This window comes from Impatiens glandulifera, chromosome 4 (genome assembly GCF_907164915.1).
Source record: "Impatiens glandulifera chromosome 4, dImpGla2.1, whole genome shotgun sequence".
Lineage (NCBI taxonomy): Eukaryota > Viridiplantae > Streptophyta > Magnoliopsida > Ericales > Balsaminaceae > Impatiens > Impatiens glandulifera.
Window position 1 is genome coordinate 53,454,934 of NC_061865.1, and position 53,986 is coordinate 53,508,919.

Below are 53,986 nucleotides of genomic sequence, written 5' to 3' on the forward strand. Positions count from 1 at the left end.
TTCTAAAAAAACAAAAATAAGATTTGATATTAAGTGAATGTCATTGTTGTAAAATGCTATAAAAAAAAAACTTAATAAAGTTTGAAATGAATAAAAACTTTATTAAAATTATAGCGCACTTTAATATTTTTTACAATAATTTTGTTACTTGTAAATTGCAATTATATTATTGTTAGTGGTGTACAATATTGGTTTTAACGGTATATTCGACCGAATTCGAATAAAATTTTATTTTCAATTTTCGAATCGAATTTTAAACAAATTCGAATTTAAATACGATTTTCGGTTTAATTTCCAAGATGGGGTTTAACACGAAAAACAAACCGAAAATCAAATTTATTTTTTATTATTTATTTTAATTATATATTATATATTTTATTAGATATAATTAAATAATTGTACATTTTATTATATATTAAATTAGGTAGCTCGCTAGCTTTCCAAATCTACAAGACTCTAATCTCTAGAATTTATTGATAATAAAAGTAAAAAAATAATGCAAATGCAACTATTGTAATAAAGAGTAAAATTGTATATGTAAGTTTAATATTTGGCCTTAACCAAATATCCGAACGAATTCGATTTTATCGAATTCGAATTTCAATATTCGGAATGGTTTTCAAATTTGCGTAAAATATAAAAATTCGAATAACCCGAATCGAGGATCTCGAATATCTCGAAACCGAACCGATGAACCCTCCTAATTAATGTTATCTTATTCTGTTTAGTTTAGTTTTTCATAGATAAATTTCTAGATTAATCAGTTATAATACAAAAAAAAAATCAAATAAATAACAACCCGATAAATATCTCGAAATCAAGGTAGCGTATGATTAATGAAAAAAAGTATCATTTAAATAAAATATATGAATATCAAAATAGAGATAAAAATGATATTACTTGATTGAGTTGATTTAATTATAGGGTTCATAAGAAGTTTGAAGGGTTATTAAAGATGGATCCAAAATGAAACCTAACTTCAATTAGGCATCTTTCAAGACTTAAGATTAGTCAACATATGATAATCAACAACTTTGTCATGCAAGTGAAGCTTCTAAAGCAACTTTATAATATCCATATATATATGTGTAATATATATACATATGTCTTCATCTTGTAATTAACTTTATTTCAAAATAACAATATTTTTAATAATATATATACTTTGTATGTGTGTGTGAACATAAAGGGAACCATTCAGCCACTTATTAGTGATGTTTTGTTTGTACATTAAGTATCAATTATCATATTATAAAATTTAGTTTTACATAAAATGTAGGACCTGTACGATTTGGCCAAAACTGCTTTTATTTCAAACCAATAAGTCATATTAATTAATAAAACTATTATTTAAATGTGTCGGCTAAAATAGGAGAAAATGATAAGGACATAAATATCATTTAATACTAAAACAATGTGATGAAAAGCAATTATGTAATGTTTAGTTGTAATTTTTATTATATATAAAATTAGGTCTATATTATTGAAAAGACTTTATTCATCCAAAAATATGATGAAAAACTTGTACAAATAATGGATTTTGTTTTTGTATGAGTATGGTTTTTTGATCATTATGGTGATGACTTTAAAAAATTTGTACATAAAAAGTTAAAACAATTTGTTTGAATTTTATATAAATGTGTAAAATATAGTAATTATATAAAAAAAGAAAAAATATTTAGATTATTTTTCTTTTTGCCAAATATCCTTCTCTTTTTTATTATTATTATTATTATTATCATCAAATTTAGATACCAATAAAACAAATAACTATAAAATGATTTGCTTGTGAAAACAAAAACAAAAGTATATAGTAATAACAATAGCAAACAGAAATTATCATCTACAAAACCATGCCAAATTATTTCAAATGTCATTATGAATTTCATATTTTACAAGTAAGAAATAGAATCTAATTTAAAAGTATTCATAATCGAGTAAGACAACTTTTTCTAAAAAAAATTATACAATTGCATTGAATTTAAATTTATAATTAAAGAAATAAAACAAAACTAACCCTTTCTCGTGAAATGTCACTTCCTAACAACAACAATCAATGAATAACAAAATTCCAATACCTACCTAAGCATAACTAAATAAAATAATCCTAACTTATTAAGCTTAATTAGTCAAAATTATATATAATCTAAATTACAAATAGTAAATACATATATTTTAAGACATATCTCATGAAGGTAATATAGTATTAAGTTCTTAAATGATTTCTAAAATTGCTAAAACCTCAATAAATCACGTAGAATTAGTCTTATAGATTGAAATTTAAACCTAACTGATTTTTCTAACATACATAAATAAGAAATGAATTTGAGAATGGAGCTAATAAATAAGAAAGGAATTGAGACATATATGAAGATGGACAGAAAAAGTAAGATAACTATGAATACAAATCAAAGTCTATATTTCTAACAAAAGTGACATAGCAATAAACAAACAAATGACTTTAGCAGGAAACACTAAATAAAGACATTGAAAATAGACCCAAATGAATTTTCCACAAAGAAAGAAAATTTGCTTTACTCATATTGTGAATGATAGATAAAAGAAAATCAAACTTTGCAAGATAAAATTATTATATTTTCCATAAAATTTTAATTCCTATAATATGTTTTCAATGTCAATTTTGCTTCATAGTCTAAAGTTAGACAAAAAAATGAATTGTATGTGTAAATTATTTTTTATTTTATTTTTTAATTAAAGAGGTTCAACGATACTTACTTTAAGTTAAGATGTTCTAAATAATAATATCTAATTAGGCACCACTCCAATCATTTGAACCGTTGAGTTATTTATAAAAAAAAAATAAATAACTTATCGACCATTAAATCATTAGTCTAATCAATTAAAATATTTTAAACAATATATCATAATAATCTAAAATAATTTATATTTACATAAATACAAAAAAAAATAATTAATTATTCAAATTTTTTTTAATAACTAAAGATCAGTGAGAGCTGGTTTCATCTTAATTAATATTATTTATTTATCAAAAAATAATCTATTATATTATTCAAGCATTGAATTTACTAAAAATATTAAAATAATTTTATTTTATTTTAAAAAATAAATAAATTATAATGATTAAACCAATTAAACCCTTAAATAATTTTTTATCACATAAAATATAAATAAAAATCTCTAATAATCCAAACATTATTTATTGAACTTTGCATTTTAGTGGTTATTTTTGTAAATTAAATAAATTATGTTAAAAAAAAGTCAAAAAAAATTTTTAAAAAAAATGTTGCGGTGGAGTGTAGACCATAAAAAATGTGATTGACATTAATAAATAAAAAATAAATAAAAATGGGAATTATGTGGGAAAAGTCATGGGAAGAGTTAATCTAACCAGAGTTAAAAAAAGTAACCATAGTTAGGTTAATAAAACATTGGCAGGGAGTGAAGGGGGTGGGGCCCAACCACGCGTAGAAGCTGCAATTGTTGACTGTTCAATAGCCAATGAGAGTGGGACCCGTAATCACCTGTAACCCACATACTCGCATCCTATTGGTTGTTGCTTTATTTATTAAGTGAAAATGATTTGATACTATTGCCCATTCCATACTTATCCTGTTTCCCTTTCTTTGAACTTCCAAAATTATAATTTTATTCAATCCTATGGTCATTATTTTCTCAGATCTTGTCATATTTATTATTACAAAAATTATTATATATTGTTATCAAATGGAATCACAACTTGTTTTATTCATTTATTTATTTATTTTCTAGGGGTCACATTGCCCATAGAATGATATATACCTCCTAGTGGTCTTTTACCATAATTTTTATTCATTAATAAATATTTTTTTGAAATTGAGAGTTTAGTTTGTTACACTTAATTATACACAAGAAGTTAGTCCCGAGTTTTGGACTCCCCCAGTATTCGATAGAAAAAATAGTTTTTGGTAATATTTGAACTTATAACTAAATAATTTTTTTAAAAATTATCTTGAACCACTATACTAAAATATGTTAGGTTTAAAATTACAATAAATTTAATTAAATATTTTACTATTTTTAATAAATGGGCTGCCCTAACTAAAGGTTTGTCGGGCTTACCCAGAAGGGCCAACCATAATAGTTAGAAGTTAGGTGAGAGTTATTTTTATAGGATTTTTATAAAACTAACATATTTAAAATGTTAAAATTTTATAATGAGTTGTTTTTGTTTGTGTTAGGAAGATTAAAGATTATAATTCTTTTTTATAATAATATATAAACATGATTATCTGAAATAGTTTTTTAAATGGGAAAATCAAGATACATTATTTATATTGAAAACAAAGACTTTCAAAAAAAAAAAATACTTTGTTCAAAAATCATGTTATTCCTCTAGTCAACAATAACAAAACTATGATCGAAATTTTCTGTACAAAATCAAAATTGAAGAATGTCACAAATGTATTTTGACTAATAAAAAATATTTAAAGCTTGTTTTGGAGATAGATTTGAGTTTGATTTCTTTTTATAAATATATATCTTTCAATTATCTTGTTTAAATATTGATTTATATGAGATAGTTTTTTTTTTTATAGAAAATACTTTAATTATATACATATATATATTTTTTCAAAAAAAATATAATAGGACGTAAATGAGTCGTTTAAATTAAACGACAAAACAATGCACAATGAGTGATCGGAATTGTCACCAAACACAATTCGAAAAAAAAAACAATCAATGTAAAAAATAACAACAAGAAACTAAATGATAATAATAACCAGTAACAAGTTCTGAAATTCTCAAGAAAATCAAAGAAGTTCCGACCGCCAGAAGATCAATCTACAATCGTCATAATAATGATAATAAGTCGTAGGAGGGTAAACACACCGCAATTATATATATTAAAATATTTAATTATAATTTAGTATTTAAACTGAACTCTACTTCAATTCAAAGTGTTTCTAAGTAAAATCATTTACACGAAAATGATTATCTATTAAAATATTTGGTTATTAAACATTATTTAGTCATATTAAAGATGTGATTTATGATTGAATCAATTACATTTAAATATGAGTACATGATAAACAAATTTGATTATCACTTAAAAATACCATAAATGGAAGTCAAAGTTATGCCTCTTAAAAAAACAACCAAAACATGAAAGTGAAATTGAATCGGCAATGATTTGGGCTTCGGGCTCTGTGCCAAAAGGAAGAAATGAACGTCAATAGCAAACCAAATGTTCAACTTATGTTTTAAGCTCGCCAAATGGAATGAAGAAATGGACATCAATAGCAAATCGTTACATTCCGAACAAGTATGGGTGGGACTGAGAAGCATCCCACCGCACCTTTGTAATGCCAAAGCACTTGCCTACCTCACCAGACTCATTGGAAAACCGCTTAAGCTCGATCCCGACTTTGACTCGTTTGAACAGGTCACGTTTGCCTGCATTTGCATTGAGATCGACTCCACGAGTACAAAATCGGAAAAATTCGAGCTAAGATTTCAGAATGGAAACATGGCCACCTTTGCGGTCATGTACAAGCAGCCAGAAAAAGAGGATGTAGAAAAGCAAAAGAAGCCCGAGGCTACCCCCGAACAAGAGAATGTCAAGGTGGTCAAGAAATCATATATCGAAATCCTTAAAATAAATGAAAGCCACAACGAACACGTGAACGAGAACCAAACCGATCTTGATCCCACCGAGCCTGAAACCGAGGCCCTTTTCCCATTCATTAGGTTCGAAAAGCCCAGCGTCAACGTGGATGATAGCGAAAGCCAAATTATCTCGAAAATTATGAGCTCTGAAACTAATGAAAGCAACAACATTGTCAAAGAAATCACCTTAAGGGAAACAACTCATACGCTCAACTCCAAACTCAAGCCCAAAAGGAAAAAAGTGACAAGAGAAGCTAGCGAAGACAAAGAAGCCGGAACTATATCTGGAAATATATCCCAAAAAGACTTAAGGGTGACAAGAAAGAAGGAAAGAAAGAACAAAGGCAAAGACAAGAGAGACGAGTCCGAGGAAATCAACTCCTATCGTCTTGTTTTAGTTGATTGATTGTTAGTTTCATTCTTTATTCACTTTTGTACTTTAATTTCATGTCCGTGTGCATTTTCTTAGGCCAACTGTGAATTTCTCATTGCCATCGTTTGTTGACTTTGATCAAATTGTTGTAAGCTCAATTTTAGCTCTTGTAATCCTTTTACCATTTTCAGGTATTTTTATTTAATGACGTAAGCCATTTTTAAAAATAAAATAAAAAATAAAAACATTAAAAAACTTAAAAAAAAAAAAGTTAAATATAAATATAACCATTTTATTTATATATATATATTCAATAAACTATAAGAACAGAGAAATACATGTATTATCTCTATTTTTAGTATAGTAAATTCCAAATAAGAAATTACAAAAAGTTAATTTAGTAAATGTAAAAAAATTGTTATCACTGCCGACATGCCAGAAAAGTCAAAGTAGTCTGTTGTGTGCCACTTGGACGAACAATTCTTTATACAATTGTCGACATCCACAAATATTTAATTTTATTTTTTTGTTTAATTTCTCTGTTGCAGATAAGCATTAATTATTTTTATATTATATTTCTGACCAGTTAGAAAAAAAGGACCTCCCTCAACTACTATCTATATACAATATTAATTAATTAATTAGTTAGTTAATGCCTAAATAGTAACTTTATAGTACTTTTTAATATAAATTAAAACTTAACAATATTATTATTATTAGAAACCCACAAACAATTAATATTAATACAACAAGAAGGATTTGATATTGATCTAATTAATTAAAATATATTTAATTAAATTATATTAATATCTTTGATAGAGGAATTTTTGATGTGGAGGGAAACATGAAGAAACTTCAAAACCAGTTTAGACGTCATGTGGAAAGAATAATAAATACTACTACTTGCATGGTTTAATTTGTTGACTTTGTCAACTAAGTCTTTAATTCACAACTTTTATAATTAAGTGTTACTATTATTTTATTTTTATTTTTGTTGTATTTATTAAAAATCTAACACGATGTTCATTGTTATAACCCCACTTTAATTTAGATAGGTTTGAATGAGAATCAAACATAAAATATTTGATTTCTTAAATACTATTTGAGCTATTTTAATGTTAATTCTTTTATTTTTACTAAAAATATATATATATATATATATTGTTAAACTAGATTAATTTCAAATGGTTAACAAGATATATAGTCAATTCATGTAATCTAAGTTTTTTAAGTAAGAATTCAATATAATACTTATGATTTATCACATAAAATTTAATATCACTTAAACTACTACAATAAATTAGCTTATTAGTAACCTAGTATTTAGTCATGTAGGCTTAGAAAAAACTATCAATTTTATGCTATATGCCTATAGAGCCGGCCTCGAGGTTTGGGCTGCCCCAACCTGATAGTAAAGGTCGATAAAAATTGCTTTTGATGAGATTCAAACCCATAACCGTATAGAAATTCTAAACCACCAAGCTACAACAATTTATGTTTAAAATTACAATAAATTTAATAAAAATAGTTTAATATTTTTAACAAATGAGCTGCCTTGGGAGTGGGCTGTCCTATCCCGAGGGCTTACCGGGCTTACCTTAGGGCCGTCCCTAATGCCTATATCTAGTGTCATAATAGTTAACTCTTGTGGAGAATTCTCTCTTGCCTCCCCGAAGTCTTAAATTCAAGTTAAATTGGTAGTTGGGTTCGTAGTTAATCCGTGAGAATTAATTGTACTCCGAAAAATTGTGGAACCCAACGATTGATTAAAAAACAAATTCAAAGAAATTGCGAAACCCTACAATTAAAAATAAAATATAAATAAAAAAAGGTCTTGTGAAGAACATTTGAATATACCCTTTTTTTTTCTTCACAAAATAAAAATGCCCCCCTAATAGTAAATATGGATAAATGAGTTATAATTAAACAATTGTTTAATAATTTGTCACAAAAACTAGAAACCTAAGAGAAGTTCTAAGAAACCGCTAGTAAAGTATATATTAAAAAATTAAAATATATCGTTACCAAACTCTTTTAACTAATTAATTATTGATTGTGAATTTAAAGGGTAACGTGGCTATGTTTAGGTTCACTAACTAAGAAAAACCTAACTAATAAAATAACAAAACAACTTGCTTAATTAATATTAAACCCATGGATTTTGATCATGTGGGTCTCCACTAATTTTGATTTATCAGTTAATTAATTGAAGCATCTTTTTCTCTGTTGCTAATTAAGATTAATTATTAATTATGATATTTTTAAGGGATTTAAAAATATATAAATGGTCAAAAGGCACAATCAGAATTACAGCTGGAAGTGGAAATATCACTCAAAATATTATTAAGCTTGATCATAAAGTCATTATTTTTTATTAATTAATTAGAGTTGTTTATCATTAGCTAGACAAAACATTGATCAACTTGGTATGCCTTCAAACAATTAAGGATTTTCTTTGCTTGGATTTTAAATCAAAAGTTTACTCCTCCTCCTTTGAACTACTAAACAATTATTTTCGTATCCAAAGAAGAAGTAATGAACGACGAAGTCTAACATATGAATTACCGCATCTCTTTAATAACAAGTTGACCGAGAATTGGTTTAGTTCGATGAGATTTTGAGTTGTATTTAGTTTACTAAACCTTATACGAAACGATAGGAAAAGACCCATAATAAAATGGTCCCTCCTATCCCTATTTAAGTGCAAGTTGGATTATAAGATGAAGACATGAATATGATAGAATAAATGCTTATAATAAAACAAAAATCAATGAGTTGGTTGATTGATACACATTCATTCAAGCCTAAGCCAAGAGGAAGCTTCATATAAATATATATTATGTGTTATGAGCACATTTGAAGTCATTAAATGTGATCCTCATGAACACACTTGTGACTATTTTTTTCATATGCAAGAAGTGCAAATCACTCTACATACATATAATATATATTATGGGGTAGTTTTGATTCCCAAAACATAGTGATTTGAAAAGTCTAGGCGACTAAAAATAACAACATACTATCTCATATGTTTAAGAATTGAAATTTGTACGATTTTTTTGATTCAAACATAAACACAACTATAAAGCATTTAAGCGGGATCAAACTAAAGTCTGGTTCAGATTTAGGCTATTTAAATTATTTTATTTGGTATAAGTTATGAAAAGTTGAGTTAATTAATGAAAATACTTAATAAAAAATGGATGGATGAAAAATAAATATAAGGATACTAAGTTATTTTAAATTTTGAAGAAAGTCTTTGAGTCTTATTCATTAATTAGTCCAACTTGAAACATATATATTTATAATTTCCATATAAAAATGCACAAGGCTTAAAAAACAATTTGGACCATGTTGGACAGATGACAATTTTGCCAAATTTTAAGGATAGTTTGATATCAAATCATCTACAACTTCTTCAATAAAATCCAACATGCATTAATTATTTTTCTTATAAATTATTAAGAAAAGTTTATATACATTTCATGAGCCAAATTGTTTTTCATCTATTAATTTTTATTTTAAACCTTTTCAATTACTTAAAAGAAAAAAAGCTCTAAATATAAACTAAATTATTAATATTGTGTTGGGTGGTAGCTAGCTTTGAATCAGTTGATAGTTGAGAAATGATGATTGAAATATGGGGTCTTATAAATGCTGCTAATCTGCTGCCATTGACTGCTGACTTTTGACATTTCATGTCTTCTTCATCATCTAATGTGAAACCATTGAAAATTTTCTTTCTTAATTTTTCAATAAGTTAGTGTAATATAGATAGTACTAATAGGTTGGCCCGGTTTGGCCCGGGTTAGTTCGGGTTAGCCCGACAAACCCTGGATTTGGACAACTCACTCCTTAGGGGTAGCCTATTGAATAAAAATAATAAGATATTTAATTAAATTTATTGTAATTTTAAATATAAGATATTGTACAAAATTTTATTTGGTTATAAGTTCAAATCCGACTAAAAACTATTTTTTAATCAATTTTTTAAACCCGACCTAGAAAAAAAAATATCGAACTTTTTCCTACCAAGGTTTGGGCAATCCAAAACTCGGAGCCCGGTTCTGAGTACCATTTACATTAATTGAAATAAAATTAGAACAAGAAATAAGAAGTTGAATATATATATTTATAATGAGACAATGAGAAACAATCTAAGCATAATATCTAGAATACAATTATTCAAAAGTAAGGATATGTATCAAATTAAGTACTCAATCTATAATAGTGAATCAATAATGTCAATAATAACAACTAAAGAAATTCGGGATCGGTACAAAAGAATAGAGAATTGGAAAAAGCAAAAAGAAAGAGAGATGTGGTGGCCTTAGAATGGAGGGCAAATGATTCCCTCATCCTTTTTACATGTGATAATTGATTTTATGTGTAAGATGCATTGTATCCCATTTCAAACAAATTGGTACAAAATGCCAAAAATCTTAACTCACATTTTTTTGTTTTGCTTTTGTTTTCTTCAAAGAAGTGGCCACCTACTATGATCCTTCTGAAATTGTACTAACAAGTTGAACATTTCTACAAATTCTCTTTTTATTTTTATATATAATATATAATTATTTAGAAATCCTTTACAGTTTTAGATAAATTAATTAAATTTATTCTTACAATTTTATGTTTGAGAGAAAGTCTAACAAATTTGATTTATGTAAACTTTTATATGTGTTTATAAATAATTTTGATCTGATGATATTAAAGAAAAAAAGTATTTTGTTTTATAAATATGACTTATTTTTAGCTTTATTTGTTTATTATTAAATTTCAATTACAATTAATATTCTTTTAAAAGTAAATTCTCAATATTATGAGTTTAAATATGACCAACTATTTTAATTTTTATTGTTTTGCTTCCAGCTTTTTGATAGAGAAAATGTCAAAAATATTATTTGAAAACATATTTTTGTCAAATTTCTCATGTTGATTAAGATTTAATAAGTTACCAAATATAACTTAATTGGATATAAATTCATAAATTTATTTATATTTTTTTAGTTAAAAAGGTCAAGTTTCAAAATTATTTTGAATTCTTTTGCCATATAAAATACTTTTATGGGCTTAAAATAATTCTAGCCCATTAATTCAAATTATTAACAAACTTTGGGCTTTTCTATCATGGGCTGACTTCAAAAATATAATAATAAAACTAAAAATAACATACAACCGTAAATAATTCTATGACAGAAAAAGAAAAAAAAAGTTAGTTTGGTATTCAACTGTATTGGACCGACAATTAAATTTATTTATTTATTTATTCTTTTATTGATCCATTGATTTGGAAAAGCTGAAGAATATTACTATTTATGGTTATATATATGGATAGACATTCAATTTTTTCCCTAAATTTATAATTCTTAAATAATTTTGAAACAACGAATTTTATTCTTGTAAAAAAAAATTATTTTGACTCTTAGATTTCGTATCAATTTGATTTTATGTTAATTAAATATCGTATTAGAATTTTAAATAAATAAAAAATTACAATAGTAATAAATAAAAGGGAGAAATATGTTGTTTTGTATTGCAAGAAAAAAAAAACATTCCAAATAAGAAAAAGGCTTAATCAGTTAATGGAAATAGATTATTTCAAACAGGCTAAGTCCTAGGCCTTGGGCTAGGCCTTTTTGGAAATAAGTTGAAGCTTCTGTAGGCCAATTATTATTAATTTTTTTATCTTAAAAAAAATTATAACTTTTGATTGAGGGTCTGTTTGAAACCACTTAAATGGTGAAAGATAATGATCGTTTCTTAAAAAAAATTACCAAATTTCATCCATAAATTAAGACAAATTTGCCCTTGGATGTCCAAAACCTTGTGATCTGTTCAAAGAAACAGATTCATCATTGTTGACCTTCAAGAAGGTTTAAATTGGGGATTTCAATTTCAAATTAAATTAGCATTAGTTCTAGAATGTTCTTTGGATATGTAAAATTCTTCTAAATTCCTTATAGTCCCCAATTCAGGTAACACATACTTAAATTTAATAGAAATTCGATTTGAGTCAATCTTTTAATTATGTACAGTGTCATTATTTTTTACAGTAATTGATGATTCAAATTCATTTCTTTATGTGTTGTTGATCCATTATTACTGTAAAAAATATATAAATAAAATAAAATAAATGTCATATTTATTTTAATTATTTTTTTAAAAGAATAAAAATAAAGCGGGTGAAAGAAAAATCAATTTCAAATAAACTCTTAAGATTTTAAATAAACATATAAATCTGTAATCGGGTGTAGCCGAAATTCGGAAGGATTACTACAGCCAGAACCTTGACTTTTAGATAGACGCCGTATTTTCATCTAACTTCCAAGAGCACGCCGCGTCGCCTGCTGCAACAAAAGAAGCGCACGTCTACGCCACATAGGATCAGCTAACACCCCGTTAGCTGAAATGCAATAGAGCGCTCGATCGCGGCTGAAACACAACGGAGCGCTCCTCGTTAGGCAAAAGCGTCCGTAACAACGTCGTTTTGCATGGATCATCGTCTTCAATGCGATAGCCGAGATGATAAACATCCATAACCATCTTTGATTTTTCAAAGATGGAACTCGTCCGCTTCTAGATGGTTTGACTCCATTCGAAAAGTGAAATGATCACTATACTATGGTGATCATTTCTCCTATATATAGAATCGTAATAATGACCTATATCAACAAGTTGAATCACGAACAAGCAAAACACTATCATGAGTGTCATGGGAGGCTATAAATAGTTTCCCTTGATCATTCCGATGTCAAGGGACAACCTCTCAAGCTTCCAATCCGAAAAACACAGGAATCCGCCATTGAAGCTCAAACCTTCTAGATTTTTAGAATTTTCGTCACAGAACTTAAAGCTCCTATTTTAGCATTCCCAAAACTCTCTTAAGGTCTAAGGAGTGTTCTCCAACACTTGGTAAGCTTCCAATAATCTTTTAATTCATACTTCCAATTTGAAATTGAAATTTTTATATTTCAGTATTCATAAGCTTGTATGTTATCACCCAACCAAGGTAGTCTAGTGGTAATAGTCGGCTTAAGAGACCAAAATGTCACGGGTTGATTCCATCTGGAGGGACTTTGAGTTTAAGAAGGGGGTATGGTTGTGGGATGTCATGTTAGTTCTCCTTTAATTCCCAAAAAGCTCGTATGTTGTTTGGTTGTTGAAGTTTTTGATTAGAAATCAATCATAGGAACATTTATGAGATTTCTGTGAAAGCCAAGATCGATCAATCGATCTCAAACAAAACAAACATAAATTTAAATTTTGAAAATTTGAAAAACGAGTTTTCTGTTCTTGGGCTAATCCTCAAGAAAAAAGCTTAAATAGCTTCCCAACATGTTTCTAATAATGTTGGGCAACTGTTTGGATCATGTTTGATCCATCCCGATGTTTGATCAAAATTAAATTTTTTAAAATAAATGAAAATTTTGAGTTCTTGAATTGGTCCAAATGAACAACCATTGTTCATACTTTAGTATCAATCAAGTATATGAAGTATAAGAAAGATATTTGCAAACTACTTACACTTGAAAACAACTTTAAAACTAAAAACTCGATTTTGGCCTTAAATTGTTTTGGTGAAAACAAACATCATCTTATTTGAATCACACATTGAGATGGTGTTCATAATGTTCCCGGGAGCTTTGTGAAGCTACCCAGACACTTGGATCAAATAATTCAAGCCCCATCCAAATTGCACAATCTACAATTTTGATGTTCTTGAATACCGAGAGTCCGATCGAGGATCTTCGGTTAGGATCGAGAGGTCCGACCGATAAATTTTAGTTAGCACCGAAAGGTCCGACCTAGGCTTTTCAGTTAGGACCGAAAGATTCGACCGAATTATTCATCTAGGACCAAGAGTTCCGACCGAGAAATCGAACCTATGACCAAGGAGTCTCGCACCCGACTGAGAACTGCCTAACCTAGAACCGAGAATTCTAGCACCTGACCAAGAATTCTAGCTAAGGACCGAGAGGCCTTAGCACCCCGACCGAGGGACTTCCACACCCTAATCGAGAATCCTGAACCAGACCGAGAGATTCTCGACCAGGACTGAGGTTTTTTTTAGCCCCGACCGATAAAAAGGAACCTAGGACCTAGGACACCGGTCCTAAGGCCCTGTTTGGTTCCAATTTTAGATTTCCAAAATTATTTTTATAATTTTGGAACACCAAACCATTTTATAAAATTCCCAAAAATAGAAAATTATTTCAAAATATTTTGAAATATTTTCACAAAAAAAATATTTTGATATAGGCTCATTTGGGATTTATTGTTAAACCTTAATGCCTTTTAAGCTGACATTCTTCGGGTATTTTCTCCCTAGTCATCATCAACAACAACATTACCAACATTTAAATAATTGATGTTATAATTATGTAAATATGCAAAAACATATACATGTCTAGGACCGAAAGAATAATCAGTTAAAATAAAACGTTATAAAACCGATTTTTAAAAGTCAAGACTTTATAAAATAGATATCGTTTAAACGGGTACGGAGGATGAAGCGCGAAAGTCCTTTCCTGAGTATCACCAAATAACGAACTAAAAAAAACTTTGGTGAAAAGTACGTTTGTACACGTACACCTTTTGTTGATTTTGGAAATCAATTGACGACTCTGTTTTCAAATAAATAATCTTTTAAATTAATTATTTTTAATTAATTTAAACAACATGTTTTAAAAAATCAAATTTTAAATTTGAATCCCAAATTAATTATTTACATAATTAATTTCAAAAGATGTCAGAAATTATATATAAAAATTTTTAAAATAATATTTTATTTTAAAAAGATTCTTAACACACAAACCTATGTTAAAATTCTTGAAACTCGAGCTTTTTCAGGATCAAGGGTTTTTCGAGGTTAAAACAATCCATTAGGACAACATTATGGATACATACCATCGGTATCATTTGTAATTTCAAGAGCAGTAAAGAATTTTATAATTCCAAAGTCTTTTGATTTTAATTTAGAATAAATAGATCTTATAAATATCCATAATAATATTTGTTCTTTTATTACATGAATACCATCGATATGATTTAAATTTTGAGATCAATAAAGAATTTTGTAATTTCAATTTCAATGTCTTTGATTTTGATTTAGAATCATGGATTTTTTTTGAAGTATTGAAATTTTCTCAGTATTATAAATATAGATAAGTAAGCCACTAATAGTTTGATCAAAATGTTTATATAATAACTAAGCAATGAACATATTCAGATTTGTATATTTTTTTAAAGCCCCATGTTATTCAATTTCGATAACATTTCAACATGTTTAAGTGCATATAGATTATTGTTTAATTGAATTTTTTTTTATTTTAGAATCACATTTAAAATATATGTGTTTTTTATATAGATCTCTTTTCAAGATTTCAATGAAAAAAATGTATCATTGGTGACGACTTTGTGTAAAAATAACATTTTTTTAAAGTTATTAGGGTAATAATTAGTCTAACAATAACATTTTTGGCAACATACACAAAATATTGATTAAAATAAGTTTCATCTTTTTTACTATAGTTTTAATTAGGGCTGCAAATGAGCCGAGCCGAGCTCAAGCTTGTTGGAGCTCGAGCTCGACTCGATTAAGTATTTATTAGCTCGACTCGAACTCGAGCTCGAACGAGCTTATAAATTTGAGCTCGAGTTCGACTCGACTATATTACCCAAAAGCTCGACTCGACTCGAAAGCTTGAACCAAAATTGAATTATATATAATAGATTAATTTTTTTATATTATATATATTATATACTTTTATTATATATAATATATTAACGTTTTTTTTTTATATATTCATTATTACATCCTTAGTATTTATTTTTATTATATATATATATTAATATATATATTTTTATCTTTTAAATATTATATATAACATATTAGTTATTATATCCCTAATATTTATTTTTATTATATATAATATATTAATCTTTATTTATCTCTTTTAAAATTATTTATAATATACTTTTATTATATATATAATATATTAATTTTTTTTATCAGAAATCCCTAATATTGCTTGTCGATTTTTTTTTCTATCCTCAATCAATTGAAAATCAGTGTTTTTTATATTTATTCAACTCGATCTATATAAACATAAGTTTCTCCTAATACATGAAGAAATTGTCTAAAAGAAAAAACAATAATTATAAAATAAGTTAAAACAAATTTAATTACCAATAGGATTTTGTAAATTAATAAGATGTGAAGATTAAAGAAAGAAGAATAAAAAGAAGAGTAAAAGAAATTGTGAAAACTGAATAAAAATATATAAAAACTAAAGAAGAAAATATAAGAGTGACGAAGAAGAATAATAACTGAAGAATAATAACTAACGAATAATAACTAACGAATAAGAAGAAGAATAACTAAAGAAGATGAAGAAAAAGTAAAGAAAAAGAGATAAGAGTTATTGAAAAAGAAGATGAGTAACTTGAAGAAGAAGAGTAACTGATGAAGAAGATGAAGACTAACTGATGAAGAAGAGATAAGAGTGATGAAGAGTAACCGATGAAGAAGATGAAGAAGAGTGACGGTAGAATATTGATGAAGAGTGACGGTAGAATATGATGAATGAATTATATATTAGAAATTAGGGTTTTACTGTAAGGATTATGGGCCTTCATATTGGGCTTTGAAGAGAGAGGGAAATAAAAAAAATATTGTGTAAATTTTAATATTAAATAAATAAAAAATATTTAATTATTTTGAGGCTCGAAAAAGCTCGACAAGCCATCGAGCAAGCTTTATATGGGCTCGAGTTCGACTCGAATAATAAACGAGTCGGCTCGAGCTCGACTCGAACTCGGTCAAAGTCAAGCTCAAGTCGAGCTTTGACCGAGTAGCTTGCGAGCGGCTCACGAGCGGCTTGACTCATTTGCAGCCCTAGTTTTAATTACAAATCTTGTTTTGAATTTGTTTAATGTGTCATTATCATTTTTATTATTTAAATATTATCGTTAAATTAGTTTTTAACTACAAAAAGTTATAATTTTTTTTAAAAAGCAAGATTTTTGTAAATCTTGTATAATCATTCACCATTTATATGACATAGGTTAAATAATGTTCTTTTATGTCTCCTAAGATTCATATGGATCAAATCAAAACAATTATATATTTCTTCTATTTAAATCATTTGTCAGTATGGAATTATTTTGTTTATAAATTTGTTTGAGTAATTCTTTTTTATCATTACAAATATGGTTACTAAATCCAAATCTATTAGTCTCATGGTAATATTTATTTAAAAACATTTGTGCTCATATTATATTAATCATAATTAGAAGACTTATTTGGTTTCTCCAACAACTTTTATTTTTCTTTGAACATCTTGTAATCATCCATAGTATATTGATCATCATTCTTGAGTGTTCTTGAATCAAATTGTTTGATGATTCATATTCGTTGTTGAAGTTATGTTTACGAACTTGTAAGAACTAAAAATTTACATACTCAATTTATAAATTTTAAAATAATTATTTTAATTATTTTTAAATAAATAAAATCAAAATAATTAACCTCAAGTCAAATTGTTGGATTAATTATTATAATAATTAAATCCTAAATTAATTAAGAATAATGGCAAAAAGAAATAAATAAAATAATGTGGGATAAATGTTGTATTCGTTTTATCTTATATTAATTTTAGAAAATTAAAGGGATTAAAGTAAATAATTTGGGACAAATGTTGTATCCATTTTATTCAAAATAAAATATTTATTTAACCAAAAATATACAAAAATAAAATTGCAAAATAAATGTCACATTTATTTTAAATATTTTGTATATTTCTAAAGATTTAAAAAATAAATCCAAAAAGGTAAAAGAAAGTTAATTTCAAATAAACCCTTAAGATTTTAAATAAAAATTAAATTTGAAATTGGGTGTAGCAAAAATTCTAAAGAATGGTTGCAGCAGAGACCGCAACTTTCGGATAGGCACTTAATTTTCATCAAACGCCTAGAAATATGTCGCGTCGCCCGCTGCAACGGAAGAAGACGCACACGCGAAGCAGCAAACGATTGCTCCAACGCGGACTGCTAGCGTCTGCATTTCGCCCGAAGCGACATTGTATCGCTTGAGATCTTTGTCTTCATCGCGACGTCGGGAGGATAATTTCTCAAAGATGGAACTCTGCCATTTCTTGACTATTTGGACTGATTCAAAAAGTGAAATGATCACCATAGGTGATCATTTCCCCTACATCTAAGATCATAATTACGACCTCTACATCGACAACAGGCTGGAAGAACATCCAAAAGACCATTGATAGCTTTTAACTAATTGATGCCAACTTGATCCTCAAAACGACTTCAGGAGGTTATAAATAGGCTCCCTTTCTAAATCCGAAGGCAAGGGACCACCTCTCAAGCCCTCAATCAAGAAATTTCAGAAATCCTCCATTGAAGCTCCGACCTTCTAGATTTTTAAAAATTCTGTTTAGACCTTAAAGCTCATATCCAAGTATCCCAAAAGCTTCTCTAAGGTCTAAGGAGAGTTTTCCAATCCTTGGTAACTTTCAATAATCATCTAATTCAATTTTTCAGTTTAAAATTGAAATTTTATATTTCAGTTTTCATAAGTTTGTATATTGCTTGGTTGTTGGATTTCTTGATTGAAGAACGATCATAGGATCATTTACAAGCTTATTTGTGAAATCTAGAATCAATTAATCGTTTCATAACAAAAAAAAATTGAATTTGGAAAAAAAAATTGGGTTTTTTTTTCTTGAGTTAATCCTCAAGAACAACAGTCCAGGAAGCTTCTTAACATGTTTATAATGATGTTGGGCACCTATTTAGATCATGTTAAATCCATCCCGATCATATTTTATCAAAATCAAAAATTTCAAAATAATTGAAAATTTTAAGTTTTTGAATTAGTCAAAATGAGCAACCAATGTTCATATTTTGGTACCAATTAATCATATGAAGTACTATTGGCAAACTAATTACAATTTATAAAACTCTAAAACCAAAAATCTCAATTTTTGGCATACAAACTATTTTGAATAAATTGAACATTACCAATGTCAAATGATACATTGGGATGATGTTCATGATGTTCTTGGGAGATTTGTGAAGCTGCATATGTCATTGGATCAAAGAATCCAAGCCTCAATCAAAATTGCAAAACTTATAACTTTGATGTTCTTGAGGACTAGGAGGTTCAACTAGGACCAAGATTTTTCAGTTATGACTAAGAGGTCCAACCGAGGTTTTTCGAACCTAGGACCGAGGCTTTTCAGCTAGGACCGAGATGTCCGACCAAGGCTTTTCAGCTAGGACCGAGAGGTCTGGGTTTTCAAATCTAGGACCGAGAGGTGCGAATGAAGATTTTAGCCTCAAGATTGGGAGGCTTTAGACTCGGCCGATAAAAACACACCCAAGAAAAAGGACACCGGCCCTTGAGTCTATTTGGTTTCACTTTTATTTTTCAATTTTATTTTGTAATTTTGGACCTTCAAACAATTTTCTAAAAATCCCAAAAAATAGAAAATGATTTCAAAATATGTTTTAGATATTCCCACTGAAAATATTTTGATAAGGGCTTGTTTGATATTTATGTTTAAACCCTAATGCCTTTAAATACTAATATTTTTTAGTTATTTCCCTCCATAATCCTCATCATCAACATCAAGTACCAGCATTTAAATATTATTGTTATAATTTTTAAATACACAAAAGCATGTCTAAGACCAGAAGAATAATTGGTTAAATAAAATGTTATACAACCAATTTTTAAAAGCCAAGATTTTATAAAGTAGATATCGTTTTTAAAAACGGATACGAAGGATGAAGCGTGAAAGTTTTTTCCCGAATATCACCAAACTTCGAATTAAACGAAACTCTGGTGAAAAATACGTTTGTACACGTACACCTTTTGTTGATTTTAAAATATTTTAAATTAATTATTTTAAATTAATTTAAAGACAAATTTTTAAAAATTAATTTTTAATTTGATAATTTCAAATTTAAAGATTATTTAAACTTTAAACCCAAATTAATTATTTTTATAATTAATTTTAAAATTGTTAGGATTTATTTAAAATATTTTAAAATAATATTTTATTTAAAAAAGATTCCTAACACGCAAACCGTGGTTAAAATTTCTCGAACTTAAACTTTTCCGGGGTTACAAAGTTTTTAGAGTTATTTGATGACAATAACTCTATAAATATGACTTATTATATTTAGAGGTCCTTAAGCCTATTTCTTCTATAAAAAAACGTCGACCATTGAAAGTTTATGGAGATAAAAGGTTTAGATTAACCTTTATGGAATTTTAGGCATTGCGTTAAAGACGTCATTTGTGGTGGGAGAAATGCTAAGGTAAATCAGTGATCAAATCGAGATACAAGTAGTGATTAGAGGTAAGTGCTTAATCCAATCACACTTTTGCTATTCAATTTAAAATCATTAAATCGATTTTAATTTGAAAAGATTTCTAATACCACATTGTGTAATTTATAATTTTTGTTTTAACTTTTGAACTAACTTATGTGTTTCTCAAATAACTCTTGAATTGTACTTAAATTGGTATGTTCAAATTGTATAAATAATATTTGGTCACTTGTATGAGTCATCTATGATCATTCTTTGAAGGCTTAATGAAAATGAAATTAGTTTTGGATATTTTTGAAAAACAAATATTCATACAATGTGGCCAACTTTGATTGATGATTGTGATTTAACCATATCTCTCCATTTGGTTTGATACACATTTAGGTCAAGCACCAAGTTTCCAAATTCAAGTCTCAGGTAAATTTGAATCTTGATCATTGGGTAAACCTTCTTGGAGAACCAATTGATAACTCATTTTAACACCTGTTAATCTAAATATATTTGACATAACCTAGATGACCCGTATATCTATAACTTTATGTTGACACATTTTGATCAATTCTAACTTTATTCAGGTCATATTTTGAAGAGACAATAAAGTTCTTAAATAAGAAATTTCTTGATTCTTTGTCACAATTTGGTAGATTTTTATTATGAATGATAATAATTCAAACTAACTGAATTTGTTACACATAATTCATGAAACTTATATCTTTCATTTTTCTTAATATTTCTTTAATTTATTCCGCCTCTAAATATGACACATAAGGCTTTCACAGTAAGTTACAATTCTGAAAAATAATATGAATATATTTGATGACAAATTCTTGTAAATGTCACATTAATTCGAATTTGATTCTAAATATTTTGAATCTTGAACAAGTATTTAGATAACTTGTTAATCTACATATTCCTTTTTATAATAATGTTTCCATACTGCTCAAAATCTTGTTTGAATGAGATCATAAATTTGTCTAAAAAACTAAAGTAAAATGATTAAATTAACTTTCCTTACATTTTGTATTTTTTAACATTCTTGTTTTGAGTGCTCTTGCAACTAACGTACCTCCCAATCTCTTCTCTATATTATTTGTACCATTACTATAACCTAAACGCATGACTATGGTTGAAATATTATATATCTTTAAATGCATGTTAGAATGTGGATAAAAATAATGTGTAAATTTTATAAATTTAATAATTGGCCAAATATTTGTAGTAGATACCACCCGGGCAATGTGAGATAGTGTTGATTCCCTTCTTTATGTGTAACTAAGTAACGAACTATAAACCTAATCTCAAAAACTATATTCATACACGTGATATTTATTTTCCTAGTTTTTGAATAAAATTGGGTGATGACTTTTTTAAACCAAAGCTAGTCTAAATTTTATGAAGTTTTATTTTCGGTTCCTCGCCTCATTTTAAGACGAGATGACTTTTGAGAAAGTAATTTTTTCGTCTCGTTTTATGAGGTTAATTAATTATATCAATATATTTTATAGACTCTAGTTTTAGCCTATCATTTTGGTTTCTCATCCCACCCTATTTGAAAGGAAGGTAATGTATGGGGTTAAAACTATCAAGTGAAATACGATTTTCAAAATGTCGAGTCGACGCTTTTTAGACGTTACAATATCCTTATCTAAAACATAAACACTTACCTTTGCACGTCTTATACGAAATTCGACATTGAAAATCAATTATATTTCATAAAATTTCGGTTTTTTAGACTTTTAGAAATTAATTTTTACATGTTTTTGGAGTTACTAATTTTTTTAATCTCATTTGTTGTTGATTTTTCGATAATATTTAAATTGATAATAGATAACTTATGACAAATTATATCTGAACTTGAATTGTATTTTTTTAATGATTTTTTCACTAATTAGATGCGACCTTCGTGATTAATTGGATCAATGAAATAAATTTTATCTTGTTTAAAAAATGTCGTTTTTTTAATTATGCGCATAAAAGGAATTTGATGATATAATATTAGGTTTTTTTTGTATTTCCAAGTGAATATGACATTTAAAATGGAAGATATCATGTGTAATATTTGAAAACCTAATCTCTTCTTTTTCTTTTCCATTTATGTTAAAGTGATAATACTTGTTTAAACACATCGATAAAATATGATATGAGAAAATAAAAAAAAAAGAATAAATTAAAAAAAGAAAAATATACAACCACGTTAGCCGCTCGGTTAAGGCTCGATTTGAGTTTGACTTTTGACCGAGTTTGAGTCGAGCTCGAGCCGACTAATTTAATATTCGAGTCAAGTTCGAGCTCATATAATACTTGCTCGGTGGTTTGTCGTGCTTTTTCGAGTCTGATAATATATAATATATATTTATTTATTTATTTTAATATTAAAACTTAAAACACATATTTTTTTATTTATCTATTCAAAGTCCATATGTAAGCTCATAATCTATATTATTATATCTTATTACCCAAAAGTTAAAAATCAAAACCTTAATTTCTTAACGCATTATCATATTTTACATGACTTTTCCTCGTCACAATTTCTCGTTATAAGAGTTTCTACATTTCTTCATATTATCTCTAATTTAGACAATTTTATCACTAATTCACAAGAGTTTCTATATTTCTTCATATTATCTCTAATTTACACAATTTTATCACTAATTCATAAGAGTTTTTTCATTTTTTCATATTATTTCACTTACACTATTTCTATTACTTCATTTTAAAATATCATGTTTTGAATGTTGAATAGGTACGTAAGCTTGATATTTTTATTTTAAAATATCATATTTTTATTTAAAATATCACGTTTTGAATGATGAATAGGTATGAAAGTTTGATATTTTCATTTGAAAATAAATTTTGATTTGAATTCGAGCTTGAAAATTTAATTTTTGTTCAAGCTTTCGAGTCGAGCCAAGCTTGTAAGTAACAGTATAGTCGAGTTTGAACTCAAAATTATAAACTCGTTCAATTTAAGCTAAAAAAAACTTAATCTAATGAGTACCCAAAAAGCGTTTTGAGAGAAAATTTAAAACTAAAACTATCTTAGATAATACTCTTGAGTTACAATATCCGAATTCAATAAAATATTGTTAAAATTAATAATATACATTTTTTAAAATATATGCACGAAGAGAGATCTAGTAAATAAGAGTTGTCACTTGTGTGTGCATATATGTATATATATTAATGGAAGTATGACATTATGAGTAAACATTAATTTAGTTAACTCATAATTAATGTATGCCTGTTTGTTTGTGTCATCATGTGTTGGACATGTAAAAGCAGTTTTCTTTCTTTTGAAGTGATCATACATATAATTATTTGAAAAGGTAATGATATATATATGAGATAAGACCATCATGGCATATATAGTTTTAATTTGGCTCGAAAAACCAGAACGATATACAAAGGAAGGGGAACACGAGATGAATATATTAAAAATGTTGCTTTGAATTTAATAAAGCATGGGTAATTAAACAAATAAATAAATTTATGGGTAATGGTGTGTCTGGTTTTACACAAGCCATGAAAAAGCGTTGTTGTCTTGTCTCTTTGCTTGGCAATTGGTTACTTGGCAGTTCAATTTTCGAGAGGAATTTCTGGGCACAAACCATTCAAGCTTCACGTGAGACCTATTGCCTGCCATTATTTCCATTTTGCCCCCACCAATTAACCTAATCAAATTCCTTACCCTATTTTTTAGCTAGGTTTAGGACCCTGTTTTGATTCATTTAGGGTCTTCTTTCCTTTCTAACTTCCCTAATATAATCTTTTGTAACTTCATCATTCGGACAATTAGGGCATGGTGATGGAGCAATGTGCATGTTTAGGACATTATGAATATGTAAGACAAGAAGCCAATGAGTTACATCTTCAGCCAGTTCTATTTTGGAGATTTTGAAGATTTTTTGTGGAATACTGTGTATATTAAATTTTAAGAAAATGATTTTTTTGTGTGTGTGATAAAATTATCTTTGTATATAGTTAAATGTTGTCGTTGTTTGATGTCTCTTATTAACGTTGAATCATTTTGTTGGATCGTTGTGTGATGACGAGTATTTGAAACTGAGATACAATTGGTGATGCTCGAGTCTACCAGCAGTTGTGGGGATGTTTGGATTGATGCGACAAATATGGTGGGTCTTAATCGATGAGTGACTATCTCTATTATCTTTTGATAGAGCATGTGGTTGAAGAAAAATCAATGTATTTTCAGTGATCTTATTCGACTAATGTGTATCATTTTAGATTGGCTTTTAGGAAACTCATGAAATCGGTTAAAGAGTTCATTAATCTTTTGAAGATCTTCGTGTTTGTTAATATCTTGGTTTTTATGGATAATAATTTTTATGTCATTTTTATAATACATGTATAACTTTTAAAAAATAAATAAATATATATTATTGTGAAAAAACAAATTTAAAAGTTATAAAATAAAACATTATAGTGAAGATCGATGTTAAATAGTCACGGTTCGATTACATCTGAAAGTGCTTTGAATGAAAGCGGGGATCATTGCTATGGGGTGTCATGCTAGTTTTCCTTAATTAAAAAAAAGTATTCTTAAAGTCGGAACAAACGACATAAATACCAACTTCGTTCAATTTCCAATCAAGTATGTATTATACCCGGAGAAAAAATCGTTTCAAACAGTACAATTCTTATTGAACTGTGGAAATTATAATTATCATCCTCTCCAGACAAAATAGATTCAATGAAAACATTGGAACATAAATGTATGGCAAAAGATTGGGAATCCTTTACTCAAATGATGTGTCTTATTCATCTTATAATGTCTTTTCTCTTTGAACATGCATGTTTCCTTTCTAAAGAAAGATCACATGTATTGTATTGACAAGAGCATTATAATAAGATCACATGAAACATATATGTATGTACATATGTACAAGGAAAAAAAGGAAAATTAAGAATGGTAATAAAAATAATAATTGCTTGTTCACAAATAGAACAAAAAAGACACCTCCACACACTCCATATCCAACAAGACCAGACAAACCATTTAAAGATACTAGGGACACCCTAATTTAAACTCATATGTCTACCAACATTTGTATGTGTTTACACTGTTGGAACTTGTTTGATGCAAGTTTTTTTAATAACATATATATATATTTTCTAATTTATCTATTTTTTTCCTTTTTTTAAAGAAGAACGATATATATTTTTTTATTATTATTCGATTTTGTAAGAAACTGTTACAAAAACCACTCAAATCTAAACAAGAAACTCAAACTATAAACACAAGTTATAATACATCACCAAATCAAAAGTAGTTCAAAATAAATAAATAAAACATCACAAATGAAAAAGTAACGTCACAAAAGATGTCCCGACCACATTCTCTTGTGTTACCTCTCCTTTTGCGAGCCTAGCGAGTCTTGTAAATTATGCACTACATATCTATACTCAAAATCCAACTATCACTTTAACAATCATTTCATCAATCTAATCACTCTTTTTTTCTATTAAAACACCAAAACTATTTTAAAACTATAATGTAGAGTAAAAAAATTAAGTGCATTTTCGTTAATAACCACTTAAAACTTTTTTAAAAAATTAGCAAATAGAGTTTTTTTTTGAAAAAAACTAACAAAACACAAAAAACTAATGATCAAATGTTATGATTTCTTGATTTTTTTTTCTTTTTTCACACATTTTCTAACATCTTCAAAATGTTTGCCATTCTCGAGATCTTGATCGTAGAGGTACTTTGTGATCATTTTTCGTCTCGACGGATGCAATTCGAAACCGAAGTACCCGTCCCCACTTTAATTATCAATGTATTTCCCTCCAGGTACATTTCTTTCATTCACTATTCGATTAGTCTAGCTTCCTCGGCGGTTTGATCAGAAGCAATCATGTCCGTTTGAGAACAATCACAAGGGAAGTGTCCAAAAAAATGCTCTTCAGAAAGAACATATCTACATAGAAGTTGTACTGAGCTAAAGCATAACTCAAAAAAAAAAAAAAAAAATTTAAAATAATAATAGTTACATAATATCTAAGTGGTTAGTTTGACATATATTTTATATTATATTCTCTCATACTTTCTCTAAATCTATTTTTTAATCCTTCTCTAACTCCTTCAAACCTGAGTGTGTAATCCAAAATATTTTTAAAAGATCAGAAAATTATTAATATTGTTAAAGTAGACGTGGACGGTATCTTTAATTTATCTTAAAAAAATGAAAAGAAATTAATAAAAAAAATTGTGTGGTGAATTTTGTATAGAGAAGAAGAACAAGTGGGACCCAAATATGAATGGGGTTGTCTAGTGAGGGTTAGGCAGTACATTACACAACCTTCAATAATGTTCCTCCACCATTTTTGTCCACGTTATCACTCCCAACCATTTCTTGTCTGTAGACTAGACCAAGTCCTGGACCACTCTCTCTATCGACATTAATCCATTGCCCTATTTAACAACTCAATAATCTATCTCTTCTTCATCATCACCACACCATCTCTGAAAAGACCAAAGAAGAAACAAAGAAGAAGAAAGAAGAAAGAAGAAAAATGAAGTTTGGAGGATCAAAGAGGAAGATTAAAGAGCAAAGGGTAAGGCTTTACATCATCAGAAGGTGTGTAGTCATGCTTCTCTGCTGGCATGACTAGGTTTACAAGATCGATGCATGGAGTTTCATTTTTTTGAGGGGAAAAATTCTCCAATGGCCTCTTCACTTTGTGCATGGGAATTAGGAGGAGAAAGCTATAGCACCATTTTTTTTTTCAGTTTTCAATGGAGTTGCAGCTTAGCTAGCTAGCCTACTTCGATCACCCATTTGACTCAGTGTAAATTAATGGCATCTAGTTTTTTGGGGCTAACAATATAGCCTCTATAGCCTTAATCAATTTCTAATTTATAAGAATTCAATCAAAAGTTTTGATCTTTCTTTGCATGCAATTTTATGTTGCTATCTAGTTTGGTATTGAGCATATGTGAAATCAAATTTGTTTCAATGACTTCTTTCTTGGTTAAATTGAGTAATTGAATTGAAACCCTAATTTTGTTGGAGTAATTTGTGATTAAAGTTTATGAAATAAATAATAAAGAATTGAAATGTAAAATCTATACTAACTCTTCTAATTTGTCATTCATTTTTCCTTTCTAATTCTTGACAGTTTAGGATCCCTTGATTATCCTGACAATGTTGGTTTTTTATTTTTTTAAATATTTAATGATTGATTCCGCTAACTTCGTTTATGTAAGTTTTGTAATTCTCTTTAATATTTATATGGTTGAGATCGAGGTGGTTCTCGTAACAATTAAGTACTAACGCCGTATAAATGGTTCAAATATTGTTTTGCATATCAATTCAAGAACTCCGTTATGATTTTATTTTTCTTCGTGATATTAATCATTATCTAAGTTATGATGGGTTCAATGAGTTAAGACTCTCACAAAAGTATAAAAATAAAATATAATTTTTATTACAATTAATTAATTTAAAATACATATCAAACTTCGAAATTCTACTTGGTGATTGCATTATAATAAGGTTAGTAGATTGGAGAATAGATAAGTAAATGATTGTGGGAACACTCATTCCTTTATAGTATTGAGAAGAAAACAAGTTTAATCATTAATAATGAAAAATTGCATTGGTGTTCTTTAACAGTTGTGTCGTGTACATTTAGACACTTCAAGATACAAAATACTTAAAATTGAGATGATACTTTATAATTTTACCAATGAGAAAGAAACATGGATAAAAAAAATTAAACATATCAATCTAGCAAAATCAACTGCATTGCAATTTGCAAAGTGTAAGAGACTCAAATGAACCAATTTTATAATAATTACATCAGTTTTATCTATTCAATATTACCTTTATGTGAACTTTCTCTATATAAATTTATTATAAATAATAGGATATTACTTTAGGAATTCAAACATTTAACACACCCAACTAGTTTAGCTTAGAAAAAGCATAAGCACTAGTTGTCAGGAGTTTAAAGAATATCCATTGCATTGGTTGGAACTTTTTTTTTATTATTTACTTTAAAAAAAATTATATCTTATTGTAGTATTAATTTAGATAAAATAATGTTATAAAATATATTTATTATATATATATTAATAAATTTAATAACATTGATTCGTTCAACTACACTTCAACTCCTACAATAAATTTTGTGAAATATCTGGCTTGAATTCACATTTACTCAATTTCTTGTTAAATTTAGATTTAGCAATTAAATGTATCATATACATATTAGAAAGGTATGGGAATAAGTTGCAACAAATAAATAATTAGATAGTTGAATCAAACTCCATATTAGAGGTTTTAATGAATAAACTTATTTAATTCATATTTGTCGCGACTACAAATAAGTTACTATGATACTTTGTACGAATAAACCTTCTTAAATTATAGAGACTTCAAAGCGTTTTCAGTGAGAATCGAACCTACCATTGTGAGATACGAATAAACTATTACAAATAAATTAAATAAAACGGCATCATTAATTTTGAAGAATAATTTATTGAGCGGTTAATCGTATAAAACATAAGGGTGACAATTTAGGTAAGTTTCAGGTTGGCGGGTTTGGGTTGACAGGTTAACGGGTTCAACGATTCTAACCTAAACCTGACTTGTTTAATAATTCGGGTCCAAAATCTCTAACCTAAACATGACCTGTTTATTTGTGTTTGACCTGAACGGTTCACTCGTTTGACCTGATTTACCTAACTTAACTCGAATCAAACCCAATGTAATTAATTTAAATCTTTATATTTCTAATTAAAATGACATCAATACAAAATAAAAATGAAGTTAAATCACAAATTCACTTTTACAAAAGAAAATAAGTGAGTGATTAAGAAAGAATAACACAAAACTCAACAAAAGAAACTTGTAAATGAGTTATCGGGTCTACTTTGAGTCATGTCAGGTCGACCCGATTTTGACCTGTTTATTAATCAGGTTAAACAGATCGACCTGATTTTGACCCAAACAAAAAAATACATGGCCTTAACATGATTTTTCCGTATTCGGTCCGAATCGTATTTTCATGTTCAAGATTGCCAGCCCTAATCAAACATAACTAAACACACCAGATCAGTTAACAAAAAAGCTGGCCAAATTAACTAATCAAACTAATCCAAAAAAAAAAATAGTCATCATATATTTGAGTTATTATGGTGTCGGCCATACAAGGCCTTGCCACATCAACCCGACAAAGTAACCCACAAGTGATATAGGTCAAACTGGCAGCCTTATCTCTTCCCCACGTGCACCTTACATCCTCTCTACTGTACCATCATTTTCCTTGTTTCTTTCTGCTGTGTTTTGTGAACATGATACCTTAGACAATTCAACATTATTTATAAGACTTGGTCCTCATTCTATCTATACCTAGCTATTTCTTAAATACTGACTCATTTTAAATTATTATTTATTATAACCCTTCACTATATATATAAAAGCATCATAATCTCAACTCATTCAAATTCTTTTTCTATATTTGCGTCAAACCTTTAATCGTTTCGAGTTAAACCCCGATTTGATTTTCCCAATTTTATGCGTGTCATACCGCAGTTTGATACTACATTATAGGATCTCTTCTTAAAAAGTCTGTTCACGAATAACCGTGCTATTTGATTTTTCCAATTTTATGCGTGTCATACCGCAGGTAGATACTACATTATAGGATCTCTTCTTAAAAAGTCTGTTCACAAATAAACGTGCTAACTCGTGCTTATGGAGTCATTTTCATTTGTGTGCTTAAATTTGTTTGTGTCTTTTTGTGCTCACTCATAATATAATTTTACTTCATCTTGTTTAACTAGATCGTGCTTTCCCAATCCAGTGCCTAAGTCTAATTATGAGCATTCTAAAAATTAGACATGTAATATTTGATGTTTTAGTTACAAACACATAAAGAGATCTATCATAATTTTTTCTGCATGTTAGACACCTACCAAAAACTGTTTCAAAAACTTTACATTAGCCAAATTTCATCAACAATTGAAGCAACCTGGTTTCTTCAATAAGTTTAGTTTACACTTATGGCCAAAAGAAACACGGAAATAGTACAAAATAAGTACACAACAACATTTCTTAACGGTCTAATTTGTTAATTTAGTCACCAAGCTTGCCATTTCCCCAAGCAAGATAGCTCTCCTGCGATGCAAAGTCCTGCAGATAAGATAGAATCGCAATTAGTATCATCAGGTCTAAGTAAATGACGAATTCCTCAAAAAGAATGAAACATACAAGTTGGCTTAATCGGAAATCTGGTGGTGTCTCAAGTTCAATATTTGCTGGATCAAGAACCAAGTCTTCTTCTCGACTGCATTCCTCCAAATCATTCTTTAGGCTCTCAGAGCCGAGACTAGCATAATCAGCCAGACACCGTCTTCCATTCAATTCATCGTTTTCATTTTCATCATCATCTCTATTAGGAGACTGGCTTCGTAGAAGATCTTCGCACAATGAAAGACCTTCAACTAGCTGCTGTGAATCCAGAAGAAGTTGTGAATCCATAAGAAGCTGTGACCATCTGGGTTCTTCTCCAATTGGTTCTTCATTTTCATTTTTTTCAGACATTCGATCATTAAGGTCTTCTTCTTCAGGATTATAAGTCCTCATTTCAGGAGTAACAGACTTTGGTGTGACTGGATCTACTTTTGGAAGAGTAACAGGTTCAACATTAACGATCTGATCAAGAAAATCTTGATCAATCTTATCAATCGTCGGTTTTCCTTGCTGTTGCTGGTGAAAAACTTTCGAAATGACATATTCTCCATCTTTCTCATCTTCTTCGGTTCCTAGATGATATTGATGCATAACCCAGTTTGTTTTCTCAGCTTTTCCTCCTTTAGTTGCAGTCAAATATAGAACCATAATTTTCTTACATCCTTTTTGGACCCCATCAAGAATTACTGGTTTCGTTCTCCCTGTTTTGTGCCAACGAACGTCGCCAAAGTCCTCATCTTGTATCTTTCTACGTTTGCGAGTTCCGGTATTGTAAGCCTTAATTGCTCTATGGAAGAAATGGCAAACACTCCCATCTTGCTTAACACCTAGAGAACATATACATCATTTCAGTTTTTCTTTTGGAAACACAAGTATCTAGATCCATTTCATAAAAAAAAAGTGAATCTGTATATGGCTAAATTTAGTTTCCAAGACCTTGTTCAAACTTTGGTTAAGGCTCACGTAAAGCACAAGATCATATGTTTGTAAGGTCATGCATTTCATACCAGAACTATTTTGAAAACAAAAAATAAAGATAACCAGTGAGTTATTTTCAAATAACATTGTTTTGTGTAGAATGTAGATTACTAAAAATTGGGTTATTTGAGTAAAATAACACTATGTATAAATTTTATATACATAGTGTATATAAAATTTTGGTTAATGATGTAATTCATGAATGTATAGATAATTTGATGGAGGTTTATTTGTGTTTTCGAGTGCGGAACTGGATCCAGATACAGAAACATAAACAATAAGTGTTTTCAAGCAGTCAATACATACATACCTGGTAAATTTTTAGGGTGAGTATAACAGATCCCATCTTCCTTATTAACTGTAGGAATAAACTCGTCAATAAAAGGATGTGGCTTTAGGTTACCCACACCGACTTTTGCAAGCAAATGCCATATGATTTCTTGGTCAGACTGGATCAAATTTCACTCCTCTAGGCAAACCCGGCCACTCCAAAGTAACCTGAGTAAGAATGAAGACTCGTCAAATCCTAATAATAGCTTATTTTTCATCTATTTCTAATTTGACACGAAATTCTCACATATGTCATCATCCTACATAGAATGAAAACGATACTTACATCACTATTGTCAATGACGTGTTGACAGTTAGGACAGGCTTTAGTCGGGTCACTATTCCAAACAACTCTTTCACGATCATCACTTGGACTGGACGCGCTTTTAATTTTCGAGGCGATTCTACTGCTATCAACTAACCACGACGTCCTGTGCATATAAAAATGTGTTCGAATCTCTAATGTAAATAATGGTACTTGCTCTCAAACTAGTGAAATGGTGCATTTATGAATGTTAACATTTCTAAATACTCCTTGCCCTGTGAATAAAATTATCGCAATGGCTGTTCAACCAATCAAAAGAAAATCAATACTAACAGTAACATAATTTTGAATTAACTGAATTCGTTTGGATTCTAATAAAATTACAAGAATCTCTTAAAACCATAGCTGAAATGATTAACTCTTCCATTCATATTCCCATGTCAACTCAACCAAATTCCAATTGATATTTTGGAGGTAAGACATAATGTGTGGTTTTGGAAAAACACTATATGGGCTGGTTTCTCTCCCGTGTGCAATCCCATTTGGAAATGGATATGACCCAGATCAAGATTACTAATATATAAATGTAAATGAATCTCTATTAAGAAAATGATTGGTCTTTTTCAAAGTGAGACAGGTCTCCCTCAAAATTCTAGTCCTAAAAACAAGCTAGGATAGCTTAAAGTATAAAGAATCTTACTTTGGGGCATGACAGTTTCAGAAAAAGATCAAAGTGAGACTTAGACTCAGATCAAAATACAAACCCATTTCCAGATGAAGGCAATGTTCCCAATTGTGTAATCAGAAATCAATCTTATACAAACAGCTAGGGTTAACAAATGCAAATAAAAGTTCAAAAATCCAATAAACAAAATTAATCAAAACTTCCACACTTGAAAAGTAGATCTAACAGATGCAGCAAGCATACATACACACTCAGATAAATCATAAATGTCACTCTGCTTTCCAAACAAATAATTTAAGACTCACTAACAAAACTTTCATTTTGACTACCGGAAATAAGATTAACATTTAGAAATCAAACTACAGATATCGATAGCAAACCAACAGAACTACGATTAACGATCAAAGGAAGATAAATAGATCAAGGAGATAAGGAGAGATCTATACCGTGACCTAGACATGGCGGATTGAGACGATCAAGAGAAGTAAAAAGACGATTACCCTCTTTAAATTTACTCAAAAGGGTACACGCCTTTTGATGATTTCTCACTGTTGGCGCTTTGATTTGCGTAACAGTGTAATGGAGCTTCTGGGTATGGCGGATTGGCGCTTAAGGTCGGGAGTGATTGACTGTGACGCGGTCATATTCAAAGTCAGCCAACATTGACTTCGTCTTGGCACGTGCTTGTTTTTTTGTTTTTGTTTTTGTTTTTCTCAAATTCAAATCTTTCGAACTTAATTACATGCTTTAAATAGGTCATTTACTTTTAATTACATGCTTTAAACATGACAAATAGAAATTCCTAAAAACCGTTTTTATAAGTTAATATTATTTTTTATTCAGATATATCTTTAGTTTGGGTGAATTTGGGATTATTTTAATAACTCAAACAAAATTTCATTCTTTTATTTAATAAATTACTTAATTCATTAATTAAAATATTAAAATATATTTTATTTTTTATATATATAATACCTTTTAAACCTTTTATAAAAAATAATCACCAATTCTTTAAAATCATTGAAAATTATTATTATTTTTCTCCTTCTAAATTTTTCAAATAACCCCAATCAAAACAAACTCTTAAACAAAATTATGTCATAATTAAAAATCAATAATTTTATTCACTCATCTATTAATAACGTCACTTAATTCATTAACAAAAATATTAAAATATCATCTATTTCATTTAAAAATAAATATTTTATCACTATATATTAATAACATTTAACTATTTAAAAAAAAAACATTTATTCAAAATCACTAACAATACAAAGTTTATTTAAAAAATTCATTACCAACAAATTTTTACCCTAATAAAATGTGTCAGAATTTTGAATGGTGCTTGCATATTTTAAAATTAGAATGTTATGCAATCATATATTAGGTATTTAGGTTAGTTTAGCTAAAGCCTTGTCATAGGAAAATATGTAAAATTTAATCATTTTGAAATTTAAATGATTAGTGGGTACTTAATCTAATTTTCTTTTTCTAAAAATAAAAAAATACTTTATTTATAATTACACAAAAATGAGATAGACAATTTAATTAAAAAAACAGAAAAAGAAAATATGAGTATATTTGATGACAGTGTAACACTCTATTTTTGTTTTAAAAACTCAATAAAATATACAAACAAAGTTGGCGTATACTGAACGGGGCGAGTAACAACAAGATAACGTTACTCCCGAGTAACACCAAGATAACGTTACTCCCGAGTAACACCAAGATGGCGACAAAGATGGGCTATGGATAAATTTCATAATCTTGTTCACACTAAATTCATATAAATCAATTTTGATCACAATAAGAAATCTGACAAAAATAATTGAGGGCGTTTAATTACCTGCCATCTAAAACTAAACCCGAGTTTAAAAGAACAGAACAAAACAAAAAAAGTAACAAGATGAATTAAGACTTCAATGTCTCTCAATTCTCAAACTTGACAAAATACCTTAAACTTTGCTTCAACATAATAAGTCTATATTAGCTATATATATATATATATATAAAACGCATAGATCCCATAATAAAAAAAAGGGATCAATTAATTAATTGTTGATGTTCCATTGATCAGTATATTTTTCTATACACAATAATGTTTAAAAAAATCATTTGATGATGTGAGGTTATCTGTAAGAACATATACAAGTAGTGTTAAAAATGTTCTCCAAGGCTATACATTTGATACATGTAACCGTTCTTCAATAGCTTCACGACAGATTGGGCACCGTTTACACTTCTCGCAGCATATGCTGGAACATCGTAAAAATAAACATTATTCACAACTCCCGCCTAATTTCTCTTATTTCTTCAATAAAAACGCATTAAAAAGAAAGATAGACAGATATATATACCTGCAAAGGTTGTGATGTCTGCAAGGAAGAAGAACAATATTTATCTGCTCTTCAAAGCAAATCCTGCACAATACCTTTTCCTAACACAAGCAAGAATTTAAATCATCAAGATCCAGATACATTAGCATAAAGTGTTTTCAAATGATCGCAAAATTTTAGGACTAACATTTTGTAGTTTTTCAAACTCTTGCTGACTAAACCTTGTTATCTCCCTCTGTGCACTCAATGCTGCTTGCAGCCTCCAAACCTTAAACCAAAACGAGAAAAATAGCACTTAGAAGCTGCCATTTTCATAAATTATAGAAAGAAGGAGAGGACTCGTAGCAAAGGAATCGTCACCTCGTCTGCTAGATCAGACCTTGGCATTTTCTTCACAGCTTCAGGAGAGAATGTGTTGTACCTTCATAGGAAAATCAGACAAAATCAGCTTACCAAAAACATGGAAATCATTGACTTGCTCATTCTTCAAAACAACAACAAAAGTGATATTCTTCACATAGTGAAAAATACACAAATAAGTTGGATCAAATCTTGCCATGACTCCAAAGGAGGGAAGATGGAGAAACCGATACTTATTTTTTCCCTTGCAGAACAAAACAATCAAAATGTTAACATTATAAGTCAGAGATAGGCACATGATAAACTGACCCAGAGCAATCACCATAATAAAGTTGAGCTTGTTCTCTTTGACTTTCTTCATCTATAGACCACCATCCTAGCAACCTGTATTGAGTTGATCAAAATTTCACGACAGTTCAAAATTCTCATAGTTTTCTTTTAGTTAATACAAACTTTAAATATTAAAAAAAATATATATATTATCTCATAAAGAAGTTTACCTTGATCCCCTTATCATGAAGCCAAAGCATTCTTGAGCTCTTGAAGATATTCTAAGATATGTTTCCGAAGCATCTCCGCCATGTACTAGAAGAACAAGTTTCTCTACTAATCTATAAATAGTAAATAAGATGCCAGTTCCTTGGAGAAACAAAAGAGGAGAAAAAACAACTGCCATTGGCATGTGTCTAGCTCCATCTGGTGTTCCCTGCAATAAAGAATCATTAGAAGATATCTGGAAAGATGCTACAAAAAAATTACAACTGGAAGCTATAATACCTCTAAGTGCATAAAAAGTAGAATTTGGAAACCAATTAATGGGACTTTCATAATGTGGCCACCAATGTCCTGCAAACTGCACATTCCAGTTTGGTCCTGATCAATTGGATGCCTATGGATAGCAGGATTATGCCACTTGGTGCAAATGATAAAGCCAAATCCCTCTGCAATACTGTGACAATATTGGAGAATATTATGTGTTGGAAATAGAAGAAAAGGTCAATGATGCCAATAACTAATGAGACGAATACCCGAAATTTATAAATAAGTCCCACCAGCCAAGAGCAGCTACATCACCTACATAATAATAAACAGCTCGGTTATGAATATTATCCTGCTATGGGAAAATTTTCTAATAAAATAAAATTGTTCTCTCTTGTTGCACTACGTTCTAAACAACTTATCTTGTTTAAATGACTATAAGGAGAATAGAGCTTTATAATAGAGTTCACAACACATATTAACATGTAGAATCTACTAATGAGTGATTTTTGAGTAAATACAGATGATTTTTAGCGCAACAGTTTACAAGTTTGTCAGTGTTTCTGATTCTGACTTTCAAGATCTCAATAGCAGTTGCAAAATTGTCTTCATCGTTCTCCTTTTATTATGAAAGACAGTTTTCCATTGTAGTAAACATGTCTTCCATAGTCTTCTATGAGAATTCTTTGGAAAATATATATGAAAAAAATATTCTAATCCAAGTAAACATGACATATAGTGCATATCTTGCTAGAAGGTGGTGTATCAACGATATCAGATACAAGTTTTGCAGGTATTTTATTGGTGGTGAAAAAATATTATAATCCAAGTAAACATGACATATGGGTTATTTTGGGGTCTTTTAATGTTTAAAGTATACTTTTATTATTCTGCTTTTTATATTCCAAAATGGCATATGGCCAGTTGAAATAGGTTAGCAGTCCCTTTTCTTTTGGGTGGTTATTGTGAAGGGCAGCTTGGGACCTGCTAGGGTTTCCTTAGTATTTATGTTTAGGTGGGATAGGTTAGTGGTATGATATGAATTAATTGATCTGTGAATTGTCTCATCCCCTTCTTGGTTCGTTATTGGTTTTAACTATAACATACTAGAACTAAGTGCATATATTCCGAGAGAAGAAAATAAAACTTACCAGATATCTTTAGAAGAGTAAAGGTTGTCGCAGCAATTAGAAAGACCATAGAAATTGCAACCCAAAAGTGCTGAAACACAAAGAGAGAAACCCACAGGACAACAGGTTAAAAAGGATAACAAACTAAATACCTACCTATATAATGAATTTGAAGTAAATAATCCAAAAGAACATTAACCGGCCCAAAATCCAAGTAGATGGTCAAATCTATATAGAGTCAGTTAATCGGTTTTCCCAAATACTAATTACTTCAATGCAAATTTGTTGCTCTTTCTCATATATTTAGATTTAGTAGCTAAAGGTGGATATATAAGAAAAGGACTAAAACAGTTATACAAAATGAGTATTCATACCAAATTTCTACAACTAACTAATAGACAAAAACCTTACAGGAAGTGTCTCCCACATTGCTTCATCACTCATTATTTCTTCATCCCCAGGCATCAAGGCTCTACACATCCTACAGAAATAGAAATCAGTACCTATTGCTGGCCTATTTGGAAACTCTTTATGTTTCTGGATCTTGATATGCAGATGAGAAACCACCAATAATTTTTGAATGTTTTATGTTCTGTATCTAAACATGATCTCATATGAAATCACATCCAGATGAGATATCTCATAGAAAGAATGTTTCCAAATGGATGGTTTGATAACATTTTTTACAATTATACAAAAAAAGAAAAAGAAAATAATAATTGAAAAGTAGTTTGATAAAAATATGTATATTACAGGAATAGACTCACAGATGCCTAACATATTTAACATTGCACCATAGCCAAACAATTTCAATTGTTTCAACTGAGAAATGCATTGCAATGAAACACTTATAAATATTCTGTATTCGGATCCAGATGTGAAACAACCAATAAATTTTAAATTCATCTTTAACTAAGTTTAGTTTCCAAACATAATCTAATCCAGATACGATTCCAGAACAAATATTTTTGTATCCATTAGTTCCCAAATGAAACTTGCAGCCAGAAAGCTTACCCTAACAGAAATCTCTTTTATCCAAAAGACATGATTATTCGTCTGCTTACGTGTATTCATTTCACAAACTATTTATACAAATCTTACCTAACATTGTCAACCAAAATTGCTATTTCAAGTGTCAACAAAGGAAAAAAGATAATCTTCAAGTTCACAGCTGCAGTAAAATGAATTCCATCAGTAAAACAAGTATATATATAAGTCATAAAGATTCTGAATAAGCAAGTATACCATATATATTCTGGAGATATACACAAAGTAGTAGTTCAAATGCAACAGCCAAAGGCATAGCCATTACAGCATGAAAAGGCGCCCACTGTCATCATAAAACAAATCAATATTTCTTATTTGTTTCCACAAGAACAAAATGATAAATTATACCCGTCGATCATTAGGCACTGTTGGTGCAGGTAAGGAGAATCTAGCTCGAGCTACAATGAGATGAAACAACCATAGAGGACTAAAAATTGTCCTGAGAATGAGATAATCAAAACATTAATAGGTTTCAAATTGTAATCTGATTATGAACTAGAACATGACGATGCGATTAAAACAGAAATTTGATAATAAGGAGATGAATTACGAACCACCACGAGTAACTGACGATGCGATCGAGCTTGAGAACGAGAAGAAGAGTGAAGGAGAAGAGAGAAAGGTGTGTGGCTAAGGCCTGTAGAGCTTTGACGACTCTTCTCCAGCTCATCGTCGTAGCTCTTCGCTGAAGCAATAACATAACTGAAATGAAGGAAAATCTAGAGCGTTTTTGTTTAACTAGATATCGGCATATCTATATTATCTATAGATAGTTTTGAAGATTGAAGTTGAGAAAATCCGGAGTTTCTCATAAGATGCCAAATTTCATCAATTTGATCTTTGGATTTTGGATTGTGAACGAAGACAAAACCTCGAAGCTTTCTCTTTCTCTCTCTATATAATTATATATATTATTCTCCCGCTTCGCTTTCACGCAAAAGCAGCTGAAAGAGAATTGCAGCTACCAATGAGGAAGAAGGTGGTTACAAGTTTTAAGAACCATTGAAAAAAATTAAAAAATGGTTAAATATTTTGTTAAAAAAAACCCAAATTATAAAAAAATAAGTTTTTTTTTTTTAATTTAGATTACATTCTATGAATTAATAAATAAAATATTCATATCACTAATTTAATTATCGAATTTTAATAATTTTGTAAGTTTAAATGTCAAATTTTCAAATATCGGTAGTCAAAACTTTAAACATGCTGAAATTCGGTTGTTAAATTAGTAACATAAATATTTTATTTATTTATAAATGTCACGTGAATAATAAGTGAATTATTTGAAATCGTTTAGACAAAATTTCGTTATGCTCACTTTAACAATAAAGAGTTTAAATTGTAAAGTTTGAGAGATTCTAAATCTTAATTGATTTATAATAAGAAGCCATGATTTGACAATTCGACCCAAAATAAATTGTAGCATAATTTAAATTTTCTAATTTTTCATGGGTGTTAAACTTTAATTCGAATGTATTTTCCATTTATAATCCTTTTCTATACATAATATTCTTTATTAGTTAGATAAGATCACATCATAATAATTGTTATTAATATAAATAGTTAAAATGTGAAAATTACTTAATTTTTACTATTTAAATTGAACTATAAAAAAGTTATTCTAATTTAAATAATTACATATTTTTTGTTTACTATTAAGATTATTTTACGGTGAATCATCTATTTGGTTGAAGAAAAATTTCCGAATATTTAATGATTATATTCGTCTAATTCATATTATTCATGATGTTATTTTTATGACGTTTTTTTATATTCAATCTAGACAACCGATCAATCGAGGAGTTAATCGTTATACAAAACAATTCTGATCATTTTTTAAATTTTTTTCATATAAATAATAGTATAATAAGACTTAATTTATTAAAACTATGAAGTTGTATTTTTTTAAAATAATAATAAGATCTATTTATAATAATCCAATTGTCATTTTTCATTTTATTACCTTCTTCTCCAATTTAAACTATCCTAATCTAATGGGGGGTTATTTCTAATTTGATTATTAATTTTGTTAATTATTTTTGAAAATATGAACCTAATGATCTATTTATGTGACAACATTTGGTCATTAATTATACAAGTAAAATGAAATTAGGATATTGCATATCTTACTCTTCTTTTATTTTATTTTTGTCATTTAGTTGAATTTTACTTATATTAATGATTAGTTGTGTTTATGAAAGAAGTATAATTTAGTCTATACCTTAAAATTAATATTTAATCCATAGCTAGGAACTTTCCTTATCTATATATTGTAATGGATAAACATAACTTTCATATTTAATTCATAAAAAGCTCTGACTCATCACCCCACTTGCTTAATTTAATTTGGAAGTTTCTTTAATTTAAAAAAAAAAGTAGATAACCATATTATTTAGTATTAATTTATGTTATATTTTGAAGGGAAAATAAGGTATAAATTATAATGAAGATAATGTGAATAAAAAAATACTTGTTTTTCAAACTCAACATTAAACAAAATATTCTACTAGTTTCAGGATTAATAAAACTAATATTATTTTCTAAAATAAATATTATTTGTAAAGAAAAAATAACTCACCAATAATAAAAATAATGAATTGAATAATAGAATAATACATTATGGGACACGTAATTTCCAGGAAAGTCTTGTGGGACCCTATTCATGGAAATTTCCTTTTCTTCAAATTCGTTTAAACAAAAACACCAACACTACCTATCATAATCAAGCAAGTTTAAAATATAACATTTCAAATAAATTAATAAAATTATTGGCCAAAAATACTTACTTTAAAAAATTGGTACATCATGGACAAATTTATAAAAAATTAAATACAAAATTCTAACTATTTTCGATTTTTTTTCGAAATCTTTCATTAATAAAACTCGAAAGAACACTCAAACAAAAGAAACATTGTATGTGTGAAAAGTAAGTTAAAATTATAATAAAAACAACCCAAATTCAAATTGACATTTATAAAATCATTAGGCACCTGATTTTTTTAACAATCCACCCCAATTTATTACATCACAAAACTCAGAATCCAAGTATCCAACAAACTTTGAAAGCCAAAAGATAATCACAAAAGGTCATTACCAAATAGACAGACACTTTGTTCTTACAGATTTTGACCAATTTGCACACAAATCTTAACAATTACATATGTAAACATCAAAACCAACATTATAGTATCAAATTTCTGATATTATCATCATCGTCTCCTTTTTTGGCCAGAAATTGTTGATGACAACGATGACGGCTTAAAACCCCCAACAAGTATCTTGGAAACGGATGATGTGTTTATCTTCCTTCTCTTTGCCTCCAGCTCAAGCCTCCTTGAATCCGAATAATGGCTTGACCCACCAAAAATAGAAGAAGAGTTTATTTGAGCTCGTTTCTCCTTTCTGTTTTTCTCAAACTTGTGCGGGAACCTGACACTGGCTGCTTTAGCTGCATCGTCTGCAGATGCAGGAAGTAGTCGGACACCAAGGCCAATCTTCCTGGCAGTACCCTCCTCCTCCCTAACTCTTTTCTTTTGACTCTGAAGAAAAACCGAAAAATGGGAAACGTCATTGCTTGATGGAAGGGTAATTTGGGTCTTGTACGGTATAGGTTATTGAAAAGTGAGTTATTGTAAAAAGGGATAAGGGTATAAATATATAATGAAATAGTTTGGTATTTTGTTCATGATTTGAATGATTGATTGAATGGGGGGTTATATGAGATTAAACTCAACTAACCCAAACCGAACAAGGCCCAATTTAATTCAAATAAACCCCTTATTCTATCATGAATCACTTCATCTATCAAATTCTTCAAATCATCAACTAAAATAGCCTTATTGTATTTTTTATAACATTAAAATATTAAATACAAATAGGATATTTTGGTCATGTAACCCAAATAATCCATTTTTTTTATCGTTAGAAAAATAAAGTTAAATCCCTACATCAAGCATGCTTGAAGCAAAGAGGATTGTTCATACCCTAAGTTGTGATCGTAGTGCCTTATTGAGAGAATAATCATCTGAATGCCTTGAATCAGATATTCGCTGAAGTCGGACCAGTACAGGCTCGGCTTCTTTCTTCTTCTTCAAATCTTGTTCCTGGTGCTCAAGACGGTAGAAGGGATCTGCAAGCTTACCCTTTTCTGGATAACAAAAAATGGGACACCAAGAGCATAAGCAAAACATAAGGGCACCCACATCCTTTCAATTCTTCTATCCATCATCAATTATAATACCAAAATACTCTTATTTGTTTCTTTATAACATTTTAAAATTTCAAATACTAAGACCTAAATAATCCCCCCACTTATTAATCAAACAAGATGTTTTTCAAATAATCTGATTTTTAACCCATATTACCCAACATTATTTCAAAACTGACATTTTGTCAAAATCACGATCTCATTAAAAAATTGACAAAGTTAAAATTACGTTTTAGATCATAATCTATATTATAGACTTATAGTGTGACTTTTGTTGCTTCATTTGGTATACAATTTTCTTTCTAGATCCAAATTTTAGTGCAAGTTTTTGCTTCATTTGGTATAAGAGATTATTTTTCCATGTTCATCAAACTATTTTTCTGGATTATGATCCAAATTCTTGCGATTATTTGTAAACATAAAAAAATACAGATGTTTTTCAGATCATGATCAAAATGGAAACAAAAAAGTGTATACCAAACAGTCCAATAACTACCTTCATCTGCAGGAAGCTCAAAGGTTTCTGCATCTTCAACATCATACACTTCAGTCTTTTGCTGGGCACCACTGATGATCAAATATGCACAGTTTTTTGGATCGGTCTGAATAACAATCTCATTCTTGCAGCAAGGTGCCTTCATGGAGAAGTTCCATATCTGAAATAAAAGGCAAACAATAAATCAGAAAGTTTTCATTAGATACATACACTTTCTAGAAAGGGATAAGATTTGGTAATACGCCTTCACAATCCGAATCTCCATATTCAATCTAGTTACTTTACCTTTGTAGAGTAATAATTTCCAACTTGCTTTTTCTCTGCATTGAACCTTACACCCTTTGCGATCATAGAGTTGCAGCCACCACACCATATATGGTAAGGCATCTCGAACCTGGAGAAATTTATCAAATTTACAACAAGAAAAATTTAGGAACCAGCAACAATTTTTAGGAAATTTAAAGCTTTCAATCTCATTAGCTCTTAGATTTATGTTAAGAAAATAAACATGGTAGAACTTATTATACCTTATAATCAAAATTCCTTGGTCTAATTTCCTTGCTCTCTCCCTCAAAGCATGTTGACCATTGAACTTGTTCAAAGAACCCTGAAGGAATAACATTTTAAAACAAGTGTCACTTCAGAGTTTACAGAATTCCATGTGAAGAGGAGTTATAAGGCTGCATACCTTTTTTGGAGTCCATTCTGGAGGATAGTAAAAGTTATCTGCTCTAGCAGCTGCAAGTGTCGACTGCAGAAAACAAACGAGGCAAGGAATACATGATTAGAAGTTGAAATTGAAGGATGCTGAGATAAGTAGCAATGTAACATAAAAAACCATTATGAATCAAAGCTTGTCGGGTTAATCTTTTTATTAAAAACAAAAGATCTGATAAAAGAATGGGTTCTGAGACTGCAAATACTTGAATAAAATAGACTAGGACTAGGTTCATACTTAGTTCCACAACTACCTAGTTCAACATTGTTTCATGGAAACACTACATCTGTTGTTACCCGTTAAGAATGTAACATGTAATCGTAACTAGACAAAAAGAAGATAGACAAGATCGAGGGAGAAGAGAAGAGAAGATAAGAGATCGAAATAGACAGACAAAGAGCGATGACACAATGCCAACTTGTAATTAGAGAGAAAAATAGAAAGTACTTTAGTACAAATATCATGGTACCCATAATGAAACTAGTCTAAGGTTATATATTCTTCTCACAATAGTAAAATAAGTAATAAAACACAACTACAAAAAAATCCTGCCACATGATGTGGGATCACAACAACATCTTATGATGATTTCAATAATCAAGAGTAACGCCCTTGAGCTCGCAACAGAAAAGATCATCATATATAAACAAATGAAACCAATTTTACTAAGATTATCGAAAAGCCTATAAATTCTGGTAAACAATTTCATACGAGAAAACATCGATTAGGACAAAATCGATGTGAACATATTTAGCATCATAGGCATAGGACAATAGGCAGGTGTAAGCAAACAAAAAAACAATAGATTTCCAAATACTAAGATCTCCTGAAGAATACATAAACAGCAAATCGAAGGATATGTAAAAAAAAACCCTAATCGGTAATAAGAACAGCGGGATCAGATATAGATGAAACAAAATCATGAGAAGAATTAAGAGAAAGGATGATCGTACCATCTTCTTTCTCTATTGTCTGGTTAGATATTCTAATGCCTCCTTCCTCCTCCTTCGACCTCTCAAGAAGAAACTATGGCGATTTCAATGAAGTTCGAACTTTTATCTGGGTTTTCTAAAGTCGGTCTTTTCTGGTTTCTTAATATATATATATATTATTTTCATATATAAGTTATTTTTAAAATAAATAATTAACAAATTAAACGGTAAGTCATTATTTTTATTATTTTATGGAATATATTTGTATTATTTTTTTGTTTGAATATACTTGATAGATATTGTGTATTTATTTTTTAAAATTATTCTTATTTAATTTAATTGAGAATTACATAATATTTATATATAATATTGATGTTATATGTATAAATAATTTAATAATAATTTTAATTTAGAACTAATATTTAAAATAATAATAATAAATTAAATTAAATAAATAATTTTATAACTAATATTATTGTAAACTCTTACAAATTAACGATTTAGTAGTCTTTTGAAGCCCAACTGACTCTAAGACCATTAATGGGGCCATATTCTACAATGTTATTGATTGGAGCCCAATTGAGGTCTGGTTATTTTAGTTTTTTTTTTTAAATAGATAATTTGAGGGGGTTTTTTTTCATAACTATATATGGTGACACTATGATATCTCAAGTGATTTTTTTCACTTATTTATGATAGATGTTTTTTTTTGGAATATCTTGTTTTTGTTCTAAACTAAAACCAAACTAAACTAAAACCAAACTTAAGTAAATTTGTAGGTAGAGTCAAAATACAAAAGTAATATTTATTATCGGTTTCAAAGAGTTTCTTGACCTCCGAAATTGTCTAACCCTAAATGCAATGACTTCGTGTATTTTGGTTGCAACCACTGACTTGCTCGCCTATCCTGATTACTTTGTTTATGATGGGGCATCTTGCGACTAGTCTTTCTTTTTAAAACCAATACAATGAACCTTTTGAACTCTAATTTAAGTAGATAGAATGTGTTACAATTATCTTTATCGACAAGTTTAGTTCGCTTGTTAGAATGTGTTTTCTAAACACAGAGCTTGAGAGTCGACTCTATATCTTAACCCCGTTTTGCCCTTTAAAAAAATGAAATTTACAAATGTAATCCTTTACTCCTTCCCGGATTAATAATTAATTAAAAGTGACCCAACACTAGGTTAACAATTGGGATGCTAGTTAGGAGTAAAATAATAATAAAGTTATAGTAGACTTTATAGGTCGACTTAGTTGTATTAAATTGCTACATTCGATATTATTGTTACATGTAAAAGTTGACTTTATATACAGATATTTTACCAAAAGGATCCCCCATGCATTGTCCAAGAGAGGAAAAAGTGATTAATAAATTCAATTAATATAAGTCTAGTCAAACTTATTAAGATAGAGAAAAGTAAAAAGATTAGACATTTCTCAAGTTACCCTCTACGTACGTACAGAAATTAGGGTTGATTTTTAGGTTTCGTACCACCATTACTATTTATTTTACCTCGATCCTTCAAATAGAACACACTTGTATCTTTTTTTTCAATAATTTTATTTACTTGTTATGTCATTGAAAATTTGAAAGTAGATCTTTCAGATCAAAATATTTCAATTAAGATTATTCATTTAGCCTCTTCCACTAGACTATATTAAAAACTAGTTAAGCCTATCAAATATTTTAAACGAGTCTTAAACAAAATAAAAATGGGTTAAAAACATAATCTATATAATCTTGTTCAAAAATAATAGTTTGGTTATCCGATCCATTTTCAACCTATATTAATGAATAATATGGGTTGGTAACGGGTTAGGTTGAGTATGATTTGGATAATACAGGTTGAATTTATCTGTTTGTTACCATATAGATTTGATGTTATTAGGTAAAAAACATGTCGGGTTTGGTCCCATGTTCTCTTTGGCCGGGTTAATTTGACACAAGGTACATTTCAGATCTTGTTTACTTCCATCATTTTTCTTGCTTGCTATAAACGGACAACTATATGTTTTTTTTTTTTGTTGTTAAAACGCACCTTCTCTATATTGTATGGCTGAGTTTTATTAGGGTCGGCCATTGGGTGAGGCCACATAAGTTGCCGCCTAAGGCCACCCTTTTCCGACAGTCTAATTAGAGTAAACTAATTTTATTAATTATAATACAAAATTAATAAGTGAAGAAAAAAAAATCAGCACTATTTTTTACTCTTAGGGTATTTCGAAACACGGGACTACTAATGGTTCTATCGGATGGGATTCGACATGGGTATATATAGATATGATAGTTACAAAAATCATTTCACAAAAAGACTTATATTAATTAATGTTACAAAATTGTTCACATTTCTTTTACTTAGCTAGTTTATTTAATTAATTTGCTTCGATATAATTCAAGGTTTGACAATCTAGCTTATATAATAACCCTTTATATACATACATGGCTTGCCTTCTAAGCAACATTTTGGGAAGAGAAGAGGGTCTACCGCCTTATGATCTCCATCTCTCGAATAAGCAAATTAACACTCTTTTCTCACATCTATACATATTTCATATAATCACTCATGATCAATAAATCCTATTCAATTTCAAGCTGTCAAACATTCATAAAACTCTCTTATCTTCTCCATGTTTCGTCTTTCTATCTTTCCTTCCTCATTGCCATGCCCGTTCTCAACTTCCCTCTACGTTCCCTTCTCGCCATTATTCTCTTGATCTCACTTTCCACGCTATTATTTCATGATGATCTACGAAATCTTAATACAATATCCAAACCCTCAATTCTCCATCGAAAGGCTCTAGCAAGCACGTTTGATTTTGCCCCCTTCATGAATCATCGCGGCCATCATAACTTGCGAAGGCAATCACACAAAATAGAGATAGATCCAAGCTATGGCCAAGAGAAGCACCTCGTGCCAAGCGGTCCAAACCCATTGCATCATTGATCAATGAGCATTTTGTACCATGATTAATAAGTGATCCGAGTAAGATTTTTTTTCTTGTATTTAAAAAACTTTGTGAGGAAAGAATCTCGAATAATCTGTTTTGTCGGCTCTTTCATATAAAAGAAAAGAAAGTGAGTAATATTTGTATACTTTTGAGAAATTGATGTTCATAATTGGATAATTAAGTTATGTAAACTTGCCCTATGTTAATTTGGGGGTGGCCAATAATTAATATGGATTGTACAATTTATATTTTGTTTTCAAGTTTAATGATAAGGTACATTATAATTAGAAATATGAGTAGCCGTTACGGCACGGCATTAAGACTTAAGAAAACATGTATCATGATGCTGTCTTTTTATTCTTCTTAATTCTTTTACTTTTGTTTTTGCTGCCCACATAGGATAATAATTAGTATTTTCTTTTATTTCATTTTAAAAAAAAATTAATTGAATTGTGTCAAAATTAAAGGTTGGCCTTTTTGTATACAAATTTATCAATTTATAGGCAAATTTAAAAGTAAAAAACTCATAGATCAGAAATTTTAAGTTGCAACTTGCAACAATAGAGCAACTTTTGACAGCCAATTTGGAAACACCTATATCCGAAAGTATATATATATAAGTTTGAGCAAAAAAATAATATTTATTAATTTTTTTTAAATATTTATTGAGATATTAGTTTAGATGGAATTAATAATGTTTTGGTAATTTATATACTTTAATTATTTATATATTAACAAATTATTTATATAAATACTTCAAACTAAACTTATAACTTAACTTAACTTTATTGCAGCTGTTTCCACCAAAATATGTATATATTAATTATAAATTGCTAAAATAAAATTTAACTAATTTTGTGAGGCTGCAATCAGATTTGAGTTCATGCAACAAATTATCTAGGGTTTCCCCCCAAAACTCTAGCATCCTTATTTATTATCATATTAGCTAGATATATTTGATAATTTTAATCCGTTTTTGACATCTAATATAATTCTAGTATAATTTAACCCTCAGATTTGAAAGATTTGTATTGTAGATCGACCTAGCTTGTTTCCAAGATCCTAAGTTTCAATACTAATATTCCAAAAATAATTTTATTCCCATCCTTTGAAATGAACTAGATCATTAATAATGTTTTTTTATTAAAATAATATATAACATTGCATATTTAATTACAAGAATACTTAAAAAAAAAAGTAAAGGTACGACACTATATGTATATATATAATATTGAGATTTTTTTACCATGATAATTAATCTTTAGAGTGTGTAGTTGACTTTTAAAATTCATCAATATTAGGGTTTATCATTTATATGATTAGAGTTACTTTGGATCATTTCAACATAATAAGCATCTCATTATTGTGATCCTCCTCAGTCCTCACAATTGCATTCGATCTTACTCCCGATTTTATATTTAATTTGATCATATTTTTAATAAACAACTTTAAGACTTACAATGATTATGTGATTAAATATAATAAAGATGTATTTAATAAGATAATTAGAAGGGATAATTAATATATATATATATATATATATATATATATATATATATATATATATATATATATATATATATATATATATATTTATAAAATGTATTCCATTTTTTCAATTATAATTCCTTAAAGTCTATATTGACAGATTTTGTTTCTTACTATCAAATACATTTGAAATACATCATTTATTAATTATAAAATAAATATAAACTATTTTTTATTCTACACTAATATTATATATTAAATACTTATAAACTATTTAAAATATGTCAAAATATAATATTAAATAAATATTGACTTATTTAAATTTATGATATTTTATGAATTTATTTTATTTTATATATATATTTATAAGAATAATTAATACAATTAAAATATCAATATAACATATAAGTCTTAAAAATATAAGTCTTTTATTTAAATAGTTTATTTAAAATGTCACGGTACATGTTTAAATTTTTATAAAATAATTTTTTTATTATTATTTTGAAAAAATAAAACTTAATATAAAACTTTATAATAATTTATGATACTTTAACATATTTTAAATAATTAATAAATATTATAATTTTATTATATAACAAAAAAACGTTTATATTATTTTTTAAAAATATTATTAAATTAAAAAACTTAATTGAAAATAAATTAAAATGAATTAAAAAACTAAAAAACAATTTTTTTTTTTTTTAAAAACGAGCATTATTTCATTAAAAATTCTCAAAAAAAGAAAAAAACAAACACAAGTTTTAAGGAATCATTCTAGTCAGACCTAAAACGATTTTGAGTTCGTAACCGTTTCTAAATAAAAACTAAAAAACAAAGAACTTAAACGTATTATCTCATTACAATGCTTTCAATTCTAGTGATTTCTGTAAAAGGTAGATTTCAATTTCTGCATATGTTCTAATTCTGCTCTGTGTTTGGAATTCTCCTCCATGTTCCCGTGAGGGCGCCGCAATCTGAGATGATATCTCTCCACAGCTCTTCGATGCTCCTGCGGGTTCTGCCATAAACTCTTGCATTCTTGCATCTCGCTCCTACCAGATTGTATACCACTTCTCCAAAGCTGCACTTGAATATGTTTGTTGTGAATCTGTTTCCTTTGGCTTTGATCATTGCTACCTCTTTGATTTCTTTCCATTCTTTCGGGAAACTGAACAACTCTAGGCTCTTTGCAAATCTATCCCAAAGTTACGATGCGATACTACAACTCCCAAACAGATGATCAATGGTTTTTCGTTTTCATTGCATAGAAGACAACTCACGTCCGGGACGCTCATATACTTGTTGATGCGGTCTCGAGTGCTAAGAATTTCCTAGAAGGCGAACCATAGGATGAACTGGTGTCGCGAAATTATCTTAGTTGACCATATAAGAGGAGCCCATTCTACTTTATGTGCTTTTTCCCAGGTTGCCTCCCATATTCTCTTTGAAACCAGCTTCCCATTATCCTCGGCTTTCCACTCATAAGCGTTGGGTCTGTCGTGGAGTTGTATGTTGTTTATGTGATCCAGTATTCTCTATCCCTCTGGAACTCTTCTTAGGAGCGAATCCCAATTCTTATTTTTGATGTCTCTGATTTTCGCCACTACACAATCCATTCTAATGTGAATATTTTTGAACTCCTCTTTATGAATGATTGGCTGGTTTTCGAACCAATGGTCGTGCCAGAACAGAGTGAATTTCCCGTCCCCTAGCCGAATGTCGTAAAGATCTGCAATATCGTTTCTTAGTTTAAGAATTTTCTTCAAAGACCAGCTCATACCTTCGTTGATTCTACAAGTCCAAATACTGGTTTCGTATTTCATAAATCTCGTGTGTACCCATTTGATCCATAGTGATTCCTGGTTGCGTTCTAATGCCTACATATGCTTGAATGTTAGAGCTTTATTCCACTCGACACAGTTCTTAAGGCTGATGCCTCACTCATTCTTCGGTTTGCAAAGAGCGGTCCATTTGACTTTCTTTCCTCCTCTTCCGCTACTGTCCCAAATGAAATTCCTCATCAGCGTATCAAGCTCCTTCATTACTTTCTTCGGAATGACTATTTGTTGCGTCCAATAACCAACTATGTCCATGACTACACTCTTGATAAGCTCAATTAATCCTCCCTACATAAAAAAGTTTTTTCGCTGCCCAGCTATATATTGTGTTTTCTATATTTTCAATCAGCGGCTTACAGTGTGATATCTCAGTATGTTTCACGATTAATAGAATCCCTAAATACCTTATGGGAAAACTGTCTTCCGCTATGCCCATGATGTTGAAGATGTCCTGTTTTGTTTCGTCATTCACGCCTCCGTAAAATGTCACACTTTTTCTTTTGTTAATAGTAAGACCTGTAACCTCAGAAAAAAACGTTAGTGCAACCCTAATAGTTTTAATGGAATCAACGTCAGTGTGCGCTAGGATGAACAAATCGTCAGCAAAGAATAAATGGGTTACCTCCTCTACCTCACAGAAAAGGTGAAAGAGTATGGACGACTCTTACGGAACACCGTGAAGATGCTCTCAAATATCGCCATAATAGCTACAAAAATGTAAGAAGAAACGCATTGTATAATCCAATCAATAAAAAACATAAGAAAAGCAGAAACAACCAGAAAATTCCAAATACCTTCCTATTTAACAGAGTCGAAAGTTTTCTTGATGTCTATTTTGAAAATCACTCTCGAGGATATTTTCTTTTTACGTAGACTTTGAGAAAAGATAAATATATTTAACTGACAACATTAACTTTAAAAATTAATAAAGTATGTATTTCAAAATTATGTAATTTAAAGAGTCATGAAAGCAAAATTCAATATAAAAATATCAATTATTCATAATTTAAAATATCAATTAAAAACTATGTTTGATGCTTGGGGATGCAACTAACAAATGAGCTGTTGTAAATTATAGATCAAATTAAACTTTTTTTTAAAGTTAAATTTTAGGTTTTTGATGAATTTTAATTGTAGTACTTTTTATTTTTCATAATACATATAACATTTAAAAATAAATAATCTCCTAATCTGAGTTGTTATATATCTATTTCAAAGTTGAAGAATTTATGGCAGGAAGAAATGATACCGGGAAAGAATATATATAGTTCACATTATTAGCTTGTTCTCTTTGAGTTTTTTAAAAAACCCACACTAAATCAATTTTCTAATCAATCATTTCTCAACAATCACATCACTCATTTCATTAACCAAAATACTAAAATACCCTCTATTTTAAATTATTATTTTTTATTTTATTTATATATATCAATACCCCTTTAAGTCTTTTTACCAAAAATAATCATCACTTCCTTAAAATCATCACCAATCATTATCTTTTTTCCCTCTCCAGGTTTTTTCAAAAACCCCAGTCCGAACCAGACCTATAAGTTTATAACTAGTCATAAGTATAATTATTAATTTTATGTCTATTTTGAAAAATAAATAATAATAATGATAATTAATAATAATAAATAAAAAAAAGTAAATATCACTTAACAGGACCCACACGTCTTGACCCAAGTTCTCAAATGGTGCTTAGTCAACACTCGGCTGGCCCACTTTTTATTTAGTCATTATATATTATTTAATCATTAATTTGAATTGATTCATACTTTTTTTTTTTAATTTAAATTTGAGTTTAAAAAAATGTCAATAATTTATTTAGAAATATATATATATATATTAATTCTTTTAAAAAATTTCATGTCAAACCCATTGAAAACTTTTAATGAAAATAGAAGAATATGGGGTCAAAATATTTGTTCAAGAAATCAAGAACTTGTTTGATGTTGGAATTTAAAATAAATATTCTAAATGTTTAAAATTCTACAAAATTAAAGTAAAAATAATTTAATTATTCAAAAATAAAATACCATAAACAAGTTTTACAAAAAAAAAAAATCAAGAAAAAACATAATATGTATTGAGCTATTAATAAAATAAAGTAGTTTAAATGTTACTTTTGTTTAATGTTGACAAAGTCTCATGCCACTACCCCTACTTTATAAAACAGTTGACATATTCTTATTTCTAGTGATGTAATATTCAAAATAAATTTACATTTCTTTATTGTGTTTGGTAGTATTAAAAGGGATTTAAATAATTAAATAAAGACCTTTTCCTTTCTTACAATGATATTATTTTTATTTTCATTTTATTAAAAATATACATCTCTATCACAACAACAAAAGTGTACCTAAAAAATAGCATTTTTTTTTTGTAAAACTAGTACAATATAAATAAATCATGACCAAACAAAGGTTAGAGAATACAAAAAAAAAAAATAGTATGGATGGAAAAAGAGGATCAATATTTAGATGAATAAGGATAAAATTGTTAAATTGAGTCTTTTTATTTGAGTTCGATTGCGATTTCAGTCATTTTCTTGTAAATTCATAATTTAAAGTCAAATCAAATTTTGTTTTAATGGCACTCAATTTATTATACATAAATAAATAAAATATCAATGTAATATAACTAAGTAATTTCAACAAAATTAGGGTTTTAATAACATATTTTTTAAAATTTAATTATCAAAAATTTTAATTCTTTAAAATTCAGTAAATAAATAAATGATATGATTTTTTTATTTTTTTTATTTTTTTTATCTTTAAAAATAATAAATCAAAATGATAAGATTTAAAAGAAAATATATAAAATTTCACTTTGCTTGAATAATAACTCAATTTGACTATTGAACCTATCAATAATTATAAAATATAT

At 28.6% G+C, this 53,986-nt stretch overlaps 2 protein-coding genes and 1 pseudogene across 3 annotated transcripts; all 3 read right to left on the minus strand.

Moving 5' to 3' along the window:
• Nucleotides 1-30,312: 30,312 nt before the first annotated feature.
• On the minus strand, nucleotides 30,313-33,412 carry LOC124934261 (annotated as a pseudogene).
• Nucleotides 33,413-34,864: 1,452 nt separating this feature from the next.
• Nucleotides 34,865-39,348, minus strand: LOC124934148. Of its 2 annotated transcripts, none has more exons than XM_047474629.1 (14): nucleotides 39,024-39,348; nucleotides 38,818-38,908; nucleotides 38,668-38,752; nucleotides 38,524-38,593; nucleotides 37,834-37,894; nucleotides 37,444-37,513; nucleotides 36,562-36,607; nucleotides 36,311-36,482; nucleotides 36,034-36,239; nucleotides 35,843-35,917; nucleotides 35,534-35,594; nucleotides 35,361-35,441; nucleotides 35,195-35,274; nucleotides 34,865-35,092 (listed from the first exon to the last, which is right to left on the minus strand). In XM_047474629.1, exons 1-14 carry the CDS (start codon nucleotides 39,167-39,169, stop codon nucleotides 35,014-35,016), a joined length of 1,323 nt encoding a protein of 440 aa, XP_047330585.1. In that variant the 5' UTR covers nucleotides 39,170-39,348; the 3' UTR covers nucleotides 34,865-35,013. The 2 variants fall into 2 exon arrangements, with proteins under 2 accessions (XP_047330585.1, XP_047330584.1); XM_047474628.1 differs by having other exon boundaries at nucleotides 37,834-37,903.
• Nucleotides 39,349-41,533: 2,185 nt separating this feature from the next.
• On the minus strand, nucleotides 41,534-44,976 carry LOC124934150 (probable splicing factor YJU2B). The gene is made up of 7 exons (XM_047474630.1): nucleotides 44,844-44,976; nucleotides 43,861-43,923; nucleotides 43,700-43,779; nucleotides 43,458-43,566; nucleotides 43,173-43,332; nucleotides 42,453-42,616; nucleotides 41,534-42,008 (listed from the first exon to the last, which is right to left on the minus strand). The coding sequence occupies exons 1-7, from the start codon at nucleotides 44,844-44,846 to the stop codon at nucleotides 41,679-41,681; spliced, it is 909 nt and encodes a 302-aa protein (XP_047330586.1). The 5' UTR covers nucleotides 44,847-44,976; the 3' UTR covers nucleotides 41,534-41,678.
• Between the last annotated feature and the right edge of the window lie 9,010 nt (nucleotides 44,977-53,986).

Coding starts and splice junctions, on each gene's coding strand:
- LOC124934148 (XM_047474628.1), bottom strand. CDS start 39,169: ATGTTATTGCTTCAGCGAAGAGCTACGACGATGAGCTGGAGAAGAGTC. Junction 37,514..37,833: donor CAATGTGGGAGACACTTCCT/GTAAGGTTTTTG, acceptor TTTGTGTTTCAG/CACTTTTGGGTTGCAATTTC. Junction 36,608..37,443: donor TACTCTTCTAAAGATATCTG/GTAAGTTTTATT, acceptor ATTATTATGTAG/GTGATGTAGCTGCTCTTGGC.
- LOC124934150 (XM_047474630.1), bottom strand. Junction 43,567..43,699: donor CAAGGAATTTTGATTATAAG/GTATAATAAGTT, acceptor AAATTTCTCCAG/GTTCGAGATGCCTTACCATA. Junction 42,617..43,172: donor TGAGCTTCCTGCAGATGAAG/GTAGTTATTGGA, acceptor TTTGTTATCCAG/AAAAGGGTAAGCTTGCAGAT.